This window comes from Homalodisca vitripennis, chromosome 1, assembly GCF_021130785.1.
Source record: "Homalodisca vitripennis isolate AUS2020 chromosome 1, UT_GWSS_2.1, whole genome shotgun sequence".
Taxonomy (NCBI): Eukaryota; Metazoa; Arthropoda; class Insecta; order Hemiptera; family Cicadellidae; genus Homalodisca; species Homalodisca vitripennis.
The window spans coordinates 59,219,413-59,280,360 of record NC_060207.1 but is presented as its reverse complement, the minus strand read 5'-3'; the positions used below and the strand labels follow the sequence as shown (position 1 = coordinate 59,280,360).

At 33.0% G+C, this 60,948-nt stretch overlaps 3 protein-coding genes across 11 annotated transcripts; 1 reads left to right on the top strand and 2 right to left on the bottom strand.

Moving 5' to 3' along the window:
• Window positions 1-3,440: 3,440 nt before the first annotated feature.
• On the bottom strand, window positions 3,441-15,732 carry LOC124362539. 3 transcript variants are annotated; one of them, XM_046817149.1, is made up of 2 exons: window positions 15,653-15,732; window positions 3,441-4,011 (listed from the first exon to the last, which is right to left on the bottom strand). In XM_046817149.1, exon 2 carries the CDS (start codon window positions 3,948-3,950, stop codon window positions 3,504-3,506), a length of 447 nt encoding a protein of 148 aa, XP_046673105.1. In that variant the 5' UTR covers window positions 3,951-4,011; window positions 15,653-15,732; the 3' UTR covers window positions 3,441-3,503. The 3 variants fall into 3 exon arrangements, with proteins under 3 accessions (XP_046673105.1, XP_046673098.1, XP_046673114.1); XM_046817142.1 differs by lacking the exon at window positions 15,653-15,732 and adding an exon at window positions 15,482-15,637; XM_046817158.1 differs by lacking the exon at window positions 15,653-15,732 and adding an exon at window positions 13,978-14,128.
• A 2,373-nt stretch (window positions 15,733-18,105) lies between these two features.
• LOC124362501 (probable DNA primase large subunit) lies at window positions 18,106-45,768 on the top strand. 2 transcript variants are annotated; one of them, XM_046817063.1, is made up of 5 exons: window positions 18,106-18,385; window positions 36,339-36,579; window positions 39,366-39,643; window positions 40,004-40,581; window positions 45,444-45,768. In XM_046817063.1, the coding sequence occupies exons 2-5, from the start codon at window positions 36,395-36,397 to the stop codon at window positions 45,723-45,725; spliced, it is 1,323 nt and encodes a 440-aa protein (XP_046673019.1). In that variant the 5' UTR covers window positions 18,106-18,385; window positions 36,339-36,394; the 3' UTR covers window positions 45,726-45,768. The 2 variants fall into 2 exon arrangements, with proteins under 2 accessions (XP_046673019.1, XP_046673028.1); XM_046817072.1 differs by lacking the exons at window positions 18,106-18,385; window positions 36,339-36,579 and having other exon boundaries at window positions 39,536-39,681.
• LOC124362511 (magnesium-dependent phosphatase 1-like) lies at window positions 25,492-55,784 on the bottom strand. 6 transcript variants are annotated; one of them, XM_046817094.1, is made up of 7 exons: window positions 55,623-55,784; window positions 55,247-55,354; window positions 49,611-49,671; window positions 48,188-48,406; window positions 35,840-35,897; window positions 26,877-27,112; window positions 25,492-25,804 (listed from the first exon to the last, which is right to left on the bottom strand). In XM_046817094.1, exons 2-7 carry the CDS (start codon window positions 55,344-55,346, stop codon window positions 25,627-25,629), a joined length of 852 nt encoding a protein of 283 aa, XP_046673050.1. In that variant the 5' UTR covers window positions 55,347-55,354; window positions 55,623-55,784; the 3' UTR covers window positions 25,492-25,626. The 6 variants fall into 6 exon arrangements, with proteins under 6 accessions (XP_046673050.1, XP_046673060.1, XP_046673042.1 ...); XM_046817104.1 differs by lacking the exon at window positions 55,623-55,784 and adding an exon at window positions 55,597-55,611; XM_046817086.1 differs by lacking the exon at window positions 55,623-55,784 and having other exon boundaries at window positions 55,247-55,590.
• Window positions 55,785-60,948: the final 5,164 nt, after the last annotated feature.

Here is a 60,948-nt window from a genome sequence, read left to right as displayed (position 1 = left end):
CAAAGGTTCAGTCCCACAGCGTCTACATAGTACATGGTATGAAATATGGATAAATTGCCGGCAACTACACAGCAGATGATCCGTATTTTATTATTATTCCATATAAAACATTTCAATTTTAATTAGTCATTTAATTTATGTCGTTCTCCGAGAACTGAACTGTCAATTTTGTTACCAATTTTTCTTAATGTCTTATAATAGTGCTATTATTTCTGTACTTATGAGAAATTTGCACAAAATTATTTTTTGTCGTATTTGTTTTGTGTTGCGATACCATGTTACATTATACGATACAAAAATGTACTTGTATTATATATGAATTTAATTATGAGAAATGGACTGGTAATTTATATATTTATAATTATATATGAGGAAATGACAGTGGCACTGAAAGAGTTAATAACAGTATCAAATACATTAGTTAAAATTTGGTGAGTGAAAAAATATTGTTATATAGAGATCTACAACAATGATCATGAGGAAACCATTTTAAAATAGTCTACATGTTATTAGGCAATGGGAAAAATTAAAAGTGGTTTTAAACTAAATTAAACAGTTGTACCATTTGTTTGTTACTTGTAAAATCTTCAACTCAAACACTTAATTTTACAATTATTTTCAATTTGAATATAATGTTATTTAGTTGTCTGTATCGCACATTTTAACATGGTAGCCATAATTACTGCTTCTAAATAATTTATCCTACTGGTTAACCATTTTTCCCAGTTCCTTATTTTCAAACATAGTGAATTTTAAAATGCTTTGTAATACTACTGGTTACTTAGTTATGTAACAAATAATAACTAATACTGCTGATATTTAATGGCAACTATTGAATAAGAAACTAAATACTACATTTTGGAATACAGTTTTCTGAGTAGTAAGTATCTAGAACAGTTCTTTGTACGTCCTGTTTGTTACGTTACTGCAATCAGTTTCCAGTTTGATTGTTTTTAATCAAAAGAAATAACATAAAATTCATTAAGATACCTTATCTAAAGACAGGCAAAATTATAGTACTATGAGTTGTAGGCATTATAAGTAATAATTGGAGGAATCTTGAAATCAGACTGACATATTTTAACAAATTTGTGTATACAAGGGTGACTAAATCCAATTCCGTAGCCACAAAAACTCAGGGATTTGACATTTTTAACACAGTTTCTTTATTTAATGATGGAAACACAACTCACTGCAGAATTAATTCTTAAGACTATAATAGGCCTGCAACGATGCAGGCTATGAGAATGTTGGACTTTGAAGTGAGCTGTGTTGAAAAACCTGTGTCCAAGTATTAACAGTAGGCTAGAAGACAAGCAAAGATCATAAAAAAGAAGCAAGAAGCATGTAAGCTGCATATTATGTTGTAAACATAAACTAAGATTTAGCTATTTCCCAAAACTTGAGATTTTTACTTCATTTTCTTCAGTATTGGTTACATTGACTTCATACTGTTAATTCAGATATTTTACACCCTGATACTTTTTTGAGCAGATTCAACAAAATTGGTTTGTAACAAAAATAAAAATTAACAGAAACTCAAAATTCTAATAGAATTTATAAAAAAGAGTTTTGTAACAACTAAATATTTTTAAATTTGTACAAAAAAGCTTTAGTTACCTATGAAGATCCAGATATTTTATAAAACGTTTCATAATGATTGGGACAAATGGTTTCCAAGGAAATGTTCCTTAAATACCAGATGAAACGAAGATTAACCAGACTTTTCTTTTAGAACGTTTGTCAGGAAGAAATATATTTTTGAAAAGATTTTATTTTTCTATACAATCTCCTCTTTCATTTACACATGTCTCCCACCAAATCAGAAGTTTTATAATGGTGTCATCAAAGAATGAAGTGCATGAATATTTGCACTCTTTAATCGCTGTCAAAGTGGTGACCTCTTAAAATTCTTTATAAACAAAGTTTAAGCTGAAGTCATTCGGATGACAGATTGGGACTGTAAGGTGCATGTTCAATTGTTTCCTAATGACTTTGATCCAATCTTTCTTTACTCAGTGCAGCTGTGTGTGGTCAAGTTTCGTCATGGAACAAAATTGCTTTTAAAACAGGCAAAACCACACCTTTTTCTTTGGCCAATAGGAAAGTTTCACGATCATTAATTCTACACCACTCATAGAGCAAGGCAATAAGCAGCCTCTACAGTCCCAAAATAATGTAGCAAAAACTTTTCCTGCAGAGAGACAAGTCTTGACTTCAGGGTCAGTATGCATGGTTCCCGTTTTCCACTGACCCTCAGTCATTGAAAAATTATGTGCACCAGTCAATAGACTTGGGTTTTTGAAAGAGTGTTTCTGCAAACTTTGCAGTTAGCAGGTTTTACACCCTTCCGGGACAAAAATTTGATAATAATGTGTTGCTCAACAGATAACTTATAGCCTGTCTAGTCTGGTGAGCCACACAGCCCTCCCCTCCACTTCTCTTGACATCTACACCCAACATAGATAAGAATACACTACGCAACTCACTTCATCTATAAAGTTTAAATGACTTGTTGATATTTGATTGACCATCTTATAAACATGTGCTCTTATAGGATTCCTGCCTTACCTCTATGAACAGCAATATTGCACAAGAGTGAAGTATAACATACATAAATACAATCACGAACTGTAACAACTGCAAATGTTACAGTGGTAAAACACTAAGTGGTTCTCTTTGGCATTGGTGCCATTCACGCTGTAGCAAAAGTGACAACTCCTTTCCATTAAAATGGTTCTAACATGTACCAACTCAAGATAGAGAGTATGGTTATTTAACTTTCAGATTTTCCAGTTTTCACATTATCCAGCCTGCCACAGTAAGTTGGATAATCAGGGGTCTACTATAATATATATATATATATATATATATATATATATACATATATATATGTATAAGTGGTTATATATGTATATGTGTTATACACATATATATGTACACACAGAATACACATATATGTGTGTGTGTGTGTAATAATAATCTCATACAATCTTTTGGTCACAGTGATACAATTTTTAAATTACAATTTCCATTGATATGGTAGATCCATTAATTTTAATCCGTTGTGGATAATGAAATTATTTTTAGGGGAGCCAATAACTGGATGGTCTGAAATACCCCCCAGGTGGGAAGAGTTGGGGAGTACTCCCCACAAAAAGTTTTTAAGAATGGGTCTTTAAAAGACGTTTTAAAATTATTTTGAGACTTTTTTCTTAATGTTCATTATTTATTCGAGTGAGCTATGCCAATACCAAATAATGTACAAAAGTTATGAGTCAAAAATTGTGTAAAACATACATATATATATATATATATATATATATATATATCAATCTCCGTAAGAGGCAAATAGTTTTTTTATTCATTTGTATTTCAGGGGAGGGGGGCTCCCTCCCCTTTTATTCTCCCTTAATCTTAATTGTTAATAAATGACAAAATAACAGTGAAATACTTTTAATATTAGCCACAAAATAGATGGTAGTTACAAAGGTAAAACATATTCAACTTACATTAGTTAATACATTATCAATTATCTGTAAAACTTTCTCTTTGAACACCAACTTCTGATGTGGATTCATCTCCGCCATGTCAGGAAGAAGGCTGAGCAGATACCGGGTCTCAGTCCTAGCCATCAGCTGTTTGATGGTGTCACACTCACAGATTGGTCTGTCATCAGCAAATGGACCCACAATATTGCTCAGGTGTGAGTTCTCTCTTACGTCATCCCCACTATTGTTACTGAAGGGATCATAATGGTCCTCAATGTTATTGCTTACAATGCAACAGTCGTCACCGCTGTTTATCATAATATTACTGTTTTTCAACTGTGGAATTTCATTGGGGTGTGAAACTTCTTGAACATTGGCTGTTTTATTACTTTTGTTTCTTGATTTATCAACTTTATCTTGTACTGAAATTACTTCAATTGTTTCTCCTCGCTTCATCATGAAGACACATCAATGTTGACACAGCTCTACTTTGAATTGTTGAATGTTATTTTTGTACTTCCTGTTGAAAATAAAAATACAAAATCAGTGTTGCTGAGAACTTTTTCAATAAAAATAGCAGAATAGCTATAGCAGATCATTCACTGAGTTTTAAAATATTAAATGGGCTTGTGCTTATATAACAAAAATTTTACATTTGTATCAACACTTAAGAGAGTAGACGATTTATATAGATGATAAAAATGAAAAAATACCTATGTGAAAAGTATACAGTAGTAACTGGATATGTTTTTTCCTCCCTTCTTTTTAATGGTTTTTTATGTAATGCAAAATTATCTGATACACCACAAATACAAGGATAAAATAAGTTTAAACAACATTCTAAATTTAAACTTTGAAGATAATTTGTGGATGAAGATTTTTGTTATTAATTTTACTAAATTAAAAACAACACAACATATGAGTTATTCACAAATTTTAATAAGTGGCATTCTTCTTCTCAATCCACAAAAAGTAATGTAAATGTGCGACTATAATAATATAAAACATATTATTTGAAAGGAACTTTAAATAAAACAACCTCACATTAATAAAATCCCATTGATAGACTTTTAAACAGTATAAATTAATGAGATATAATAGACAATAGACAACTCTTTATTTGACATATTCATAGAGAACAGCCATGCGTCATTATTATATAAGGTTCAGTATCAATTATTTATACGTTGAATGAGGTATTCAGGAATTACCCCTCCGAGTAGAACGGTCGATCCAGAAGCCATGCTGTCAGCTGTTTCTTGAGGCGCTTTGGATGTTCCCTCCTTAGGTGCTCTGGCAGGTTATTGAAGAAGAGGGCATCTTTGTAGGTGGGTTTTTGTTCCGACAGACTCAGGTGGTGTTGGGGAAGTGAGAAGTTTGCTGAAGAAGTTATACTGCTGAAGATCTCTATGTCTCGGCTGCATTGTTGAAATAGTGTCCATAATTGTTTCCCTGATGTAAAGTGAAACTGCTGTTAGAATTTTCAGCTCTTTAAAAGGTTCTCTGCAACTGTCCCAATAGTTAAGATCTGCTAGGCATCTAATCGCTCTTTTCTGCTTTAGAAGCACCCTTTCTAGGTTGTTTTTTATGCTCCTCCCCATGTTGCAATGTCGTAGCTTAGGTGTGACTTGAAAAGGGCAAAGTAGGCAACTCTGGCTGAGTCCGGGTTACATACTTGCTTGATTCTGCGGATGACATAGAGGCCTGAGCACAGCTTCTTGCAGAGTTGGTCTACGTGAGGTTTCCAGGAGAGCTTTGAGTCGATTATGATGCCTAAGTATTTTGTGCTGTTTTGTGTAAGTAGTCCAGGTAGTGATATGGTTGTGTTATTGGGTCTGGTGGTGAAGGTCATCAGCACTGTTTTACTTTCATTTAAAACTAGATCGCTGGTGGAGCAGTATTGTTTGGTTCTCTGGAATTGTAAGTTTGTTTTATCTTCTAGCATTTCAAGTGTTCTGTCTGTAAACGTTAGGACAGTGTCGTCTGCGTACATAAGGGTGTGTCCATTTTCTGTTATCCATCCTGGCATGTCATTTGTGAGAAGCAGAAATAGGACTGGTCCCAGTACCGAATCCTTGTGGTATACCCCTTTGTACATCATCAGTTCTGGAATGGGCCTTGTATTTTGTGTTGTTTTTTTACATAATTTATTTCCACAAGTTGTTTTCTTTTACTAAGGTAACTGGCAAACCATTGTTCTGCTCTCCCTCTCACACCCAGGTTCCTTAGCTTGAAGAGTAAGAGATCATGGTTCAGGCAGTCGAAAGCCTTACTAAAGTCGAGAAACAGGCTAGTAGCAGTGCAACCTTCTTCTAGTTGATCTAAAATATGTTTTGTTAGCTGAATTATGGCTGTGGTGGTAGATCTGCCTTTCAGGAATCCATGTTGCTGTTTATTGAGGAGGTTGTGTTGTTCAAGGTAGAGTAGGAGTTTGTTAAGTATTGCCTTTTCAATGATTTTCGAGAATGTTGAGATCAGGGAGATTGGCCTGTAGCTATTTCTTTCAGTGGTTGGTCCAGTTTTGTATTTTGGGTAAACTTTTGCAATTTTCAGTTTGTCTGGGAAAACTCCTTGTGAGAATGACTTTTTTATTAAGTCTGTCAAGGGTAACAACATTTAATATTTACAAGATTTTATCACTTTGGCTGGTATTTCATCAATTCCGGCTGAGTTTTTCGGTTTTAGGGAGTCAACGGCTGTTTGGACTTCGTCCTGCGTGGCTGGTCTGAGCTGGAAGATTTGATTTGTTGTTGATGAGTCTGGTAACATATTATTTCTTGTGTTATTACTATTTTGAATTGTCCTTTCAGCTATTGTTGAGAAAAAGTCATTCAGATAGTTTGAAACTTCCATTGGGTCGTCTACTATTTAATCGTTAATTTGTAAGTGAAGTGGTTTGTCTGGACTGCATTTAACTTTTTTCACAGTTTATTGTACGCCAGAGTGCTTTTGATTTATTTTCTGCTCTGTTGATGTGGTCTGTAGCATTTTATTTCCTTAGCATTTTGTTGTTGGTCATATTCCTTTTTCTTTGCAGCTGTTCTAACTTTGTCTTCTGCTAGTCCTGTAGTCTGCTCCATTTCCAGGGCTTTTATGTACTCATCCTTAAGTTTAGTACATTCTTGATCCCAGCACTGAGTTTTCTTTGGTTGTATGGCTCTTGACGTTTTTAGTGGGCATACATAGTTTAGTATGGACTGAATTATGTTATGGAATTTGTTGTAGGCTTTATCTGCATCATGAGTTAGAATCCAACTTTCCCAGTTTTGTACCTGTAGTTGTATTTTGAGTAGGTCTATTGCTTTTTTGTTGAAAATTCGTTTTTTTTTTCTTTAATGTTGTTTCTGGCAGGTTTTTTGGTGATTACTGTGGCTAGTTGTGCTGTGTGGTCTGATAGCCCTGATACTATAACTGATGTCTGTATTTGTTGAGGATCAATGTTTGTACATATCAAGTCTATTGCTTTTGCTGTCTCTCTGGTGACTCGTGTGGGCGGTAGGTTCAGTCTTGTGATGTTGAAAGGTATTAGGAATTCCTCTATTTTTGTTTTCTCACTGCTGTCAACTAAATTGTCCACGTTGATATCACCAATTATTATTATTTGTTTACCAGCACCAAGTGCTCTGTCAAGTTGATCTGAGAGGATGTCTATAGCTTGTTCTAGGTTTCCGCTTGGTGGCCTGTAGACTCCCAGCACTATAAGTGTTTGCCTGCTCAGCTTCAGTTCAAAGATAGCAGTTTCACAGGTCAATTCTGTTTCCTCTCCACTTGTGCTTATGCGTGACACATACTTTTCCAAATTATTTTACTGCCAACCACTCCACCACTAGCCAACCACTCCACCCTTGACATGGTGTTTCCTAGAGAATCCTCCGATAAAAGTATAGCCTTAAAAGTATATTTAGGAGATTTTCATTAGACAGGCCATGCTCCGTTATTATGATGAAGTCCGGGTTTTTTGTCTTGAAGGAAGTGTACCAGTCTGTCAATTTTGTTGGATAGCCAGTTGATGTTTTGGTGTGCAATTTTCAGTAGTGATTTTCTGTCAGGTGTTTGGGCTTCTAGATAATTGAGTTTTAGTGGGGCCATACTGCATTCTAGAGTTGTATTTTGTGTCTTTCTTTGGATTGGGGTTGCTGATCTAAAAAAATATGTTGTGGGATTTGGGTTGGGTGTGCACTTTTTTATTTTATTTTTGTTTGTAGCCATAGTGTTTTGTCATGTGTTCCAGGTAAAACGCAATGAGTTTCAGGAAGAAGTCCTAATAGTCTTCACCGTTTCTCCTCAGCTTTGAGTTTAGTGGTGGGGCGTTGCTTAACTTCATTTTCGTCTCTAAGTTTGCAGGTTTTTTGGGGTCCAAGGGCATTTGATCTTTCAGCAGCTTTTACTACTTGTAGAGAGACACTAAACATATTTATCTTCCTTCTTCTGGTTGATTGAGGAGTGCATGCTCTTTTCTGAGTAGTTGGGCTGCGCTCTTGTAATAAATTATATATATATATATATATATATTTGTATATATAGTCACAAAGGTAGTTATAGCAAATATTATATGTTAATTTATTTCTATTATTTCTATTTGATCCTTCAATTAACCCTTCCCACGCTGTAGACAGACATATTAGAATGGTATACGTAGACCAAAACGCCAAATACAGTTATATGATATTCTAGATTATGTCTCTTGGAGAATTTTTTAGTTCACAAAGACCTTCGAAATGCTCGGTAACCGGTTGCCAAGGAAGTACTTATAAACGGCCTTCACTCTGTGGCAGGGAAGGGGAGCGCACTTTGTCTAACTCCGACCACTTGCTTGTTAGTACCAGTTCTGTGTCTCCTTCAAAGCCATAACCAAACATATCCGTGGCGTGTATTACTGCTTTCTCGGTTGTTACGAGTGCTCGTCTACTACGTATCTTGTTTTTTGCAAAGTGTAATTAAACTGAAAAGTTTAATTACATTTTACAGTGGAATTAAAATTTATTTGAAATAAATAGTTATGTAAATAGTTCTTTTTGTATCTATAAATGCACTAATTTTAAGTAAAATGCCCTGTTTTATACTTTTTTTGCTTTTACCTTATATAATTTAGCTATAATAAAAATTAGCTTTGAACTCAAAGAAACATATTTTTTTTACTTCTGGTGTTATAGGAAAGTTAATGGCTATTATTAGTGGCGTGCGAAGAGTGGCGTTAAACTGTAAATAACAATACTGGGGGGGCTCAAATCCCTCTTCATAGATCTCTACATAAAGCAGCCCCTACCCCTGGACCCTACCCGTCCAGAATATCTTCCCACTCCAGAAGTAGTGGAAAGTTCCTTTAAGGATCAAGTGCAATTTCTCAGCTTCTTGTCATAGGGGCCCAAAAAAAAATTAAAACTATATTAATATTTTTGTTTGTGTATGTACCTTGCTCCTGCTCTTTGCCTCTTTCTAGAAACATATCTATACCCTAAGTGTACTTACTTTATCATCTATATATATAAAAATGAATGTTTGTATGTTTGTCCTTTATGGAATCGTGAACTATTGGACCGATCATGATGAAAATTTGTACGTATATGTATTTTTCCACGGAGAAGGTTTATAAGCTATGCCCATCCCTTTCCCGATTCAGGATTCCGCCCCACTGGTTACAGAAATACCCATAAGAAATGCATTGCAGCAAACATATGTTAACGTCTTTTCAAATTTTTAATCAGCTGTTCTTTGTAAACATATATTACACTTATAGTTTTAAAGCATAGAGTAAGCTTAAGAGAAACGACAAATTTTGTTTAAACTGTTTTTGCAATCACTGTTAAACATAGACTTTACTATCCAGATAATACAATTCAAATTTGACGTAAAAATTCACCTTTAACTGCAATATTTATTTAATATAAACCATGCTCATGCTTGATCAGAAGAGTAATGCAGATATCATAATTACTATCTTACGTTGGCTACAAATATAAAGAATGTTATAAAATCAACCTTAGTTGTTTTTTTTTGACAGAAGTATGGTTCTCAAAACTCCGTGTGTACATATTCTCTCGATCGAGACAACAAAGCAAGCTCAATCGTGGCATCGGAGATATAACTAATTTAATCTAAAATTTATTATAGTAAAAAAAAAAATTTACTAAGTAATATAAGGACTTCGGTTCTTAAGATTTGCGTGCGAAGCCGTGGGTAACAGCTAGATAGAGGCAGGAATATGGTACATACCTTCATAATACGCCCAAGAGGCTCACGATGGAACGACTATCAATTATCTCAGCAATGTTTAGAATGTGATAGAAAAAGAATAAGTGAATATAGTGTACTGTTTTCAACGGGAAATTGCGTACGAAGCCGCGGGCAACTTTTGCAAAAAATTATTGAAATGCGCAGCAAAGCGCGCCGGGCCCGCTAGTCTATATATAAATGAATGTTTGTGTGTTTGTCCTTTATGGAACCGTAAACTATTTGATTGATCATTACGAAAATTTGTATGTATATGTATTTTTCCACGAAGAAGGTTTCTATGCTATGTCTATTGATGTAAATCGCCTCCAGGTGGCGTTGCCAAAGATAATAGTTTTCAAAGCGCCTGCACATTATAAACTGCAATTACGAGACAGTTACGAATATTTAATAGCCAAACACTATTTGAAGGCGCTAAGTTATGATGTATATTTGTCTTGAAGATAAATTTCTGGTTGAACTTAAAGCTTGAGTGTTAGACCACTTTATAATAAAACACATGTACGTGTACAATGGCTATAAACATATACATACTTTCTTGATCGTGGCAACAAAGCAAACTCTACATCAGCGTTGGAAATATAATTTACTTGAGCCAGAAGTGCACATACAGGGGTAACACTTACGAAAAGCGTGCGAAGCCGCGGGAAACAGCTAGTTACAAATAAAATCAATATAAACGTAACTACCCATGTACTATAAAAAATATACCTGTGTTATTTTTGGTATTTATATCTAACCCTGAACAAACATGGTTAAAATGTTATGATTTAATACAAAACAAATAAACAAAATACTTTTGAAATTAAGTTCCAGAGTGGAACGTAAAAATATTAGTACCAATATGCTTTCATAAAATCCCAAATTAAATTTTTGAGGTACAACAGCACTGAGAATTATCTGATGACACAAAATCTACTGTAGCAGCAGCTATCCAAGAAGAGGATAACGAATTAAAATGAGAGATGGCTAACAATGCTGGAGACTACTAACACATACAACCACACTATACGGACTCATATAAAACATTTTTGCTGTAAATAAACCAATATTATTTAGTTTATTAAATAACATAATCTATATTATTACTGAATAGTCTATTCACTTCTAGAAAAACACATACCCAGGTATTATTTTTATTAAATGGCTCTTTATAACTAAGGTAAATTACTTCCATGAGTTACAGGGAGTAATAGTACTGAGTGCCAATTCAATGATTTGTTGTCAATAGACCATCGAGCAGCCAATGCACAAATTTATAACAAAAACATCTGGAAACTTGACACTGAAAGTACTACAATAAGTAACATTCTGTACTGAAATTGTGGCAAGTATTTTGCTGTCCCACCATTATCAAATTGATGTTAGTAATGGTAATATTTTAAATTTATAAATTATTAGTATTTTGATTGGAAATTAAAACATTTTATAGGCGTAACTGTTTCAATTCCTTAATTTTTCAATTTCAACGTTTTTTAAATGAAATAATACTGAAAATCATGTTCTTTTCTTTAACTTTGCTGTTAAAATGTTTTAAATTATATATAAAATTTAGTTGTGTTATAAATAAATATATGTAAAGAGGCTACCAATCCATTTACAAAAATACTTTTTCAGTTTTAGGTCAGACATTTTTTATTTTTTCCAGAAATATATTTTTCATTGTATTTTTGTATTACAGATCTTAACAATTTTGATATTTTAAAATCACAAGTAAGCCAATCTTGTTGATGTTCCCCAAATCAGAATACACAGTGAACATAATTCTTCTGCTAAATGTTCTGTGCACTCTCTGTTCTTGTGTTGTTAAACATCAGTGTTTAAACATATTACTTCAGTTGTTTTTTCAGATACCAAAATCAGTTTGCGTCGTCACTTCACCAGGAATTGTAGACATTTGATACTACAACAGCCATATAAGTTATATATAACAAAACCGGCCATTTATAGATTATTTTGCAAACATTGCTTTAAGGTGGTGCAATCGATTTTGTGTCGAATAAAAAAATGTTAGTCATAAACCTTCAAGATACCCTTCCTGATGACAGAAAAAGAACAAAAAAAGGTTTGTGTCACTTCACAAGGGATTGTTGACATTTGAGGTAGTATGTTGGGTCATTACTGTAATCAGGTCCATTAGAAAACAACTGAAGATAAAGATGTGAAATTTTTATAGTAGGTATGTGAAATATGACCAGTGGAATGACAGCTTGTTTTAATTTTAAAAAAATTCACCTAATATTAAATATTACAAAAAATTTTAATTTTACATATTTTTTATTTATAAATACAAATATACATATTATATATATATATATATATATATATTATATATATATATATATATATATAATGATATATTAATGTTTTAAATATGTAAAGCATTGAAAATATGATGTGAAAATTACAATAGAATAGACTGTATTAACATCAGCGCTATAAAACAAGAGCGCTTTACACAACCCCTGAGCTATATGCTTTCAAAATGTTAATTTTTTTAATGATATAAATGAATAATAAAAAACACTAACTTAATTGGAATAACGGTTTAAAGTGATGCAATCGGTGTCAGGTTGGAATAAATGGTCCAACCGTCTACCTAATACATTATCTATCTATAAATTAATATAAAGTAAGGAAAAATAAAAACATCCCTTTCGGCTCTGTTGGAAGAAAAATAGATTTCACATGAAGCTTTCACCTCGAAATGTCGAATTGAAGATGCATTATAGGTTTAGATTTTTAATTTTCACAACACTGATGGAACAATAATTCTCATTTTTGGCATGTTAATATAATTGTAACACTTTAAACTCTTCATAATCATGAAACCTCATAAGTCAAGAATTGTTATAACCATAAAAATTTCTTTGTAAAAATACGGGCTTCATTTAGTTACAACTAATAGGAAAATATGTTTGTAATGTTGAAGATATGTTTGTTCTTTGGTGAATCAATGTTTTGAAGATTCTTACTCCTTTACTAGTAACATATTCGTTTCATGTGTATAGGATGATGGCTACCGGCTCAGTCCTGATACTTTTGTCCTAGTTTCTGCCGCAGTGAAGCCCATCCTGCAAGGTATCTATGAAGGACTTGTTGCTTAAAGTGGTGCTAACTGGTTAAGAACCCTTACACTGAACATGAAATTACATCATCCTCAAATCCATAATTGGTTAAAGTTGCAGCGCTTTACTGTGGCTATGCCATAGAAAGGAACGGCAGTGCCGAAGCTATGGAAAAAGCCCATGCTTTGGATGAAGTCACGTTCAAGAGATCTGTTGCCTCCATAAACAAGGAACATTTCCTTCTAATCTGGTTATCTGGTTATTACTCCTCCGTCATTTGGAGACACTCAGTCATAAAAAGTATGTGATTCACAGTCCTGGTAATGGTAGGGTCAAACAATCTCTTTAGTGCGTACAAGTACTATTATCTAGAGCTAGATTTAGAGCATTTCAGCGACTGCCTGGAGTATGTGGTCATACTCATTGGGTTGAACTTTTTAACAGATGGCATCTATGTTATCGCTCTCCGCCATTGTTAATTTCTGTTACCAGGGTTTGTTGTGAACACTAGAACAAATGTCATGACATAATATGCATTCTACACAGCATGTGATGCTAAGTAGCCTGGGTCCACAAAGGATTACCAACTCGTCATAGACACAAGTGTTTCATAACAGTACAGAATTATTCTAGCTGATTCGATCTCATTATGATCTCATCAGGTAAGAATAGGAAGCAGATTTCAACATCCATCTCACAACAGCATCAAGACTTGAGTGGAGCTCAAGAAGAAGGAGTAAAAGAGTAAGAATCTTCAAAACATTGATTCACCCTTCTCACACAACAAAAAGGTATCTTCACTTCGTGAGATGGTATCTTGGAAAGAAATTAAAAACTGAAACAATATAAAAACTTTTTTTTTAAATAACCAATGGGAGCATGTTTATCATAGGGTGCATGTAAAACATTCTTAAGCCTAAAAGGTGTATTACTTGCAATTCTAAATAAATTTCTTTGTATTTTTAATGGTATGCTTAGACATACTTTTAAAGAGCATATTTGTAGTATGAAATGTTAATAATTTGCATAAAGGTTCGTAACAAAGGCAATTTTATTTCTCTACATCAGTTTATAGGGTTAAAGATTTGAATGAATTTTTGAAGATGCTAAAACTGCCCTGCTCATCCAGAAAAGTGACTCATGCTTTTAGGACTTAGAGTACATAAAAAATACAGGAAATATCTAACCTTGCTCCTTGCAAGAAATGTAAAATATTGTTTTTATTTATGTTTGAAGCATCTGTCACAATTATGTGTTTATACATCGATGTTGGTGCAATTCACTCCATGGCATTTGGTTGAGTGTTTATAAATATTTTTCAATTTGTCTTATGGGTAGCCCTGATGACAATAAGAAAATAGCAACGTAAATAGATTTGTAAACCAACTGAGTACAATCATATGAAAATTTAACATGTGACATCTTATTGATACAGTAAAAAGAAAAATAACAGAGTTGAGAGTAAATGTTAAAAGCCAGTGACAAAATTCACACTATCTCATTGTAGTATCCTCTCTAGCTCACCAGAGCTTTTATTATTTGAGCACTGCTATAGAACCTAACTTAATTAACAAAAATGTAAATGTATTATATGGCAAGATCAATCTCAAAAAAATTTAAGAACACATATTTTTAATTTTAAAATTATTTTTGGGAGGATTAAATAAAATTCAAACTATGCAAACATAGTCAGATTTAAAGAACATTCCAAATGGAAAAGACTGAGCTCTTTAGCTTTAACAGATTTGTATGCTATGTTGTTTATAAAATACTGAGACATGACCAAAAGCTACCTTTTAGTGGATTTAAAAGCTTGTTACTCAAAAACCAAACAGCAGAAAAATTTAGAATTTAGCATTTTAAACTAGTCTTGGTAAGTATACCAATACAAATAAGCAAAATTTAAGACGTCAAGGTCCAAGATTATTTTTTCATTGATTTATTTTAAGTGCAATAACCATTCAAGATGAAAGTAGGAAAGATGAAATAACAAAAAAGTAACTAAGACATAATTCTCTGTCCCTATCTATAATTTTAATAGCGCAATATATCAACTTCCATATTTTTGCTTTTCAAACTATTAGTGGGTAGACTTTAATAAGTGGCCTACACTCGTTATTCAATTGTTTTTATCTGAAGGAATAATTCGATATTACAATTTATTTAACTTAGCATATAATTTCAACTTGTGTTAGTTTTAGTAATTTTAATGTAAACAATAATCATAAAGAAGTAACTGATATTTTGAGACTTTGAAAATGGCGATGAATATGAGGAAAATAGCCTAGTAAGATATTTCTCACAAGTGACGAGATTTGTTTAATTCGCTTCAATATGTGGGTTTGGCTCCTGGTAACCCATGGGGAGAATTCTTTACTTAGTGTTAAATTTATGTTTTTAAAGTTGTAATGTGAGAGATTCTTCTTGTTACAATAATTTATTATGACTCTTATTGTGTACAATTTTTACATATCGAAGTTGGATAATATATCTAATTGTTCGATGAAAACAACTGAATAATGAGTGTAGACCTCTTATATATAGAGTCTCCCCCTATTAGTTACTTCTTGTTGTTTATTGCTTACATTAAACTTGCTATAACTAATAATTGAAATCATATGCTAAGTTAAATAAATTATAATAACGAATATTTAATTTAATATTAATATTTAATTTTGAACAACAACTAACCTTAAAGTGTTGGCATTGTTATAAATTTCAAGTATAATTTATAATACATAAATAAAAACACACATTTTATATCATATAAATCCTTCCACAAAAAATATGTTCCTAAAAATGAAACATAATCAATAATTAAAAAAGCACTTAAACTCCTAAAATAAACAACTCTCTGGATACCTTTTTTTATTTATTTATTCATATTTCGTACTGCAGTCTGCAATCCACTATTTTACAATCACATTGATAAACGACGGATCAAAGACCGCTAAGGTACTGACGCTGCCTTTAATGTCACAAACATAAATATTTCACGTATATAAATATATATATATATATATATATATATATATATATATATATATATATATATATACACACACACACGTTGGGTAATAACAAATTACTTATTACTTATACACACACACACACACACACACACACACACACACACACACACACACACACACACACATTAGGTGATACAGCCAAAAATGTATGCACATTTTAAAGCCATTAAGTATACACAGAATCCTATGAATAATGAAATTGTGATATACTCTGATTGCCAATCTGTAATATTTTCTATTAAAAATCTATGAGGATAAAGGACTCGTAATGGTGTCCCAGACATGCGGGAATAGCTGAATATAAAATAGTAGACTCATTGGCTGGTGTCAACGCTAAGAAATTCTTAATTCTGTAAATAAGGAATTCTTAAAGTATCCATGGTTTAAGAAATCAAATATTAATAGACCAAATTGTCAATATTTGCAGAACACGACTGAGACATGCCGATATAAACACCTGCTTCCATAGAATTAAATGCTATTTTACTACTCTGTGCCTGAAATGTTCATTAGGAAAAATGAAACATAGGACCATCTTTTCATTCATTGTCCTAGATATACTTATGAAAGAGATAAATGTTTAAGGCACAAAAAAGATATCATCAATAATAATCATACAAGGCTGAAAAAAATAATTAAGGACACTGACCATGTTGTTTACAGAACTTAACAATTTCCTGAGAACAATACAAAAATAGTTTGAAGAAAACAGAATAAAGTTACAGGTTACATTAAATACATGAGTGTTTATTGTTGGATTCTTTAATCTATGGCCTTTCCTTTTAAGAGTTAGGACAGGACCTGGTCGGCCCCTAGCATAGATTATGCGGCCCCTTCATTTTCTCCTTATAATGTTCCTAGACGCTAAGTAGGACACAAAAGAAACACGAATGTTTGTAACTAACATCACAATGTACTTATTAACAATTTCTTTTCGGATACCTAAATTTACCAGATATCAGACTCAATGCTCAGAAGGATTCGAAAATAATGAAGAAAAATTAACTTCGTAGCCTTATGATAAAATCCAGGTTGAAAATTGTTGGCTAACGAAAACAAAAAAGAAGATTCTTGATAATACTATCCTGTATTTTCTGATTTTACATCCTGTAGAAATTTATCCATCTTATTGTAACCTACAAACAAAAGTATAGATAGTAAAAAAAATAGGTCACATATATTCACGAACATATAAATTGCTAGCTAACAGTGTTCAAATATATATAAGTTGTACAATTATAACCATTCAATGTGTCAGATGTGTAGCAACCACAAACCAGTGCATAACGGAGCTGTATGGATATTAATTTCTTACCACGCCTAGTTGAGGGGAAAAAAGTCATGCAAGAATGAAGTGTTCTGTATTGTATAATTTTCATGTAGAAGACTGAGACTCAACCCAATAACTAGTGATGCGCGATTGCGAGAGGTTAATACAATCGAAATGTTCCTTCTCGAGAGGTTCTGCTTAACGATTGTTTCGATTGCTTAGCGAGAGGTCTTTACAATCGAAAGGTTTCTCTCGATTGTTGCATTCGTTAAGCCAATTTGTTATTGATTACTTTTCACGAGCCTGTCTCAAACTATTTTTTATATTTACGTTCTATATATTGGTTTGCATCACTCTCTACTTTATAGTGTCTAGTCAAAATGTAAATTATAATTCTTCAAGCATTAAGATTGAGTATATTATCTTGAATTATAATAAATAGCTTTTCTTGGTTATTATTTTATTATATTAAATGTTTTTATTTTGTACCATGTTATTTTTTGGATGTTTTACCGTTCATACGTCATTATTGTAACGTGAATAAGCGTTTAATGTAGTATAAATGTTAAATGTAGCTGCTAATATAATAATTCATTAAATAAACTCGGAAGTCAAGTCAGTAAAAAAAAGTAACTGAATTAATTTATATTTCAGTTAAATCCTTCTGTCGATCGGCAAACATATCTCCCTTAGAATTTCTATTGCCTAGTTAAAGAATGGAATAGATCGTACACGTAAACGTAAACATCCTAGAAACCTCTCGGTTGGAACCTCTCGTCAAGCGTGTATGGTGTATCGCAAAAAAAAAAGTTATGGATCATGGAATCAAACATTTCGTCAAACACTTCGAATGCCCGGTACGAGAAGAGATGTCGTGTCGCAATGAAACAATCGCTAGGGACATCTCGGCAAGAACCTCTCGTTAAGGGAATCACAATCGAAATGTCTCGAGAGGTCCAAACAATCGAAACGTTTCGATTGTAACATCTCGTAATCGCGCATCACTACCAATAACTTTGTGTACTGTAACATCCTATGGACTATGGCGTGAGGGAAAGGATCAGAATTCAAATCTAGCTACGTTGTAAATAATTAATAATTGTTAAAGCTACAGTTTAAAGATGAACTATACACAGTTGTTAAGTTAGATAGGATTCAAAGTTGACGAATCTGGCTGGCATGGTGGTAGAAATACCTAACCAAAAAAGTTAAAATAGATTTGAGGTTAAATGAAGGATTTCTCAATTAGGCTATGTACGACATTATGATTTGAGAAGTTTTCATCTTTTGAAGGTAGGCTTAAACGAGAACTATTTAAAATATAAAACTAGAAACTGCTATTTCTGCAAACATATGTAACAAATGCTTAATAAGATCAACTTGACTTTAAAAAAAAATCTAAAATACTTTAAAAAGTTGTATCTATGAAGTTAAAGGCCGACCCGGCAAATCACGAATGTGACGTTATAAACATATTGTGTTCATCCTTCTGAACAAAAATATATATGGTTTTAGGTGGTATATTCATAAATAGGCCTAGTTAATGTTTTAATATTTTGTTTGCGTGCTGTGCCCGAATATCTGTTTAATTCAGTGTTATCTACGGTCGGGACTCAGCATATCTGTTATTTGAACGCTCCTGGGTTGTAGTCAGTGCTTCACAAGGTATTGTGTACTGTAGTTCGGATCGAGTGAGTGCGTGGCAATCATGGATCAACCATCACTAGTTCGACGAATCGTAGTGAATTGTGTGTGTCAGAGTGTTTTGTCAGGCATGTTTATGTTTCGACCAAAACGGGATTATTTCCTTTTTATTAGAACATGGAATTTTTAATAATGAGTGTATTTGTTCGTCTTGCAGTTGCGTATTGATTTTAAACCGAGAGACTTTGTTTTGTTGCGACAGATAAATTCGTAAAAGTATTAAAAATACATTTTTTAATGTTATAATGTTAAAAAATCAGCCCGGGCAAGTTCCTTTTTTGAAAGATTGTGCTTACACATAGCCTATTTTGGTTTGGTGACCATGTTGTTACATTTGAAGCTACCTAGACAACACTATTTCATTGACATTTGGCGTTTCTGTACATTCTATGGTGTACTGGTATTCTTTCTGTCGTGAAGTGTATTTCCATCACATTTCAACGACGTCGAAGAAAATTGGTGGTCCACTGACAGTCGTTGTAATTAATGAGGCCAAATTTGGAAGGAGAAAATACAATAGCGGCAAAAGAGTTTGGGGACAGTGGGTTTTTGGGGGAATCGGGTAGGGTACGATAAGCGGGTCCGGTTTTTTATATCGAAGAATGTAAATCATCGATACCTAATATTCGCATCTCAATTCCTAGACTATCAATCAATATAAAAGTGTCTGTAGTCCGCAACAACAAACATGTGTTTTAAATTAAAATGGGAATTTAATATTAACACTGATCAAACAAATTATTATAAACAAAATTACGAAAACTGAAGACGACCATATTTACTCCTCTTACAGGTACATTTGTTTCTTTCCCACAAATTTCACATAATGGGTTTTTCGGTACGAGTCCTACATGTTGAAGCCACAAAAAACATGTCTTGTTATCTTTCAAAACAATGTTGTGTAGTTTTCTAAAATTGACTGCCATTCTTAATAATCAAATGTTACTTATAGGTATGTAAAATTGAAATATTACCTTACGTGTATTACTTGAAAGTGTTTACAGCTGTAGATATAGATTATTTAACTTAATTGTTCAAAGTAATTAATTAGTATCGATTGATTATATCGATGGTTATGATTGAATAATATCGTTTGCCAATTTCGATATAAAAAACCGGGTCCGCTTATCGTACCCTACCCGGAGGAATCGAAAGGCAGAGCAAAGATTCCTTCCTTGTTCCTGTTGAACAACGTGACAGGGACACCCTGCCTTCCAAACGTAATTAAAGAATGGATTCTTCCGGGTACAACAATTATTGTTAGTGCCTGTTGGAAGGCCTACAACTGTCTCGGTGACGAGGAATTCAGACACTTCTCTGTCAATCATTCCATTAATTTTGTTGACCCTGATATCGGTACACATACAATCACCATTGAAAGACACTGGCGAGAACATCCCTCGTTATGGTGACCATTTTGTTGGGTACCTGGCAGAATTCCTTCTCAAGGCCAAATAAATACCCCCACCCACATACCAAGATCTTTTATATATTTTGGATTTTCTATAAATCTTTCATACATATATAATAAGATAGTGCAGTTATAAAATATTTTTTAAAGTCATACCAAGAGCATTCAAACACAAATCTTTTTTGAATTTATGAAAATATTAATGAATATAATTTGTTATTATTTTTGGAATATTCTGAAAACAATATTATATAATAAGTTGTATATTTGAAGAATTTTGAGAGGTATACAAAAGTTTAATGTAATTCTTACGAACGGCTACAAAAAGGGTGCCAGTATAAGAACAGATACCACAGGTCGAAGGTTAATTATTTAACACTAAAATGTGACATTTCAGACCACCTCTTTTCGTCTTGTAATAGTAACACTAACCCCACTCAATAATTATGTATCTCTGCCACCAACACCATTCCCTAATTTATATTATCCTAAAAATTGCGATGTAGTAGACAATTTTTAGCTTTAAAGTAAAATGTAATTTATTAACCCGTTAATGGTTTTTTAGTAATAATAAAACTTTTGCTGAATTCTTTTGCTGTTTTTTATAGAGTCAGGTTTGTAGAGTTTAGTTATATACTATTTTATGCAAATACTTGAGTATTTTTAGTGTCATCTCCATCTGTGTCCGTGTCATCATCAGGCAAACGAATCCAAATGTTTATTTGTTCATCAGATATTTTCAGTGCTGACACTGATCTAGTAGGAAACTCCAAAACTAATTGCTCAACATGCAATTGTTACAAAAATTCTTTTCACACAATATTATGGCAGACAACAGAATAAAACACGACAATATAACGTTGCATAGTATTACATCAGCAGCGCATTTTACACAATCACTATGAATGTAATATTTATTACATCAAAAACTATGAAAAGGTTAATATAAAACTAGCATTCCTCGACAGTATTACATAGTTTCTAATTGTTTTTAACAACAATTTAACAATGTTTTCCTGTCTACTTTTTTAGACATTATAACTGAAATCTAAATGCAACTATAATGTAGCAATCATTACACCATCACACAACATGGGACTCACTGTACTGTTAAGGCAATATTATACGAACTGTTAAACTACTATTGTGCCTGGCCGAATTAACATAACTATACAAGCAGTTATTTTTGGCACTTGATATGTGCCGAAGTTCGGTGCGTCAACTTACATGAGTGTTTATTTAGGCAGTTGGAATGATCATCCATTTTGTTTTTAAGTCGGTATCGAAATGGATAAGGAAGAAATCATTTGTGTCAGTGTATTGCATTTTCTGTGTTGTCTGACGATTTGGTGAAATTTGATTTGCATAACTAAAAAAAAATCAAATCATCGGCTTCGGGGAGTGCCGATGGCCGAGCGGTCTAAGTTGTTGGACTTTGGGTCTTGAGTTAGAGATAACGCAGGTTCAAATCCTGTCTGTGACCATTGCACTTTTTATCAGTACCATTGACCTTGTACTGTATCGACTCTCCCCCTTATTCTGTTTGATAAGATCCTCGCACAGGCCAGTGGCCCATGAGGGCGGACAGAATAAGGCTTGAAAGGGGATCGGCCTCTCCTTTAAAACAAAAAAAAACTTCAGCCAGACATCCTCTCTTTTTTTTATTATTAGATTTCTTACAGCTGACATGGTACAGAGCTTGACATTGTTCCACTCCCACAGTAATCTTCTCTGTATCGGATATATGTTATAAATAAATTACATCACAACCATAAAAAACAACGCTAACCTTCGCCCTGTTTTGGATCATGGTTCGACCCAAAACAGTTCGGGGCACTGTTATGCTAGAATTCAGCTCGCACAGTGAGATACATGGAATTTCAGCCTGGTGAAATTACTCGCTTGGTGTAAATTCCGCCTCTGTGTGTCTGTTGTCATGTAAACTTCTGTTCATATATTATGCTCCATAAGGTTGTGTAGATCCTGATAGCCAAGATTTTCTGCTGTTGACTTTCGTTCAGTATAATATTTTCCTTACAACTGTGCGAATGAGTGAGAGAGGCAGTTTCTCCAAAGATAAGTCTCAATAACCACTGTCAATGTTTGACTCCTACTCAGTAAAAATGCTTGATACAATGAGATTTATCAAAATACCTTACCATTTAAATTAGGCATTTAGATGGAGGATTCAGACTTCTTTATGTTTGCTTTCATGGCAGGGAAATATAATACTAACTTTAAAATCCTTGGGGGAACCAGTCAAATTTTGTGAATGAATACAAGCAATCAATGGGTAATAAATACGGTGTCAAAACCCCTCACACCCTGTATTGGTTCTCAATTGGTATCAATTATCATAAAGTATACTACCAGTACTCCACTTCATAGTTTAATTATTATAGTACAGTAACCCAGGTCTGAGATATTCTAAATTTCATGACCCTGCAAAAAACTCAAACTTGATAAATTTATTTTTAAGATATTTCAAAAAGTTGTACATGTTAAAGATATGAATATTGACAGCAAATGGAGCAAGGTCTGTGTGTGCTGTCTATTTCTAATGTAGATTTGTACAATTAATAATAATCACAATAATAGTAAAATAAGAAATGCTGTGTATAAATGAGAAAGTAAATAAAAAAATAAAAACTTGAATTATACATAATGTTTAAATATGATATACGAGGGGTATTAGAAAAATAAGGTTCCCTTTGCCGCTGAGACAGAATGCGATATGATGGGAGAAATCTGGCGACACAGTCTTAAGGTCTATTCACACACATCAGTTCCGGCGTGTCACAGGTCAGTCACGTCACAGTCAAAAAATGTATTCTATAATGGATTTCCTGTTGCGCTATCTACACTCATCCGGCGCAGGTCCGTCAGTCGCTCTGCCGGCGTCCGTCAGTCATTTTCAGATTTCTTCCCACCGATATTTTTGGATTGTTCGGTGCCTGACGGTCGCATGACGGATGTGTTTGCTATTAGCATTGCGTTTTTATATAAAAGTTGTATTTCTGTGTTGAGTTTATATTTTAAAGACTGTTTGTTACGATCATAACGACCATCAAATGGTCATCCTAAAATATTTAAAGAACTTAGTTTCATCGTCCATTAGTCCCTTAAATAACGTAATGAACTCTCCCTGACTTTCCCTCTTCTTCCATAAATCATGAACCCATATCCTTCGCTTTTTTTCTCTTATTTTCAATCTCTTCGTCATCTAAGGCTATCGCTATTGCAGCTAACTCTACTATAGTAAATCAGCCATTGAGGTAATTATATATTATCCAATTTAATTCACTCATAATAAAATAAGCTTGACTGTAAGATCACTGTATAAAGTGACTGACGACTGACTGAAGCCAACTGACGAATTCCGGACGGAACTGTGACTGAACTGAGACTGAACTGAGACTGAACTGTGACGGAACTGTGACTCAACTGATGTGTGTGAATAGACCTTTACTCATCAGCTGTCCCTCTCTCTATCCATACCACTCGCGCCTCGCTACGTCCAAAAGTGCCGGCCTAGCTGCCTTCGAAGATGGAGTTGTTTATCGTTGTTACCGCCAGATGCGAATTCGTGCTGTGATACGTTTTTTAAATACAAAACAGATTTCACCTATTGAAATTCATCGTCAGTTAATCGAAGATTATGGGGAAAACTGCATATCTGTTTAACACGTTCGGAAATGGTGTAGAGAATTCAGTGAAGGCCGCATGGAAATCCACGATGAAAACCGAAGTGGACGGGCTTCAGTTTTGTCTTTTGGGACAGGAAGGGTCTGCTTTTGATCGACTTTTGCCTCATGGAACAACAGTAAACTCTGACAGATATTGCGACACATTAAGAAAACTGAGACGCGCGATCCAGAACCGCCGGAGAGGAAGATTGTCCAGTGGCGTGAGGACGTTCTCCGTGACAACGCTCGACCTCATGTCTCACGTCAAACTCAAGAACTGCTGACAAAGTTTGGCTGGACTATTGTGCCTCCATCTCCCCTACAGCCCAGATCTAGCCCCAAGTGATTATCGCTTATTCCCAAAATTAAAGGAACACTTGGGTGGCCAACGCTTCAGTACCGATGATGAAGTCAAGGAAGAGATAACTCGATTCCTCAAACATTTGGCGGCAGAATTCTACAACATGGGGATAGAAAAGTTGCAGCATCGTCTACAAAAATGTTTGGACAGAAACGGTGATTATGTGGAAAAATAGCTTAACTTTTAAGTTTTAAATTGATGTATAACACTATGCAGAAATATAGAGCTGTCTATTTAAAAAAATCATGGGAACCTTATTTTTCAATACCCCTCGTATGATTAAAATCACACAACAAATTTGGTTGTTTTTCTATATTTATATATAGAATATGTATTAAGTGCCACTATGCATTTAAATAAAACAGCAAGAAACATATTGTGAAAATGGACAAACTAATTTATTATCACAGGGACGAAGTAGCATGGATGATATTAATGAATGGAGGTCTATAACTATATCGGTAATGTTAGTAATATCAATGAATTCTTTATATTCATTGGTAGTGGTAAGTGGGAGAAAGGAGGACCTCAGCATCATCCAGACCGATCATATAAAGCTAGGCAGTGACCAGCTGCTTGAAGCCGCTCACAGGATCGTCCTGCAGCTTCCTTATTACAGAAACTGAGTTAATAAAATCTTGAACTACTGTACATGAGATCCATGCTTCGTCTATTCCATTTTCTACCAGTAATCTCAGTCAACAAAACAGTAAAAAAGTTCTTTTACAGTTCAGCTTACTAAGAAGATGACACTGCAGGTTAATTAAAAATATGTTTGAGACCAATGCAATCAGAGTCACTTTTTGATTATTATAGAACAAGACTTTAAATAGAACAATGTTTACCATTTTCAATAGGATCTAAATGTAATAGAGATTGTTTCATACCAAATTTTAATCCTCTAGTTCAACTTGTTGGACATTTATTGAACATCCAGCAACTGGTGAGAGAGGTTCCATGTACAGTAAGAGGTGCATAGATATATACAGATATGGATACAGTTCAGTTGACACACACTAGGATTTTTATCTATTACATTAGAAAATCTCTATAGGATTAATGACTCAACGTTTCGTTGTGAAAGATAATTCTGGGTATAAAATAAAATATGTAGCTATATATATACTGTATAACTATACTAGTGCCCTATGCTACTACAATAGCTGGAAGAGATGATAATTAATTCCTTGTGTAAAAAGTGGACACAAATTTGTTGATAGGAATTAAATACAAGAAATATTTATTGAAATATTGTTTATTATATGTGATTTTCATTCTAAAAACCCTTCAGAAATGCTTTTGAGAGACAAGGAAGTTGATTTTGTTGCCTTTGGATCATATGGCTTGCTCTTCCTGTAGATATATGCCTATTTTATATACTAGATTGAGACTGGGAAAACAGTGAAAGGCCTTCAATGACAACATGCCATGATAGACCATTCAACACTTGAACTGCTTGTACTCCAATATTTTTAGAATCTCTGATGTTTCTTTTGTCATCATCAAAGAACAACATTTCATGTGCATGATGTCCACTTCTTGCTTGTAACCTGTAATAGATCATAAGGCTTGTATTTTATTCTATAGCTATGTAAACCAAGTATGCCTAAGTAAATAAAATTAATTTCCCCCTCACATGTTGTAAACCACTAGACTATTTGATACATCTGTAGGGCACTTCTAATTAAAATTGCCAAAATTGCAGCATCTATATAAAGTATTGTAACTTAAAAACAGCTGCTTCGCTACATGACACCTGACAGCATAAGATGTTACATATTAGCCTCTAGCAGCGTTTTTTTTTAACTACTACATATCCACAGCAGTGCTGTTTAATTGCTACTACATTCTGACGATCAACTAAGGAACGATCACAAAAGCAAATGGTTGTACCTGAAAAGTAGAAACATTATTTTTTCCTACTTTTTTAGTTGGGTTTTTGTAGTTGCTACTGCAATTTTGTTTTATTTTCTATTTGGATTGTGCTTCAGTAGGTATGGTAGGAATTAGTTGCAATAATGATAAGGACTTTTATGATTTTTATATTTGTCCGGATGCGTTGTTGTTAGTTATGCATTCAGCAGTTTAACTTTTTTGAGAATGATGGTGATCGGGTGCGGACTCAATTTCTGACGGCAGTTTGGTAAATGAAGATATCGCTGAAGTTAATTATGATAGGTGAGAAACACTCTATATTTGAGCTGGCTATGGAGCAGTTCTGTAAATAAACCCGTCAGTAGCCTGTAACAACACCTTTGAAAGCTGCAAACTTAAAGGGTTACACGGTTTCCCACAAAATCAACCAACTCATTCCTTAATATTGGCTTTAAGTTTAAGGCTCAAGTTTCATTATTAATATATTGTACTATGCAAATAATAAATATAAATATTTATTTGTTGATATTTAAATACATTTATTCTTAATTCATTTTTATTTATAAATAAAATAGTTTCTAATTTTCTAAGAATAAGACAAAGGTTACTTATATATAATTAATGAACCTTTTAAAACATTTTCATTATAATTTACTATAAATTTATGTATATATATATATATATATATATATATATATATATATATATATATATATATATACATTTTGTTTAGTTTACACTCCTCACCTTTTTAAATGAATTGATTTAGAAGTGGGATAGATTTCCTTCAAAGGAAAGTATGAACTAATTTGACAAAAGCTCAGCAACTGATATGCCACAGTAATATCTTCCACTCTGGAAGCCACTGCTAGTAGGAAGTGTTTTGACATAGATTGTAGTATATCCTTCACTTCCGGATACAAAGAAATAAGATTCAGTTCAGAGTCCACACTATTACCATCTCTGTAACAGTGAAACAGAAACTATTTTATTAATGAATTGTATGTAGAATCTTGGAGCATTGGAAAAACGGTTTATTGTAGTATCACTAGTATAAAGGAATACAACATTTTCCAATATATTTTTTTATTTTGTGCAAGGTCTTTCTGAATCAAAGATTCCATCATCAAGCAATTCACAAATTATTTTGGAAAATGTTGTATTCCTTTATACTAGTGATACTACAATGAATTGTATATTTATCTTCTGGCAGCTCTTTATTTTGCATCATTACAATGCATTTCATCAACATAGTGACATCATGTGTTTGTAATAAATTAACTATAACTATTTTATGATAAGTATATTACTATTAGTATCTAAGACTATATTAGACATTTCAAGTAGATATCAAGTTTGTATATAAAATCATAATTTTACAAACCTAAAATTGGCATACTAAAATAAAAAAAATTCTAAATATGTAGACACAGTATAAAAAAATCAACTTCAAGTCGTCGCTTAAGGAAACAGGACCGCCTAAGTGACATTTTTTGCTGAAATTGAGTTATTGGTATCAATGGACGCAGAATTTCTCTGCGGACCGTTTGGCTCTGTTAGTTCAACAAATTCTAACAGATAGCGTCACTATCGCATTTGAAACAGCCCCGCCTATCTGCAACCTCAGTGGCAGTACCGCCTATATAGCGAGGCAAGCCATCAGTCAGTAGATACCGGCTCGCATTTCGTCACTGTTCTATTGGAATTGTGTCTACATTGTGCAACCTTTGGCGTCATTAAGGTAAGAATAAAACTATGTTTTACTCACGGAAAAGCTCTTTGCTTTGTGATCTTGTTTATAGTGAATTAACACTACATTTATCTAAAACAGTTTCTAGCTTAACCTTACTTTACACAACTCAAGATATGCGGTTCTGCTTTTCGTGAGTTTTAGCAGATAGGCGGTTTTGAACCTAACAGTAGATATCTTACACAAGTTGTTTTTATTTTTCAAGTCTTTACAAAAATTGTTTTATCATTCCGCTTCTGAAATAGCATCTTCATTAATAAAATAAATTAATATTTTATTGTCATAAATTAACATGTTTGCATCGACAAAGTCACAAACAAACTTCAACTTAAAGCTTAAGTCAAAAATACATACTTTTAATTACCAGAGATGTATACCATAGCAATGACTACGTTATGATATATTGTTATCTTTAATGTCCTCCCTCTGAATGCAGATATTATGAAAGATTTGAAAATTGAATTACGCTGATAAATTTTATTTTTTTTAGAGTACAGTGATGGATAGTTCAAGCAATTCTGAGGATGAGGAGGTTTATTCACATCGTCAGAGATCTTAAAAGAAATGGGATTTAGTACATCCACAATTGAAAGAGCTACTAAGAGGTCACATCAAAGTTCTTCTGGCAATGAAAACCACAATTTAAAGAAGATTAAAATGACAAGTAAGTAGTACGTATTAACTAAGTTACGGTATTTGTTATGTGTTAATATTTTCTTCAATATTTAAAAAAGCAATCATAAGTTTTTGAAAACGGACAACTATTGTGTTCTTATTGACAACAATTTATTTATTTATTAGTACGATTTGAAAGTGTGAAGCTCTTAGTAAACGTACGGTATAGAAAAATTCCAGAGTTTACCCTGCATCATTGATGTATTCATTTCAGTTGTCTTGTTTTAGCCAAAAATTCTCTTTATTTTTGTATGGTAGTGCAATTATTTTTCCTCATGGTTTTCCAAGGGACACCACCACGTTTTGTTTTAGCTGGCCGAGGTACTATAACAAGTGAAAGCTATTTTAGATTTTATCATTTGTAACAATGATAGTTATACATGATTACTGCACAATTTGTAATGTATTATGTATTTTGTGTGCTGAAAGAAGAGAATAAATGTAATTTCTTTCTTTCTCTCTCTTTCTTTGTTTGCCCAATACACTTACAATGGTATACAACTTTGGTAAACAGAAAATAATCTATTCTTTTGAGCTTGGATTGCTCCTAACTAGTTTTGAATTTATTACAGGTGCTGAAGAGGACATTGTAACAGATTCTCTCTGCTACCTAAGCACTATGGAATTGCAGGATGTGTCTACCACTTTGAATATAAGTGATATTGTTGATACAGCTGTCTCATCGTGTAGCACGACACAAACATCAGCTCCCTGATATTAGAAATAACTATTTTGACGTTCAGAAACACACTCATCATTTGCCGATAGTGTCTCAAGTTTTGATGACCCCAACGATCTTGATTATATTCCATCAATTAACAGCAGCTTGATTGTTCAATCTTCACCTTTACGTGACCAGCAGCAGATATTAGATGTGGAAATAAAATCACCAGCTACTAGAAAGTGGAAATAAACAACCAGCAGCCACCAGAAGTGGAAGTAATCCAGCAGCCACCAGAAGTGGAAGTAATCCAGCAGCCACCAGAAGTGGAAGTAAACCAACAAGGTCCGGAACCTCCTGAAGAACAGCCCGTTGTAAGAAACAGAGTGAGAAGTAAAATTCCTGATAAGACTAAATGGAAAAGAAAATGCTGAAAAGGAAAAAAGAATGAAAGGGCAAGCATATTTAGGGTTTAGAAAAACAGCCGAAGGAAAAACCTACCATGACACAGAGAGAGAGAAGGAAGAAGGATGGGACCTCCGTGTACTTCAAGATTTTGTGAACGGTCCAAAGTTAGGTTTTTGTAACAGCATAATACAACAAGAGAGACAGGAAATCTTTTCAAACTATTGGAATAATATGAACTGGGATCAAAGAAAAGTTTTCATAGTAAAACAATGTCTTAAAAACACCAGTTAAACGAGGGTAGCTGAAGGTGATGAATCAAGAATAAACGATACCCTGACATACTATTTGACTGTAAATGGCAAAAAGATGATAGTCTGCCAGAACATGTTTCTACAAAACCTTAGGAATTAAGAAATGGACTGTGCGATACTGGTTTAGACACGCCTGGACAATCTACAGGTACTGCCTCTTCATTTGAGACATCTCATGATAATATTGGAGAAAGAAGGGTAAATCCGATTCAGATTGAGTTTTTAAACAAGTTTTTTTGACAGTTTTGCCCCAAACTTCCCGCCCATTATTGTAGATCCACTTCTACATCTTTGTATCTAGAAACAACGATTGTGTCCAAGACTCAGCTCTATGATCTATATAAGAACCAATGTCAGACCAGTAGCGCTGTTCCACTTAGTAGGTTTACATTTGATAAGATTTTCAAACAGAAGAACCTAAGCTATACATGCACCTAAAAAGGATAAATGCGATCTTTGTTCTGCCTTTGAGATAAAAAATGGAACCGTTACTGAGGAGGAGTATAACAAACATATAATTTGATAAAGAACAAGCTAGAGAGCAAAAACAAATTGACAAAAGCTAAAGCCATTCAAGGATTGCATTATGCTTTCACTCAGGATGTTGAAGCAGTAAAGTTAGCGCCTTGCTTGAATGCCAGTTCCATGTACTTCAAAACTAAGTTAGCAGTACACAATTTCACTATGTACAATTTGGGGAACAAAGATGTCAAGTGTTACTGGTTTGAACGAAACAGCATCTTCACTTGAAGCGTCAACTTATGCATCCTGCATTATTGATAATTTAAAAACTATGCTTGCAGAAAGACAAAACCTATTGTTTTATGGTCAGATGGCTGTGGAGGCCCAAAATAAAAATGCCATACTGTCAAATGCCTTGCTACATCTATCGATGGAATCCAACGTAGTAATCGAACAAAAGTGGTTAGTGAAGGGTCATACTCAGATGGAGTGTGACTCAGTTCACAGCAAAATTGAATCCCTGCTCCCAACCTAGCTACAACAAACAGGGAAGAAAAGAAATTTATCTGCCGAGCACGTATCACAGCCTGACCTTAGAAGCCAGGAAAGCACCTATTCCTTACAGGTCTGTGTTTTTGACACACCAGTTTTTAAAAGATTTTTCAAAGCCCAGCACTATGTTTTACGATTCAATAAGACCCGGTAGAAATGTATCAGACCCAAAGGTTAACGATGTAAAAGCATTACAGTACCAGCCGGATGGAAAGATCCTCTACAAACTCAATTTCAATGATGAATTCAAGAAACTGCCCCAAAGTCGGAAACAAATGTTGAAAAATGTTGAGCCAATAACTGACTTCCCGCCACTTAACAAACAGAGACTCCCCATCACTGAATCAAAGTGGAAACACCTTCAGGAACTGAAGCAATTTATTCCTAGAGATTGTCATGAATTTTTATGACAGTCTGCCGTACAAAAACAAGTAAACCTTTTATTGATTGGGATTTTACCAATTCCTTACTATCATAATTTAGTTTTATTATACTATTGTTGTATTATTTAACCAAGCTAGTACTTTTCCCCCAAATTGTATAGATTCTACCATTTAAAATTTATACAACTTTTCATAATGTTAATGATGTACCTTTTACAAGTACTTATATTTGCAATGTATCCTTTACTTTATACAAATAAGAATACAACAAAAAATAAAGAATTTTTATCTTTGCATTTTAATGAGTTGTTATTTCCCCATATTGATTTTCAGTATTAATTGAAATAAGTGGTTTTATATTTAAATTACTTTACTAATAAAAACCAAAATTTGATGAAAACAAACTTTTTTGTACGCTCTAACGCAAGTTAAACAAAACCCATCAATACCGCCTAAGTACCTAACGAAAAATAATAATAAGCGGTAGTACCGCCTTAAGTACATTACATAAAAACATGAATGGGTAAATACTAATTAAATGACCTAATACCGTTCAACAGAAACTTAGAAATGTGAAAACAGGTAAAAATTAAATCAGGATTTGACATTATCTGTGGTAAAGAGAAAGTTTTTTGTCCCTCCTGAAAAGTTGACCAAATGTCACTTAGGCGGTCCTGTTTCTTAAGCGACGAAGTACAAACTTTGAAGTTGATAGAGCTTTCAAAAAATAAATTTATCCTTTAGTAAATGTTTTTGCCTACTGAATAGAACAAACTGTACTCTGTGTAAGTAACAGTATAGAATATGAACATAGCTTTCTTTACATGATTATGTGCATAAAACATAATTCAGATCAATCTATAGCTGTGCCTTCTTTAAATTGCTTACTCATTAATGGCAATAATTACCCAGCCCAGAAGATCCATTAAATACATTAATTAATAGGCTGATTTTCATATTATATAAAAATCACAATCTAATAAAAAGAAAAGAATATTGTACAAGACGTTACTAGAAAATGGGTACAAAACTAAAAAACAACAATAAAAAACAAATTATGGAAGTAACGTATCAGATGTATCACATTTAGATTAAAGTCAAAATTAATGTCTAAAACTACTTTACTTTCCTTACATTCAAGGAATGATCAATAAAATAGAGAGGATATTAAGGAGAAACAATATAAAAACTTTATTCAAGGTATCTCAAAAATTTAACTGTTTGAGGACAGTGAAGGACACAATTTAACTATGATCACCGGGAGTCTATGAAATTCCATATAGTTGTGGCTTAGTCTACATTTGGAGACAAAATGTTCATATGTGGAGTACAAAAATGTCTACATGAGTGGGTGAACACATGAACCGTTTAGACTTGGGGAAATCTGCAGTTTGAACAGTTTCAAAACCACACATACAATACAATTTGACAAAAGTACTTGTAAATATTCCCTACTATAATTATCCAAGGATAATAAGAGACTTTAGAAATAATGCAGAATGAAATTAACTTTAACAAAGGTGATAGTTCAAATTTTCGAAAAGCTGGTAGCCTTTGATAAAAGAGCTATATTTATCATAGCTAGTCATTGGTTGGTTAAGCTTCAATCAATTACGACAAATCTTCACACCTTTCAACTCGCCTATATAGACGAATACTTACTGGCAGTTTTGGTTTAACATCTCATGAGTAAAGCAAGGCTCAAATATTTCACCATGTAAACAATGTTTTGACGTGGTGTGAACTGGAAAACTTAGATTTTAAAACATTACAATTTTGAAAATTATGTATAACACAATATGTATAAACCTTTTAACACTTTTGTAACTTTTATTTTCGTACTATGTACATTGCGAATTCTGGGAATTCATCTTCAGGTACTAAGGTTAAGTTAATTATGAAAATAAATAATTAAAACCAAATTGTCATGTGTTTTTTCACCTTGGTGGCTTAATTTGTTGTATTTAATTTTATGTGTGATCAATGTATATTGTTTAAAAGTCTATCAAATAATAAATTTTTTGTTAGAAAATCTTTGTCATTTAATTATATATTATGATTAATTTTGGCACTTTTGTAAATTCCAAAATGTTCTAAAGTAGATAATAAGTGACTTTTTTTGCTTGTGTGTAAAATTTCAAGATTGTTTTCGATGTTAGTGTATGTATGGCTGGTGTTATTGAAATGGTCTGCATATTTTGAGTTTGATGATGTTTTCAATGCTTTTATGTGTTCATTAAATCTAATTTTGAAGGATCGGCTGGTTTGTCCAATATAGTGGGATTGACAATCGTTGCAATTTAATTTGTATACTCCACTATTGTTGAATTTTGATTTTGGTTCATTGAATTGCTTTTGTTTTTGATTAAAAGTCCGAGGTTGTTCGAGGTTTTGAAAGCCAATTGATATCCTTGTTTATAAAATGATTTGTTAATTTTGTGACAATGTTTACCAAGGTAGTCTGATTGAATGTATTTGATATCTCTTTCTTCTTATTTTCTTTCTTTGGGTAGTTCTTTGATAATACATCAATCATGCTTGGTTTATATCCATTATTTTGGGCTATGTATTTAATAATGTTTAATTCTTTATAAAAATCTTCTGTTTTCATTGGAATTTTGTGTAATCTGTCGATCATTGATTTGAATGCAGCCATTTTTTGGTGATGTGGGTGATTCAATGAGGAAGGAATAACTAAATCTGTGTATGTTGGTTTTCTGTAAATTTTGAAATTGTGCTTTCTGTTGATCTTGGTTATAGTCAAATCAAGGTAGTTTATTGCATTATTTTCTTCAATTTCACTGATAAAATTTTGATTATGATGGATTTGGTTTAAGTAGTTTTTGAACATGTCTATTTGTCTTTCATTTCCTTTGAATAGACATATTATATCATCAACATATCTGTAATAATAAATTATTTATGTTAGATGTTTGTTTTTGTCACTTAGTATGAATTTGTCTTCTATGTTGTCAAGAAATATATCAGCCAATAATCTGGATAGTGGTGATACCATTGGTAATCCTTCATGTTGTATGTAGTAATTGTTGTTAAATGTAAAGTAATTTTGTCTTAGAGTTACTTTTGTGAGTTCAAGTATTTCTTCAATTTCTTGTGTATTTAGAATGTTCTGTTCTGTTAAATTATTTTTAATTATAAGCATTGTTTCTTGGATCAGAACATTTGTGTATAAATTTGTTATATCGAAGGATACAAACTTACTGTTGTTGGGTATATCTATATCATTAATTTTGCTTACTAGGTCAATGCTGTTTTTCAGTCTTATGTCAGTTTTAAATTTGTAATGTTCTTTAATTTTGCTGTCCAAGTATTTTGATAAATTATAAGAAGGAGCATTTTGAAAATTTACTAATGGTCTTATTGGATAGTTTTCTTTGTGAATTTTTGGCAAACCTTTGAGGATTGGTGCAGAAGGCATCATCATTTTTAAATTTTGTTTTTTGTTATTCGGAAAAATATGATTAATTTTGTTTATGCATTGCTTGATATCTTTTTGAAAAGATTCTGTAGGATCATGATTTAGTTTTGTAATATTGTTATTAGAAATAAAGTTGTCTATTTTATCTGTATAACCATTTTTGTTTAAAATTACAATTGAGTTACATTTGTCAGCTTTACACATAACCAAATTATCATTTTCAATTTTGTTGTTTATTGATTTTATGCTTTTGCCAATCATGTTTGTCTTGTATTTTGTTCTCTATGTTAAGGTTATGACTTTTCTGAATTTTTTCTATTGTTTGATCGCCTAACACTCTTGATTGATTTTGTTTGTCTGCAGGTAAACTTGTAATTACTATTTCACTATTCAGTATCAGTTTCCTTATATAATCTTTCTTATTTGTTTGGTGTAAATTATATTTCAGTCCCTTGTTAAGAAGCTCTGTTTCATTTTCTGTAAATGTAGTATTTGATTTGTTAATAATACGTGGATGGAATTTTGTATCAGGGGGTAAATCAATTACTGGTTCTGTGGGATATCGAGTACATTTGAGTTGATAAAGTTTCTTCTCAATTATTTCTTCCTTTATTAATTTGTTATTTTCTATTCTTTGATCAATATTGTCAAATAATTCACAAAGTTGTTGAGGGTATAAGAGATTTGCAAGATTGAGGTGAGTATCATATAACAGCTTATTTAATGTATGTTTTTTCTTGTAAAGTTCATCTACATCTGTATTTAGCCACAATCTCTCAGCAGCAATTTTGGCTTTGGTAGCTGCTTTCGATTTACAATTTACTTTGACATTTACGAATTTTGGAATAAGATGGTGTTTTAAGCATTCCAAATTTGAAAATTATTCTTTTTGTACTTATGAGTATGTAGCCTCTCTTCTGGAAGAATAGATTGCTTATTTATTACATTTGATTTATTTACTTTTTGGGAGGGGATGAAATCATTAATCACTGTTTGTTCCAAATAAGTACTAAATTTTTGTGCCTAATAAGTACTAAATTTTTATAATTTATATTCATAATTTACTTACTTTAGAGGTCTTAGTGGTGGCTTCAGCTTGTCTACATGGAATGGCCAAAGTGTAAAATCTAAAACAACATAGCAATATCTATTATAAGTTTTTTGTTTGGTCCAGATAATCTCATTATCAAATAATTTTGCAAATTGTGATAATGTCAAGATTTTCAACTAAAGTATATTCAATAAAGCATTTTGTTTGGTTAGCATTTTTAAAATTTGGTAATTTGGTTTGTGTTTTCCGCTTTGTATTCTTGATGGAAGTCACCAGGTTTTAATGTAAAAGATATTTTTTATCCTTCCATAATTTGAATTATAATTCCAAATTAAAATTGTGGAAGGATAAAAAATGTATTTTATATTAAAACTTTTGTTTGTGATCCATTTGATTTGATGGTAGATCCTCATTATTCTTCTCCAAGCAGGAGGAATCGAGAGAGCATAGATGAAATAACCTGTACCAACACAAGTGTGTCTATACTGTATTGAAATTATCATTTTTTTGTTCACAGATCCCCATTTTAGCCTATTATAGGGACTAAAATGCCTGATATTACAACTACAAAGAATGCTGTACATCAAACCACCCAGAGGAGATATTCAACTCTGTGAACTCCAGGAGTGTGTTATCACTCGCATCAATTACTTCTTACTCAGATATCAGCAAGATCCAGCTGTGTCGAAAAATGATTTGAAATTTGAGTATTTGCAAATAGGAACAGCACTTGATAGAATAGGACATTTTATTTTGAGGTTAATAATTTATATTATAATTGTTTTAAGCATACACAATACAGGATATTCTTCAGTTATTTATATAATTCAAAACCGTGATTGTTTGCAGCACTTGAAGAATAAAAACACTTCAAATTTGCTATTGTAAGTTGTAGAATTATGTCAGAGAATTTCAAGATATATTTTAGAGGTAAAAAATTAATGTTTCTGAAAATGCACCTGGGAACTACGACATATCTACCAAAATTTGGATAAAAATATAATTTTTGTCAATTACATTAAAAGTAATAACTAATTACAATTTGAATTTGACATCCAGGGTATTTTCAATTTGAGAAATGTTATTTTAGTAAAAATGTTTAAAATAAGTTTGAGGCTGTTTAAAAAAAATAATGTTGAGTTTGGAAATTTCAGGAACAAAAGAAAATATTCAGATTAAAAAATAGAATTAATTTAAATAAATAATTACGAAAATATATCTAAATTATTCCCCTCCCTTCCCATTTATAGATAAAAAACCCAACCTGATTAAAACCCAACACTCTTCATTAAAAAAAATTAGATACCAAATTTGTTGTGCATATTATTTTTATTACTTTTGATACAGTTATAAAAACAATGTGACACATATTCTTGTAAGAAACTAATATTATTTTTTACCCCTATAATGTGCCCTAAAGTTCTTTGATGTCAATCTTAGATACCTGATGTCCAAACATCTTTACACATCAAAACAAAGATTATGTGTGAATTTCATTGCTTTAAATAGTCAAGGATCAAGCATATGTTTTAACCACTGACCATACAATGCAATATAATAGGTTTCGTGAAGTAAAATCAACACTGTATTAACAATATGTTATAATCTAGTATAAATTATATCTACTATATTCATGTCAAGAAACTCAGTTAGCTTATAAAATGGATTTTTCATAAACCAACTGTACAATCTACCATTAAAGCTACTAATAAGTAAAAGTCAAGCAGATAATGGTAGTTTGTAAAAAAAAACGAATGGAATTAATTTTGTGTGAGTTCTCCGTCTTATATAATCTATGTCCAGATTTATATATATATATATCCTATATTCATTTTACTATGAGTATTATAGTCATGAACTTTGTCTCTTGTGGCAAATTCTTTTATGTTAGTTTTCATGAAAAATAAAGTAAATATAAATGTACAGATTAATAACTGTAATCATTTTTAACCAGTTCTATACATTCTACGGAAAACCTTTTGAATAGTTCGAACGTCATTCACAAATGGTGAGTGGCCCTGTAAAAGCAATCCATGGAAAATATGGATCTGAAAAAGTCCAATATGTTACCCTAAGATAAAGTAAAAATGTCTTATTTTACCAGGCGAAGTTAAGGATAAGAAGCCCTCTCGAACACAACCTGGGGACCAACGGCTTAGAGGTGACTTCTGAACTACCACCAACGATACAATGAAGACAAGATATTAATTTAACACAATATCTCTCGATTTCCAAATAAAAGAAACTCATGAAATCCTTTTGATATCATTGATGCACACTTTACAATTTGTTTTTTGAGTCAACATATATGCTCAATAAATAAACTGAATTATCATCTATATCTTGTGAAAGACCCAAAAATAATTGTGTTTTATCCCTATTACAAAAAAGTAGATTTGTTGAGAACCAATTTACAGCACAATCAAATACTTCATGTAATACTTTGTGCAGAGTTAATATGGTTTAATGAGTTGAAAGGAAAGTAGTATCATCTGTGTTAATTATAGAACAAGTATCGATATTATGAGGTAAATCACTAGTTGCAATAATGAAAAATGTGACCCCAAGGAACATCTTCTTGAACCTCCATCATAGCATAATTAGAACCTTTAACAGAGACAGTTGTCTGTTGTACAAATACAATTTTATTATTTTCAAATAAACATATATTACATCATCAACAGCCAATCTATATTTAATCAGATAAGTTACCTATGTGGGTTTTCTATAACTACTTACCACAGTCTGCTACAGGTGTAGTACTGTCTTACTGTAAGGGTTGTATTGAATGAATACATATTGTGTGCTCTATGTTATCAAACTTTGTATTTATAATTGTGCAGTTAATATGGAAATACTAGTTTTATACACTTAATAATTATAATATTCCATCACTGTAAGCGAAGTAATTTCATGTAGAAACTAAATGGTTTAAGTGAAAGAAATATACATGATACTTGACTCTTTGAGGACTAAAATTTTTTTTGTATATCATTACTTTTTTGACATAAAGTTGCATTGGGTATAAGCAAAAAATACTATACCCAAAATTAGTGATTTGCAGAGATTTTACAAATAATTTGTAACATAAGTTGTAAAAGGTATAGCTTTATAATTTTTGTACTACAATATTTTTAACTAATAATTTATTGATATTTGAGTATAGTAGCTGGATAACTATTTTGCGTCTTTATTATTATTATATTATGAATATTCAACACTTTCCTTTTTAATTTCTAAATTTAGAACATTTTAGCATAGAAATAAAAATATTTTTACTGTGGAAAAATATACTTTTTGAAAGTACACTTGAATTAAAGTAACTATGAGAACGTATACTTTGATTGGACATAAATACTCCATTCAAAATATCCTTTAAATTTCTTTTATGATTTTTGTACTGTCCAACAAATGAACATTCTACACTACTGAAGACATAGAAACTCCTCCTAACGACATTTTCTGTCATAAGCACAACTTCAAGGCTAGTTGAGTTCCCTTCTCTAATTCTGATCATACAGTATATAGCCTATTCTTGTTACAGGTTGTTATCACTCGAGTCACAACTGGTAAAGGAATTCATTATATCATCTGAAGCAACTTTTACCATTGAGAGATTGGAATTTCTGTCATCAGATCAAATAGTGCAGCTAATAAAAACAACTATAAGGCATATTGACGAAGTTGGTGAACCATCCAAGAGTGATACACTATGGAATACCCAAATCAAATATATTTTTAATAAGATTAAATCTGCTTTCAAAAGTGCACACATTAGAGATTTCAACCATGACATTTTATGTACTGCATACGTTTTAAAAAGTAAGTAATTACTACATTGAAAACAATGAAAAACAATGGTACAGATTTTGCATTACAGAAATTCATGTTACATGTATACATTGCATTTATTCTCTTCTTATGTTTTTACTTATATGTTTATTTCTCACTAAATTTTACTTTTACTAATAGTTTTCTAAATAATAAGGTGATTTTCTTTTGCACTGCCAATATTAAACATGTTTAGAAATTAGAAATAGTAGTGTGAGTGATCTACAATCAAAATCTCACTTTCAGTCATGAATTTTTCTTAGATTCCTAGGTTTTGTATGTGGCTTGCTGTTAAATAATGCGTTTTGCAGTCTCATTGTATCATTTATTATTATTAATTTTTTTTTTCAGTTCCTTTTGAAATGTGCGTGAGTTTGGTGGCAAAAAGAGAACTAGAGTTAGAGAAAGGAAAAATAATAGTACCATGCGGGAAGTGGAAACAGTTCTTACGGTGCTTCTTTGAGGCACATGTGAAACGGGAAATAAGTAAAATGGAATCAAAAGGCTGTGTTGCAGAGATAATCGCTGATCAGCGGTTGATTGAACTCAGGGATATTGTACACAAGAAGGTTGTAAACTGTACAATTAATGGCTCAAACAAAGATAAAGTAAGGTTAACTGACCTCAACAAGGTAAAAATATTATTCCCTCCCTGTATGGGATATTTGTATAGCAACTTAAAGATCAACCACAGATTGAGCCATCATGCTCGCTTCAACCTCTCATTATTTCTTAAAGACATAGGAATGTCACTCAATGAATCCATATCATTCTGGCAGGAAGAATACTCTAAACCAAGCAAGTGCGGAGGGAAATGTTCCCATTCCTGGCAGAAGAACGGACCCAAGTACATTTACAGTATCAGGCACCTGTATGGCTTGGAGGGAAAGAGAGCCAACTACTGTTCACCATCTTGTTCAAAAATTCAGGTATCTAATGCAATTAGATGATCTATCAAATACACCTTTAGACATAGGTGCATAGTAAATGCTTTAACTGTCATAATTTCTTTGATGTGTATAAATGATTTTATCCTTCTTCTATTTTCATAATTGAATTGGGCACAGTTCATTTAATTTGAACCATACAGTTTAGAACAAAATTAATTTTTTTTTTAAATTTTTGTGGTACATTACTCTTTTGATCGTCAAAATCGGTGCTTAGTCTTTTGGAGCCAAATAATAATATACCATTGCTACATATAACCAAATACAACATATTTTTTTTTTTTAAATCTTAATTAGATTTTGTTACTTCCACAACATGGATTTTTGTCTTCACAATTGAATTGTCACAATTTTGAGCTGTGATGAGATAGATTATGTTTATTATCACTGTGCATACAAGATTCGGTTTATTACAGTAATAAAACTATTTTTGTACAGCGTTTTTATGGGTTTAACTTACTATTAAGAACAGATGAAAACACAAAAAACTATTATTGAAATAATTAAAAAATAAAATTTTAAAAGGCCTATCTATTTTAGGCCTATATGTAATTTTCAATGTATTTTTACGTTATGTGGCAATGAATACTACAACCATAAGTTGATTAGTGCCAGAATATTATTTTTGTTTCATGCCAATTGTGTAATAAAATTTATTTCAGGTTATGCCTACAATCTTAGTTTCTTATGCATCACATACATTAGATATATGCAGTATGTGTTCTTTAGAAATAAAAATATTCTAGTAAGTGATTCCAAAATTTATTTAGAAAATAATAGTGACTGCTTTTTGCACAAGTCCATATATACAAGCAATAGGATTGGACGTATAATATTATTTGGTTGGTTGGATCTGGATTGATGACCAGGTTAATGATGATAAAAAGACAGTAATCAGACTGCATTTTTCATCCACCTTTTATATTTTTTTTTTTTTTGTTCTATAAGCGTTTTGATGTTAATCCCTAATATGACAATCAATTCTAAAAACTCCCTAACCTTATTTCTACCAACACCAATCACAAAAAACACATAGATTCAATATAAAACTTGATATTGAATAAATAGCGTACATATCACCCAAATACAGAAATGTTTCCTCAATAATTTGCAAAGTATCTATTTAAACACTGGACACTGGACACATTTTTAGCTTTTGGACACTCATATCATCAAGCACAGTGTGTAGGATAATTTTCTTCAGTATTATTGTGAGGCATTTTTTTAAGTACTGCTTTGACGTACTCGATCAGTGCTACAGTCAGAATAGAGCGCCTGCACGTTTCCTGCATTTGTTAAGTAGCCACAGACACTAGTACAGAGACATTCGATTGTGTATAAGTTTGTTTGCTTGTGTCATAATATCCCCATTGATTGAGAATCATGTAAACTGCAAATTACATGTGATTAGTGTTAGGCATATGGCATACACTGTAAGATTAGTTCATGGAGACAAAAATTTTGACTGATGGAACAGTCTGAAAATGGGTTAGAGCTTTCAAAGGTTGCCACACAGATATGTTTGATAAACAAAGTGGGTGATTTATTCTGAAAATTGATGTGGAATGTTGAAAGAAAATTAGACATGTTTTATTATTTTGTTGTTATGTGATAATTTTTCTTAAGTATCAGGAAGTGTTCTATATTGAATAGTAACAATAATGATTACATTACTAAGTGCTGGGTATTGTAAATGTTGGATAAGGTGCAAAATGTCTGTGCTGTGGTCAGTATATCAAGAAAAACGAAGGGAACCGAGATCTGCATCCTATCGGACAGTCAAGCTACAATGATGTCTCTCAGCAGAAGCACCTTTGGGTATAAGTTAGTTTAGGAACCCTACAATTACTCAGGGCCTTGGCTACTTGCAACAGAGTTATTCTGATGTGGGTGTCAGTGAATGAGACAATAGACAGTTTGGTGAGAGCTGGAACAAATCACATCTCATAGACCCAGAATCTTTATGTGACTTGGCAAAGTGTCAGGTTAAAATATTCTAAAGAATAGGAAACTGCAGAGATCTCTATCAATTAGAAAAACTTCCCAAATTGGAGACAAGCAAAAGCTGTCAGAAACCCTTTATAACAGCGAAGCAATTCTTGGACTGTAAAAGGCTGGACAACAGGCTATTTTCTAACCTGTTGACTGGATATTATTATTAAACCACCATCAGTATTTATGGGTATCTCTGAATGATATATACGTTGTTTCTGCAAGACCATAGAACTTCTATGAAGCAATTGCCCTGATTGTAGAGAAACCTTCACAGGACACTTCTTATAAATGCTGAAGTGGGTATTTAGCTATCAAGGACATCCTGGAGCGTATTAAAAGCCTCAAGATAGCTTGAGCTGTCTAGATTATAGGGTTATGTTACAGTAAATCTCTAGAGTCACAGTGACAATGGTTCTCTTGCCCAGTCGACCCTCTGTATTGCATCATATCTTAAGGTACACAAAACCAAATATGTTAATGATTGCACTGCGTTTTCTTGAATAGTAGCATAATGAAAATTATGGATTTTTACGAAAAATCACGAGTTGTCTACATAATTCGTAATCGGAGCAGTAATCAAACAATGGTAACATTTTACTTCACCTTAAAAATGTAAATTCAGACAATCAATTTTAACTCTGAAAATCGTGCACTACGTTTTAGGATAGGAAGAGCATGTTGCTTATGGATTTCTTGCCTTGTGGTGATACATATATTAATTCAGCAATTTATTGTGAAAAAAAACTAACTTTATTGTGGGATCATTTTGCTCTATAGCAATATCAGCACTCTCTCACACACACAAACACACACATACCCTGCATCAAAATCTCATAACATCATTTTGATGGTACAACTTGATAATTGTCAGTACAGTTTTATCTAGCATCCAGTGACTATTACTTATTTCTACACTTCTGAAAAAATTTTGGGTGGTCAGCGCCATAACATACTGTGCTTAAAATGACCATGTTGCTGTGGTTGTCAAATCAGGTGACAGACATAAGATAATTGGCTTTAAACACTGATTATATGATACAATAAGTGCATTCACATTGATGCAAATTGTGCTGAGATGTAGAAAAATGTATAGGCTATAATTTAAAAATATTGTTGTTAAGAAATGTGTATTTAAAAAAATCCTAACTGTGCTTGAAACAAATAGTGTTTAAGTCCAGTGTCTAATGGGTTAACTACTCATTCTTGTTAAGCTTTTAATAGTCTGAGTATGAAATGTTGAAATGCTTTGCATGTTTTATACAGGGTGTCAATTAAGTCTGGAACCTCTTTTTTAATTTTTGAACCATAATAGAAAGAAATACCAAAGTTCACACGTGCTTACTGGTGATAGTAACGCACACATCTGCCCAATTACCGACCGGATAATCCCTTTGGGGGATGGTCCACAAGGAGTCGGACAAAATTCTTAAATAGCAGCATAGGTCAAATTTGGTATCAAATTAAAGGTCTTACTTAGCAGAGTACAATGCCGCAAACCAGACTTCAAAAGGAGGATTCATTCAGTAGTTATAGCTATTTGATTTTTAAAACAATTGAACAATGTAAATTATTAAGTATTACAAGTAAACACCAATTTTTAAGTACCTGTGATCAAAGTAAGTGTTCAAAATGTTCCCCTCCCATCATCTGACAATGTAGTAATCGAAGCCAGGAATCAATAATTATTACCAATAACACAACTACTGTTAGAATGTGAAAGTGGCAGATTGAGTCATACACAGTATCCACAGAAACTTAACGTTCAGGCAGGTATTAAAGGAAATCAAATTATGGGCCCATTATTTATCAATGGTAATTTAAATGGTGACTCGTATCTAGCAATGCTCCAAAATGAGATAATTCCTGCACTACAAGCTGCTCTTGGTCGACAATTTCAAAGAATTTATTTCCAACAAGATGGCGCGCCACCACACTTTGCTCTCCTTGTTAGAGAATACTTGGATACAATATTCCTTCACAGATGGATTGGAAGACGTGGTGCAGTAGAGTGGCCTGCTCGTTCCCCTGATTTATCTCCGCTGGATTTTTTTCTTTGGGGATACCTCAAAGATAGAGTTTATCGTACTAAGCCTCGAGATTTGGCGCACCTATGAAATCTCCTAGTCCAAGAAGCTCAAGATATTCCTCGTGACTACCTTCAAAATGCAGTGGATGGCTTTTACAACCGCCTACGACATTGCCAGACGATGGTAGGGGAACATTTTGAACACTTACTTTGATCACAGGTACTTAAAAATTGGTGTTTACTTGTAATACTTAATAATTTACATTGTTCAATTGTTTTAAAATTCAAATAGCTATAACTACTGAATTAATCCACCTTTTGAAGTCCGGTTTGCGGCATTGTACTCTGCTAAATACGACCTTAAATTTGATACCAAACTTGACCTATGCTGCTATTTAAGAATTTTGTCCGACTCCTTGTGGACCGTCCCCCAAAGGGATTATCTGGTCGGTAATTGGGCAGATATGTGCGTTACTATCACCAGTAAGCACGTGTGAACTTTGGTATTTTTTTATATTGTGGTTTAAAAGTTAAAAAAGAGGTTCCAGACTTAATTGACACCCTGTATATACATTTTTTGACACTAATAAATGTAATTTTTGTTAATGCCTTTCTAATTACATTAAAAAATTCCAATTAAATCTAAACATGAAACATGACTTCAAAAGTTGTAGAAGAATATGTGATCTTCCAAAATAACAAAATAAATTATCCTTCTTATTAACATGTTAACTGCGGCAGACACCTTACGTCACAAAATCAGATTGGGAGTAGCTAACTTCACTCCATAAAGTGTTTAATAATAATGTTCTTTTAATTCCAGAATAACAACCTTGGACCATCAGAAGAAGGAGGTTGTCCTTTCTTGACCTTTGATCACTGCAGGTTGAAGAACTCTTTGGATCCAAGTGTAGTGCAGAACCAGGAAGATTTTGAAAAAGTTTTGTTCCTAACTTCTCAAAGTAAACCAATGGCAGCTTGTAAGTTTTACCGAAAAACTCTCATGAAGACAGCTAGTGTAACATCCCTCACTGATAAAGAGCACAAGACTCCAGTTGAATATTTTGTGATACTACACAAACATTTCAGTTTAGATTTTAGATAGCACAAAAGGCTATTTTCACTAATAAAATGTATATTTTAGTAAATTTTCGTTTTTTATTTCAAAAGGAATTTTAATCACACATCTTAATGTACCCTAATTGTTCAAATTCCAAAGGAATAAATTATTAATTCCCAAAATAATTTCCCATTTAAATTACAATGACAAGCTTTTGGACTTTATTAATCCAGATGCTCTAGAACAAAAGACCACATTTTTCTACTTTCAACAGTTAAAAGATTAATAATAGTTAAAACTAGTTAAAACAAAGACTACAGACTAACAAAGACTATTAATTTTGTGATACATAAGTGTAAGTGTATTAAATTCTATATAATATGATAATGCTATTAGAAAACTGCAATTGTACGCCAAACTTAATTTTTAACATGAATTATGTAAAACGTAGATTTACTTTTACCTTATGAAATCTCTATTTGTTTATCCTGATGGTACTAACTGTTTGGTAGAAAGGAGTACCTCACTGTCAGTGGAGTAAATTACAAAACATTTCATACATTACTCCCAACAAACAACACAATGCAGTAAAACATTCTATAAAGGAAAAGTGCAGTATGATCCCTAAAATAGAAAGCATTCATGAAGCCGAGCAAGGCAATTGTACTGTATGTAGCAACAAACTTCCTGACACGATGATTCGAGGGAATTAGCTAGGAACGGGTTAATGATGATACTTTTTTGTGATTTTGATTGTTTATTAGTGTTGTTTGTCTAAAATATTACATTTTATGACTCAAGAAATTCGTTGATAGTTTATGACAGATAACACATCTTAATTGTAAAATATCCTTTATTCATCACAATGTTCAACTCAATTTCACTTGTTTCCTCAAAAGTCACACTATTTATTAGACCGCTTCTGATCAAATAGAGCCAGTCCTTCCTTAAGTATTCTCATACTCATCTCTCCTCTAAGGTAAAAACAAACAACATTGAGTTTTGATATTGTAACAATGTTCCTGTTTTCATCATCAAAAAACAACATATCTTCATACTGAACATTTGAATCCTTTTTTATCCTGCAACAGAACGACCTATGCAATCAAATACTTTTTAATTACAGAAGTCTTTTGCACTATAATTAAGTGAAAATAGTATCATGTACTGCTAAACAACAACCAAATAAAATTTATTTAAATTCTTAGATATTAAATTAAATTTCTGGTTTGAATTTGTCACTGCTGACATCTATAGTAAAAGTACTACTGTCTTCTATTATATAAAAATGAAACTGTTCGTGTGTAACAGCATCACTCACAAACGGCTGGACGGATTCGCCTAATTTTTTTTTTTAATTTGTTCGTCTTGATCTGTAGAAGGTTATAGGATACTTTTTATCCCTTTCCCGATTCAGGATTCCGCCCCACTGGTTACAGAAATACCCGTAAGAAATGCATTGCAGCAAACATATGTTATTAAGTGAAAGAGTCTTTTCAAATTTTTAATCAGCTGTTCTTTGTAAACATATATAATGCGACAAAAAATATATTTATATATAATTTAATTACTACACTTATAGTTTTAAAGCATAGAGTAAGCTTAAGAGAAAACGACAAATTTTGTTTAAACTGTTTCTGCAATCACTGTTAAACATAGACTTTACTATCCAGATAATACAATTCAAATTTGACGTAAAAATTCACCTTTAACTGCAATATTTATTTAATATAAACCATGCTCATGCTTGATCAGAAGAGCAATGCAGATATCATAATTACTATCTTACGTTGGCTACAAATATAAAGAATGTTATAAAATCAACCTTAGTTGTTTTTTTTTGACAGAAGTATCAGGAATGTGGTACATACCTTCATAATGCGCCCAAGAAGCTCACGAAGGAACGACTATCAATTATCTCAGCAATGTTTAGAATGTGATAGAAAATGAATAAGTGAATATAGTGTACTGTTTTCAATGGGAAATTGCGTGCGAAGCCGCGGGAAACTTATTGAAATGCGCAGCGAAGCGCGCCGGGTCCGCTAGTAACTATTTGAAACGCACTATAACAAATTTTTGTTTAAAAAAAAAAAATAGCAAAGTTACCAAAACAATTTATATTCATACTTGTTTTGTTTAAAAAGAATGTGTACAGGTAAATATAACTCTGTAATAGCATATCCATAATATTGTAATTATGAAAATTAAAACTATAAAAAATACAATATAAATTATTTTATATTATTTCTCTTATTTTTCCCTAATTTTATTCAGAGTGCCCTAGAATTTAATATAAAAATAAATAGGTTGGAAAGGGTATAGGATCAGCGACAGTTAAAATTAGTAAAAACAAAATACTAAAAAATAAAACAGGGTAGGTACCAGTGATTTTTATGAAGATTAATATTTCAAAATAAATTTGTTTTTTTATATGTTAAGACCTAAATCTTAACTAATGTAAAAACAACAAGAATTTTCGCAAAATATGAACATGAGAAAGAACTTACCTATGAAAATGTGCCGTCTTTTCTCCTGGGTAAATCTCTTTAAAGTCAAAATATTTGTCAATATCGAAATATTTCAACATGTCCCTAGCTGCTGGGGGCTCCTGTGTTCTTGAAGCAGCTGCTATTAAAATCTTGTTCTCTTTAAGAGTTTCCAAAACTTTCTTTGTTTCTGCATAAATTTTCAGTTTTGTTCCTCTTCTATCACAGACTGTTCCATCACTGCAATCAACTTACATCAATCATTCTAGCAAACTAGGCCATTTAGCTTCATGAGAAAATGCAGAGTAAGGGTACAAGAGGATCATCCGCTCCATAAAAAAAGCATTACATAAACTTACAACAATGATGATGTTTTTAAAAACTATTATTGCAGTCAATTGACAAAACACCCATTGCAAAAACTAAAAATGAACAAACCCCTAAATATTACGTAATGGTAACTTTAATTCTTTTTTGTTACAACATGGAATGTTTTAGGCCAAATATATTTTAATGCCACTTCAATCACAGTCTAATTGGACAAACATACAGCCACAGCTAGATCTAGTGATAAAAATAATTTGGTGAACAATCAAATTTGGTGCAATATTTGACTAAACTGACATAAAACAAAATTATAAATAAATAGAGATGTAAAACTCTTTATAAAAGATACCTCAGAAGTAGGAATGACACAGTCTACAGAAAATAATCACTTCAATTAACCTTTAAGCATAATGTTATTATGGAAATTAATCTTTTCTATAGTAATACCCAGCAGGAAGATAGCTTCCACAATTTCTAAAGCAGGGATGGCATGAGATAGAAACTTAACTCATGAAAGACCTTATTTGGGCAGTATTACGCTTAAGTCTTACCCCTGTCAGAATGTTATATTATTTTTCTAAGACAGGTTGGGGAGGGGGCAGCTACCCCGGAATCCTTTGGTCCCCTGAACAACACAGGTTCTGCTGCAACTACACAGAATTAGGCAGTTAGATTTTGGATTTACTCAAATTCAAAATCGCAGACAGGGTGCAGGTGAATAGGGAGTACAGTAATCATCTGAGTCACCAGGCAAGTCTACCTTTGAATTCTGAGAAGAAAGAGGAGAAAAGTAGTGCCTGTAAAGCAGGAGCTTTTCAAAATAAATTGTATAGGGACACTATGAATGGAACACTCAGCTCTAGTTATGGTAGTAATTTTACAGTAAAATCCATTTTATACCTTATATAAGCATGGCTTTTTTATTTGGTGCCCTCTCTAATCGGCACAGTGTGCAAAGGCTGTCTCTGGTCTTGGTTAATAACCAAATATTTTTTCTAATACGATTACTGTATTCCTAAAATCATCAGAGAAAGTATAAGCTAAAACGTGTTTGAATGATGAATGATGCAAATCGTTGTTTCATAAAACTTTAACATTCAAACTGACTACTATTTACCTGGTTTTCCTTATAGGGAGATCAATGTGAGTATCAACCCAATATGGCCACAGAGTGTAATCTGAAAAAAGGAATTTCATAATTTTCAGTAAAAATTAATAAGTGTAAGTAATAGTTTACTAATGAAGTACATGATTGATAAAACAGTTGTACGATAATTTAGTCCTTACCTGTATAATTGCCATCTAAATATACATTGTTTATTTGGTCTGGAATTTCTTGATATTTCAACAGCTTCTTCAAAATAGCACCTTAGTTGAAGGAACTTCCTCCAATTATTCTCAATGGAAACTGAACTCTATTAAGTGGATTCTCAAAAAGTAAATGAGTTATTATTGGTCATTCTTGTAAAATACAAGCCTGGGAAAGTGAAATTTGTAGAAACGTTTTGAATAGTTTAAAAAAATTACATAAATGTTATTACATATAAAAGTATAGCTTCACTATAATACAATTTTAAAAGCGTAAAACATAATTCAGTTTGAAATTATCGCTCTACACTAATTCAAAGTAAAATCGTGTTTGGAAATTGAATCAAAGTGAAATCATATTTGATTATCGACTAATAGCAGCAAGAAAAATGACGTTGTACGTGTGTTCTTTGTTTCACAAGAAGTCAAATACGTTTATCCTTGAAAATCAGTAAATGTTATTGTTTTGTTTGTAACATTTTATAAATATAAAATTATTATAAATAAATATTTTTATTGGTACTTTGGGATTATACCGACCACACCAGTATGAAGAACACAAAAATAGAAATTTATAGAAACAAACATGATAGAACGAAAAAACAACTCTTCAATTACAAAATTACAAACTTACAAGCATTTCCAGGTATTGTGATCGGTATTGTTGTCGCTGTTATCTTATCTTTCTCGAGAATCCTGATTACGGCAGGCCGCGCGGCATCACGTGATTTGCACGGTACATCATTGCCTTTCCATTACAATTCAAGGTACTTTGGGATTATACCGACCACACCCAGACATGAATCGTTATTTCACATTTCGTTTCTACTGATTACTAGATTAGCGTAGAACAATATTTCGTCAATATAAAACAGGAATTGTCTTATCGCAAACCCCTCCCCATCCTCAGACAGAGGTCAAAGTCGAGCGTCTAGTAGATAACGTGATTGCAGAGTCTCGCCGCCCGTTCAGCTGGTGCATCGCTTTGTTGTACTTCCGTGTTTTACCTCTACATTTCTCCAAACACAAAAATTCAACAAAAACAAACATTTACCAAACTAAACTCTTTATTTAAAAAACACTCAAAACTTGTTTTTATTCTTGATCACATTCCGCCACCCAAAATGCGAGTGCCTCCGGCCATCAGCGCGGGCTTCGGCAGCACCTTCGGTGCTGCCCCGCGCTGATGTCGACGAAAGAAAAACATCCCTCGAGATAGTACCTATCAGTAAAATATCAAATTCTAGAGGGGCTAATCAGAAATATAAATTGAATTGTAATGGAAAGGTAATTATGTACCGTGCAAATCACGTGATGCCGCGCGGCCTGCCGTAATCAGGATTCTCGAGAAAGATAAGATAACAGCGACAACAATACCGATCACAATACCTGGAAATGCTTGTAAGTTTGTAATTTTGTAATTGAAGAGTTGTTTTTTCGTTCTATCATGTTTGTTTCTATAAATTTCTATTTTTGTGTTCTTCATACTGGTGTGGTCGGTATAATCCCAAAGTACCCAATTCAATTTATATTTCTGATTAGCCCCTCTAGAATTTGATATTTTACTGATAGGTACTATCTCGAGGGATGTTTTTCTTTCGTCGACATCAGCGCGGGGCAGCACCGAAGGTGCTGTCGAAGCCCGCGCTGATGGCCGGAGGCACTCGCATTTTGGGTGGCGGAATGTGATCAAGAATAAAAACAAGTTTTGAGTGTTTTTTTAATAAAAAGTTTAGTTTGGTAAATGTTTGTTTTTGTTGAATTTTTGTGTTTGGAGAAATGTAGAGGTAAAACACGGAAGTACAACAAAGCGATGCACCAGCTGAACGGGCGGCGAGACTCTGCAATCACGTTATCTACTAGACGCTCGACTTTGACCTCTGTCTGAGGATGGGGAGGTGTTTGCGATAAGACAATTCCTGTTTTATATTGACGAAATATTGTTCTACGCTAATCTAGTAATCAGTAGAAACGAAATGTGAAATAACGATTCATGTCTGGGTGTGGTCGGTATAATCCCAAAGTACCTTTTTATTTATCATTCATATATTTATTTTTAAGGTTTAAAACCAGCAGAACTATATTGCAATTTAAAATACCTATTGCGTAATTTGTTCAGACATTTTGCTTTCAGTATTTTTACATGGTCATGAATATTGACGATTTAATTGTGTTAGTGGCCGCTTATTATATTGCAGCCTATATTATTTTCAACTTTCTTTTTATCAACCCCCAAAAACAAGATTTGCATTATTAACCAATTACTATCGTCCTTCTGAACAAACCAATATAAGGTTTTAGAGTATTAAAATGACGATTAATGAATTTTAGAACATACCCAGCGGAACTACTTTTCTTGCAAGAATTATGATTATGTTAAATTTATAAACATTTGTGTTTTTCAAGTTGTGTTTGCTATAAAGCAGTAGTGGCTGGAGGCATTCCTGATCAGGCCATTTAGAATTTTATTTTTTACTAACAATTACTACCTGGAGGAACGTTTTTCGTATGTCGCCATCAGCGCAGGACAGTTGCCGCAGCCCACGCTGATAGCCCGAGACACTTATGTCAGGCTGATATGAACTTACATTCATAGAAGGTCTAAATTAAGTGTCTTTTATTTTGGTCAAATTCCCCTGATTTCAACATTATTGTTATTTTACGTATCCAAAGATGGTGTAACGTTTAACGTCAGCAGCAATCAATAGAACGTTGACTTGATGACTAGACTATGTCACGGCCATAGAACAATGAAATATATTACTCTGCACAAGAAAAGTAGGACTTTTAACACATTGGAGTCTGGCTAGCTATTTGCTGTTTTTATAACCCGGTCTGCATAAATTAATTGGTTTTCAGATTTTTTTTTTAGAAAACTGTTAAATATTATATATAAGATATTATATTTTCTTGAAAGTTCTATCTTTCCTCTTTAAAATGATATGTAAAGCTGTATTCCCATAAAATCTAATTAATTTTAAAAAAATTTCAAAACTTAGATTTTTTTAAGAAAAGTAAAAACTCCCGCATGTCTTATGTTACTTGAAAACTAACTTTTGAATAAATAAAACAAGTAATTTCAATTTTTTTAAAGGCATTTACTATATACATATTTACAAATAATTATTTTAATTGCCAAAAAAATTTCAAATGCTAAAAAAATATTTGTTGTCGTAGACAGACTGACGACGCGCCAGGCCACGTCAGTGGATAAACAAAAGCGGGTATGACGTAGTAGCGCCATTTTTCTGAACTAACCATTGAAGCTGGCTTTCTAATGCAGCAGACGGCACTCGAATATCACTCGAGCAACTCCGTATATCAATCGGCAAAGCTGTGCTCGAGTCACGCTCGAGCGCCGGCCGGGGGTTTAAACAATGGCCCTCGCGTCTGGCTCGAGCGTAGACTCGAATGTGTTAATGTTCTATAATTTCATTAGTTGTAATTTCCACCCATTGAAGGCTTATATTGTTTTGGGGTAGGGTACGATAAGCGGACCCGGTTTTATATATCGAAGAATGTAACCATCAATACCTAATATTCGCATATCAAGTCCTAGACTATCAATCGATTTAAAAGTATCTATAGTCCTCAATAACAATTCATATATTTTAAATTAAAATATGAATTTAATATTTACAGTGATCAAACAAATTATTATAACCAAAATTAGGAAAACTGAAGACGACCATATTTGTTCCTCTCACAGTTACAGTAGTTTCTTTCCCACAATATTCACTTACTGGATTTTTTGTTAGTCCAACATGTTGAAGCCACGAAAAACATGTCTTAGGCCTATCATCTTTCAAAGCAATGCTGTGTAGTTTTTTTAAATTGACAGCCATTTTTAATAATCAAATGTTACTTATATGTAAAATTGAAAAATTACCCTATGTGTATTATTTGAAAGTGTTTACAGCTGTTGATATAGATTATTTAAATTAATTATTCAAAATAATTTATCAGTATGTATGGATTGATTATATTGATGGTTATGATTAAGTAATATCGTTTACCAATTTCGATATAAAAAAACCGGGTCCGCTTATCGTACCCTACCCTTGTTTGTTCAGGATGATAGTAATAGGTTAAGAAACGCGAAACTCGTATTTTGCGGGTCGGCCGTTAGGGTAGGGTACGATAAGCGGACCCGGTTTTTTACATCGAAGAATGTAGCATAGTCTTCGATACCTAATATTCGCATCTTAAATCATAGACTATCAATCAATATAAAAGTATCTGTAGTCCTCAATAACAATCATATGTTTTAAATTAAAATATGAATTTAATATTTACAGTGGGTACGGTCCAATAAGCGGACCCGGTTTTTTATATCGAAATTGGCAAAACGATATTACTTAATCATAACCATCGATATAATCAATCGATACTGATGAATTATTTTTAACAACTTAAATAATCTATATGAACAGCTGTAAACACTTTCAAATAATACAATTAAGGTAATATTTTAAATTTCACGTAACATTGTGTATTAAAATGGCCGTCAATCTTAGGAAGCTTCACGAAATTGCTTTAAAAGACGATAAAATATGTTTTTTATGGCTTCAGGATGTTGGGTTAGTACCTAAGAATCCATTATGTGATATTTGTGGAAAGGTAACAAATGTAACTGTCAGAGGAGCTAACATGGTCGTCTTCAGATGCAAAAAAAAGAAGGTAATGGTGGACACAACTTTAGTAAAAACGTTTTCGTTCTGTTTCATTTAGTTAAAGTTATGAGTTTCCCTGATTTTGGTTATGTTCATTTATTATTTGTTATCATTAAATTCACATTTTAATTTAAACATATGATTGTTATTACTTTTATATCGATTGATAGTCTATGATTCGATATGCGAATATTAGGTATCGATGATTATATTCTTCGATATAAAAAACCGGGTCCGCTTATTGGACCGTACCCTTTACAGTGATCAAACAAATTATTATAACAAAAACTAGGAAAACTGAAGACGTCCATATTTGCTCCTCTCACAGTTACAGTTGTTTCTTTCCCACAAATAAGTCCAACATGTTGAAGCCACAAAAACAATATATTTTATTTATGTCTTATCATCTTTCAAAGCAATGTCTTGTAGTTTCTAAAATAGACTGCAATTTGTAATAATTAAAATTACTTATGTAAAATTGAAATATTACCCTACGTGTATTATTTTAAAGTATTCACAGCTGTTGATATAGACTATTTAAGTTAATAATTCAAAATTATTAATCAGTATCGATTGATTATATCGATGGTTATGATTAAGTAATATCGTTTGCCAATTTCGATATAAAAAAACGGGTCCGCTTATCGTACCCTACCCTAACTTCACAATTATCAAATTAAATTGTAAGTATGCATCATTACTAAACATATATATATATATATATATATATATATATATATATATATATATATATATACATTAGGCAACTTACCTAAATCAAAAACCACTAATTTTGGTAAATGATGAAACTGCTTTAAAAATCCAGAATCTGAAGGAGCAGTTTCAGAAGACCCCTTTCTTTGACTTGCCATTAGGGCTGCTACAAACAATAAATTATTGAACGATAAATTTAAAACACACAGTAAACTAAACTGTAAACTCACATTCAACATTAGCTAAACACTTATTTAATTTCTTTTAAGTACAAGTACAATACGGTAGCTTGCAGACACATATTTGAAAATAACTAAGACAAAATATTGCACAACCCTTTAAAAGTATCTATATATATTTCAAACAAGTTATTATATCATTAATTCAACAATAGGCTATTTCATCTACTTTCAAGATGTTGAATTGTATTTTACCTGTTTTAATTTAAACAAACAGCAAAACAGCTGTATGTGTCATTTTTTGTTGGTGAAATAAAATGTCGTCTGCTAGAACTATACCAACTTGTAAAAAAAGAAGCTGATCGTGATGGGAAGTTTTTTTTAAGCCTTATTCTGTTCGTCCTTATGGGCCACTGGGCTGTGCGAGGATCTTATCAAACAGAATAAAGGGGAGTATCAATAGTACAAGGTCGATAGTACTGATAAAAATTGCTTCGGTCACATAAAGGATTTGAACCTGCGCTATCTCCAACTCAGACCCAAAGTCAACTTCGTAGTCCGCTCGACAATTTACACTTTACTCCCATTTTACTTTCTTGATTATCTTTTATATAGCTCAGCTTAATTTTGAAGTAATTAACAATATTAAAACGCAAAGCGTGAGACCTATTCCACTTTGCTAAAATTAAAACTCGGATATTCATTAATAATTCAAAAGATTGTAAAATAAAGTAGTTGGTAGTTCGCTTATTTTATTTAGTTTACCGATTAGTAGATTATTTTTGTTTCAACCAGTTACTGTTTGTGGCGTGTATCGGTGCCCACGACCTTGGCCATTGGTGGTGGTGGTGGACATGGCGTGTGTTTCTGCAAACATGGAATAGGTAGTGCCGGCGCTTATATTTCCCATTTACTGATGATTATACATGGACCGATGTTTTGCGCATAACTGTACGGCTTTAGCCTGCTAGCGCACAGCTAACACGCCTTCTACTGTAAATTAGTCTAAAAAGTTCTTTGGTTGTATAGACTTAAACCGCCCATACACGTTCAGTTTGGCTTCAAGGTCCGGACTGTATAGTCCTAAACTGAAGGTAGAACTGATCGTGTGTGGTGAACCTCGCCGGACGAGGCTCTTGTTTTCTCTTTTTTACAGTTTGCGAGCTTCCACAACTACTACTTTTGACCAAATATTACTTACTAAGGAACAACGATTACATGTAGCCAAGAAATATCAGTTTGGAACATATTGCTTAAATCAAACCTAACGGCAATATGTACGTATATTATATATACAGTCAAGTTATGTCATCGTTCACCATTAGACTCCATACACGAAGAATTAATTTAACTATGAAATACATTTTTCGTAATTAGAAGGAAAATAATACCGGGTATATTTTGTTAATATTGAACCAAATCAAACTAATTTATTGGAGTTCCATAAATGTTACTGACCGTAATTGCTGATGTTATTTTTCATGAATAAGGCAAAATGTCATCCACAAACTTGTAAAGTTTAGGCTAACTAACCAGCTAATTTACAGTAGTAAACAATAAATAACAGCGTTCTTCTTCTTCAGTTCTTCTTTAATCACGGGTCGACCTGTGATTGAAACTGATTCCGGCATATTTTCTGCTATAACCACTTAGCCTACATATATTATTATAATCACTCAGTATTCCACTGTAGCCTATGCGTGTTATGTGTGATTGTGATTCTCGTACTCGTGAATTGTGGTCGGGACGTGCATCCTGTGGTGACAACACCTGGACTAGACTCCAAGCAGCTTTTGTGTATGTTTGAACCCTTTCTTTCCCTTCTTTTCTTTTCCTGTTATTTATTTTTGTATGTATTAATACATCCCCTACCTGACGAAGAGGATAGATTTCAATGATCGAAACGTTGTGTCATACCTTTTGCAACATATAAAGTGGACAAATGTCCAAAATCCTGTTATCCTCTCAAACCTTCCATCATCAATAACAAACTTTTTTGCAATGTATTAATTCACGTTTTTAACTGAAACTAGCTGTTCGCACGCAATCTTTAGAACCGAAGTCCTTATATTACTTAGAAAAAAATCACAGGCTGAGAGGTCAGGTGATCTAGCGGGCCAGTGGATATCTGCAAAACGCGAGATGATGTGGTTGGGGAACATCCGCCTTAAGACACACATGGAGTCATTGGCTGTGTGGGCCGTGGCCCCGTCCTGTTGAAACCAAATTCGATCTCGATTTACACGTAACTCTCGCAGTTTCGGCCCCCAAAAGCTACGTAGCATGTTAACGTAACGTTCCGAGTTCAAAGTGACTGTAACGTTGTTCTCCTCAAAAAAATAAGGACCAACAATCCCCAATGTTGACATTCCACACCAGACTGTTACTTTAGCACTATGAAGAGGCTTTTGGTGCAATTCTCTGGGATTAGTTGCTGCCCAATACCTACAGTTTTGTTTGTTGACATAGCCGTCTAAATGGAAATGGGCTTCATCTGACATTAAAAGCACTACATCATTATTAGAGTACAAAATGTCCAACATTGTTTCACAAAATCGTCTTCGGTGCTCAAAATAACGATCATAGAGCTTTTGCGTGATCATAATCATAATTTTGTATGGGTGAAACTGTAACACACGGCTTAAAATGCGCTGCAACGAACGACGGCTGAGGCCTAAAGTTTGAGCACGACGCCTGGTGGAACGACGCGGACTGTGAAGCACTGACGCTCTAACATTCTCAATGTTCTGTGGAGTAACTGCCGTACGTGGACGCCCAGTAGATTTACCACTCATGACAGACCCTGTTGCCCGGAATGCAGTCACCCAACGTGATATGGATCTGCGATCTGGAATGGGTTCATCACGCGCTACACCAAAACGTTGTCGAAACAATCGTTGCACAGTAATAAAAGATTTATTATTTCTAAAAAACTGTTCCACAGCAAAAACACGATGCTCGACCGTCCACTGCGCCATCTCGTGGCAAACTGGGTGTAATGGCCGACTTGCAGACGGCCGGCAGTGGTTCCCCCTCCTCACCTTCCACTGGTACTACGCAGTTCAAATCCGACCATCCTTTTTGCGCCACCCAGTATTTCCAACGTCACAGCTGAGCCTGCATTGTTACCCCGATCAAGAAAATACAATATACAGGTCTCGAAAACTTACTTCGGTCAAAAAGCGTATATTTCTAGCCTTTATCACATATTTCAGGTCTAAGATATTTCCAGTACCATATTAGAGTTTGCATTGTCTTGTCGAAGAAAAAAAGTATAGACTTACGTATAGGGCCAAGATCCCTATTTCGATTAAAAAATACCTACTGCAGACCGTTTAATTCACTTACTATGTCACAATTTACCTTGCCGTATTGCCTCGATCAAAATACTATATACGATTAGTTCGACTATGCAGTTCTTGGAAATCTACTCTGGTCAAAATCATCTACTATGGGCTTCTGTAATATTCTTTCCGTCTCAAATATTTCCAGGGACATATTTGGGTTTGTCTTTTTGTCCCGATGAAGATAATATACACATAGGTGGGACTGAGAAGCCTATTATGGCCTAGTTTGAAGTCCTACCCATTTCCTATATACTTTCGGTATAAGGGAGAAATCCTTAATAAGGTTACGCAACACTCCAATATAACATTTTTTGTTGCGTTGAGTCATGTTAGTATTAATTTCTCTGTTTTCCCATAAGCCACATATCACAATGTCAAGAAAGCCCACCAATTTAAAGTAACGTATGTGAAAACATTCCTGACTTTGTTCATTAATGTTTTATAGTAAGTTTTATAGTAGTGTTTAAATCTTATAAATAAAAATGAATCGCCAAATGTGTTGGTAAGCGCTAATCTCGAGAACGGCAGGATCAATTCGGTTAATTCTTTTTGTAAAACGTCCATTGAAACCCGAGGAAGGTCTTTATGAAGAGAAGGCTCAGAAAAGTTTCCTGAAATATTTTGGAATTCAGAAAAAATTGTAGTTTTTACGTTTAATTTCAATTAAAGTATTTAATTCATAATTAAAATAAAACTGGCACTAAACAGCTGTTGACAGGTATAGCTCGACAAACTTTCTGAAACATCTGTTTACATTTAAATTTTATCAATAATAAGTAAACAGTGCTTGATCGGTAGTGTAATGCAGATAGTAAATAAAACATTAATATACAAATTTTACTTCAGATTGCGCCAGTGACGAATTAAAATCATCTAATGCATTAAATCCATATAAATAATTAATTAATTTCCGTTCGTTAGTCTCGCTAAAACTCGAGAACGGCTGAACTGATTTGGCTAATTTTGGTCTTGAAATGTTTGTGGAAGTCCAGGAAAGGTTTAAACGATGAGAAAATATAACAACATTGCAAGAAAAATACTAAAAACGACAATTTGATTTTCCCATACAAACTGTTCTTACCTGTCAAACGTTTGATTGATGTTCATGTATCCATAATTAGTTCATGAACAGCTGTAACAAATACAAATGACGAAGTGTTTTAGTATCATATGTTTACTTACTACTGCATGCAATTTCGGGTAAAAAAGCTGTCGCCATTATAGGTTAACATTATTAGTGCAAGAAAACATTACTATCAAATACTGCTTACAATGCCGAGAAGAAAACGACCTAACATAAGTCGTCGAAGTAGATCGAATGTGCAGCGAGCTACCTCACGCGCTAATCGCACTGATGACCAGCAAGAGACTGATAATGATAACAGTCGTATTGGTATGGCACATTTGCGTTCTACAGTAAATCAGAATGAAGTGGATAAACAAAGAATGCAACGAGTTCGGGCACATCGATCACAACAGCAGCGAGTCCGGGAAAAGGAAATTGACCGATTCTGCAAACGCAATGCTCCTGTGAACCTGGAACGAGCAGCATTCTCCTACGATCCAGAAATCGATTATAGTGCCGACAAATACAGTACATCCAAATAACGCTGAATGTTATTATCTTAGATTGTTATTGGTGAATGTTCGTGGTCCGACATTGTTTCAACAATTGAGAACAGTTGATGAACATCTGTGTGCTACTTACCGTGAGGCGTGTCAACTATTACAGTTACTCGAGGATGGTTTACATTGGGATAATACGCTCAAGGATTCCATCATATCTTCATTGCCACATCAAATTCGAACATTGTTTGCGATTATAATATCCACATGTTTCCCTTCGAATCCGGAAGATTTGTGGATGAAATATATGGATGACATGTCTGAGGATGTGCTACATCGTGTGCGATGTCAAACTTCGAATCCTACACTACTAATTAATGCGTAAATTTACAATGAGACATTGATCATGATAGAATATATGTGTTTATTGATGGCAAATAAAGTACTGTCGTGTTTGGGCCTGACAGCACCCAATATTTTATGTCGTGAAGATTTTTGTTACACATGGTAAAGTATATCTTTATATATTTACGCACCGCAAAAAAAAAAAAAAAAAAAAAATAGTTTACCAGAAAAATTTAAATTGATTACCTGTATTGATTGCCTTTTGTCCGATTGATAATGATGATAATTTGACAATAAATGTGTTGTATTTAATGTATGCAAAA

Bases quoted from the DNA above. Each gene is read 5' to 3' on its own strand.
- LOC124362539 (XM_046817149.1), bottom strand. From the start codon at position 3,950: ATGATGAAGCGAGGAGAAACAATTGAAGTAATTTCAGTACAAGATAAA.
- LOC124362501 (XM_046817063.1), top strand. From the start codon at position 36,395: ATGCTGTACATCAAACCACCCAGAGGAGATATTCAACTCTGTGAACTC. The intron at 39,644-40,003 runs GTAAGTAATTAC...TTTTTTTTTCAG, and splicing joins TACTGCATACGTTTTAAAAA to TTCCTTTTGAAATGTGCGTG. The intron at 40,582-45,443 runs GTATCTAATGCA...TTTTAATTCCAG, and splicing joins CATCTTGTTCAAAAATTCAG to AATAACAACCTTGGACCATC.
- LOC124362511 (XM_046817086.1), bottom strand. From the start codon at position 55,427: ATGTTGAATGTGAGTTTACAGTTTAGTTTACTGTGTGTTTTAAATTTA. The intron at 49,672-55,246 runs GTAAGTTGCCTA...TCCTTTTTTCAG, and splicing joins ATTAGTGGTTTTTGATTTAG to ATTACACTCTGTGGCCATAT. The intron at 25,805-26,876 runs GTGAGGAGTGTA...GATCTATTACAG, and splicing joins AAATCAATTCATTTAAAAAG to GTTACAAGCAAGAAGTGGAC.